Here is a 66,845-nt window from a genome sequence, read left to right on the forward strand (position 1 = left end):
AAGCAGGCAGGGGTAAGCAGGCAGGGGCAAGCAGGGCCTGCAAGCAGGCAGTCAGGGCAGGCAAGCTGGATGAAGCTGTCCTGGGGTCAGGGCTGAAGAGAAGCTGTCCTGATTCTCATTCTGTCCAGCCAGAGGGGGGTAATCCAGCAAGGGATCAGTTTTTCTCTCAGCATCCTTTGTTAAATTCTGTTGAGCAGGCCTCTGCATGACCCTCCAGACATGTAAAAGTGAAGAAAGGATCCATGTCAGTTGTGAAAAATGAAGCTTTTTACATCTACACTTGACATAAACTACAGTTTTGACTGTGAAATGCAGTGGCATTACTTGAGCTTGAATCCAAATGTGTTGAACTGATGGAGACCCGGCCATGCAAAGTCACTCAAAACATTTGTCTCGATTCCAGGCTCTGGCAAGAGTATTAAGCTCTAAACTGGTCAATATACACATCTGACTAAAGACCAGGGGCCCGTTCGTCGTAAGGGTTGAAGCTAAGTTAATCATTTGTCCCTTTAGCCCGTTAACATTAGCGAGCTAACTTAGAACCGCAAATATCGGTTCGTTGACGGCTGATCCGCATCCAAATCATGTGGTTAATTTCAATCAGGCTAAACTTATCAGGGCAAGTGCACGAGCACGTCCTACTTCAAAAGGCAGGAAAGGTTGATCACCAAAACCGTGATTTTCTAACGGTATAATGGCGGAAAAGACGAAAGAGAGAGCGGTGATATTCTCACCATCTGAGCAAACTATTATAACGAGTCTCTACGAAGACAATAAGCATATTATCTTTGCTAAGTCAAACACCGCCACCGCTGCCAGAGCAAGACAGGCATCTTAGCAAAAAAATAGCTGATAAATCAAATGCGTATTTTGGTAAAATGCATAGCCTCATCTTTAGTGCCTTATTACCAATCAGATCACATTTCTTTAAATGTGCCTGCTGGCAGTAAGCTTAATGGAAATTAATCTCCGAATGAGATCTTGCTATCGAAAATAATGATATAAACTCTTTCAGAATAAGTATAAAAACAAGGCCAAAGAGTATCTAATTGATACGAATTCATAGACACTTATGAGGATATATGTAGGGGGATATCAGGTAAAATGGCCCACTTTTTGGTAAATCCTTGGGACAACAATACAATACCATATATGCCTTTTCCATGTGTTTTTGTGATTACTTATGACTGTTTTTGATATTTTTTTGTTGAAAGGATGTAATAAAATATAATTATTTAGGCCTTACAGTTCTTTAAAACATCAGCTGTGCCAACTTTTTTTGCACAAGCAGTTTCAGGTAAAATGGACCAGCTGTTCAGGTAAAATGGGCCAGTGAAACTGCAAAGGGAAATAGTAATTTATCATCAATTTTATTTTTAAAACACAGTTGCTTACACAGCCACATAACATTTAAACTGCATTAAACAAACATATTCATATGTGCCATAATAAATAAAATGATCTTGAAGCCCAGACTCGTCACAGTTCCATATATATGTGACGGTGTGCCCTCAATACCCAGCTTGACCAAAAGGCTCTCATACTGGTTAAACCACTGGCTAACCACCTCTTTGTTGAGTCCAGCATTCCGTGCTGCAGACAGGACCTCTGGCTTGCGCATCCCAAGCTCTGGGTTGCGCTTTAGAAAGTTCTTAAACCAGTAATATCCGGCCCTCCCTGCTGTCTTGAAGAAACCAGATGTTGTTCTTGGCTGCAGAATCAAAGGCCACTTGCAGGACATCACGTTTTGGTGAAGGGAAACCCCCTCTGCGCCAATGTGTTGAGGGTGGCAGCAAGCTCCCTTTCCGCCTCCTGTGGAAAGTAGGGCTTCCGCCCTGACACATGTTCACTGCCAGTCACCTTTCCACTGATGCGTTTTTGCAGTGTGGATCGCGGCACACCCCATGCTCTTGATAAGAGGTGCACACTCACTGCAATTACTTTCTTCTCTCCCTCCATGTATTCATCTAAGGCCCCCTTCATCCTCTCCTCTTTCCACAGATTGTAATTGTTTGGCTTTCCTTTCCATCCCTGTTTTATCTTTGTATCTTTTCCTCTCTGGTCCTTGCTCCTCCTCTCTTTTCTCTCCCTTTCCTTCTCCCTCTCTCCTCTCGCTTCCTTCATTCGCCATACTCAATGTACATAAAATATCTACTACCATTATTTCTGTTGGGGGGGGTCATGGTGTGACACACACACTTCAACACATGTGTATGTGTGCATTTTAGCTGAAACCATGTTGCCCATTTTACCTCAGGGGGTTAAGGTAAATTAGGCCACCAAGAAAAACATCACTTTTTCAAAAAATATGTTCATATACCAAACTAACAACATTATTTCTGATTGATGCCATCAAGACATATATTATACATAGTTTTTTATGTTTTGTTTTTATAGATTTATCATCCTTATAATAGTTTAGTTGGATTTGGTATGCCAGGCTACTTACCATGCAGCTTTGTGGTGCAGTCTTGTTTGAATTATTGGCCCGTCCACCATAGCAACCATAAAGCAATCAAATCCCCCGTTACTTGTCAGGGCTGGGACCTCAAACCTTAAATGGCCCACTTTACCTGATGGCCCATTTTACCTGATATCGCACTATATATGTGTATATGCATGTAGGCCTATGTGTAAATCCCTCTTTGATTTCATTGACTGGGACATGGCCAGGGAATATGATGAATTGATTCATCAGCTGGTTAAGCGCCAAGTACACTTTTCTTACGGCAACGCATGCTGTGGCTTTGCCAATGTTTTCTGCATCGCTTATACTGTATAAAAATGTACCTGACGCAAAAAACCTCAAGGCTATGCAGAGTCTGAAGCACAGTAAAAGTTTCAAGTAGCTTTGTTGTCAATTTCTTCCATGTCAAGATATAAAAAGGAATCTATATGATGTTTTCCACTATCCCACAGTGAAACATAAAAAGCACAGGCGCAACAGATAAGACATTTCTTAAGACATTGCGTTACATACTCACATACAGCAGCATAAGCTCAAAGCACAAAACTTTGTGTGATATTTGCAATGTAGCCTACGGCCCGAGAAGGTCTTGCAAATAATCCTTGTCAGCTGAATCGATTTCACTCAAACATGAACTCATCCATGTGAAATAAAGGATCTTGGCGATCGCAAAGAACTCTATTGGTAATGGTATGGAAAGCTAATCGAACTAGAATATATCTCCTTGGTCAGCTGGGTCTCTCAAAAAGGGAGCTGACAATTATTTTCCGGGGGTGTGGCAAGCTTATCCAGCTACACTTACGTTAGCCTGCTCTCGAGCAGGTTAGTGCTAATTGATATGTTACTATGGTGATTTATCTAAACTCTAAACTGCTTAGCGAGCTACGACGAATACCCCGCAGCTCGACCTTTGCCTGTAAACAGTGATTCTGACTGTCAGAGACCTATGGGCTGACCGAGTGAAACTAGCCTGGCTAACGTAGGTCGCTTTCTCAGGTAAATTACAAATGAAATAGGCTTGTTTTGAAGGATCCTATATACTGGCTATCTTCAGTAGACACTTGTCTACAAAAAGCAGCCCTCCCTGACGTTTTAAGACTAGAATTTAGTGAATTACGATATTGTTTACACACTGCCAGTGAGTGAGCGAGCCGAGTCTGTCACTGAATCAAAGTCAAAACAATGTACCCTCGGGACGCAGTCTCACTCCACTTGCAAGTTGTCCACAAATCACAAAAATAATCGGAGCATCTGGCTACAAGCAAAATTCCTACATCTCCTAAAGGCTTCCCTCCTCGAGGTTAGGTAACGAACACATTTTTGGTGTCGACCGAACTGTAAAATGGTGAACTTATGAACATGACGCGACCAAAACATGGCTGCCGCCTAAGCCTATGCGGTCTCCCTGGCGCATAGGCTTATTACAAAGACTCTCACGAGCCAAATCAAAATTCTGAACCGACAGGTCTGTGGGGAATCGCTAGTTCTCCTGAAAGCTGCCCTCCTCTACCTTTTTGATGAATTCGCCGAGATAATTTATGAAATAATTTATATTCGTAACGGCGAGCTGCGGCCCCTGCTGCAGGCTGCAGTCTTACCTGATCATGGACTGTACCATAAACCTTTTGCCAATGAGGCTATCCTTGATAATAAGTTGACTGTGGTTCTGGAAAGCAGATTTTCAAGCCATCTTTGAGAAATTCTGGAAACAGTGTGTGAGCAATGTGTTTTGACTGTGAGAGAGCAATTTTTGGTCGTCATCTAAACCTCATGAGTCTGCTACAGCATTTTTGCTTTGGCGTGACTTGCGCTGGGAGGGAGGTAAACGGCATGGATTGGGATAGTGTGCGGGCAGGTGTATTTTTATATAGGGTGAAATGGAATGAGAAATGTAATACAAAATGTCTGAAATGGGTGTATTTATGTAAATGTCCACATTGCCTCAATATCTTTGTGTCAATAAATCAAATATTGTTTTGACTGATGGTTTTCAAACCTTATTGGGTTCAAGATGACATCACTCTGAAGTACCATCAACAATTTCACCTTAGTTTGTCAAAATATGATTGAATTTGAGTAGTTTAAACTTTGGCTGAATCTAACAACTCTTGCCATAGAAGAAACAGCTTACTTTCTTATACAGTAACTGAACATGACGATATTCAACACTGAGAATAGCTCAATGGACTGGGACAGTGACCGGCAAAGTATAAGGCTGTAGGTTTGAATCCAGCCACAGTGGTTTAGCCTGTCTTAAATTTGAATATCTGTTTAGTTAAACAGGAAGACATCATTATGAAATACCATGCGCAATTTCATGCAATTCCACTTTGAATTGTCAACCGTTTCTTAACCTTTGTCCCAAAGCTGACCAAAGCTAATACTCTGCCCTTTCTACTCATACATTCTCAACAGTTGGTGTGTAGCAGAGTGGATAGAGAGGCTACCTTGTAACTTTATGCTCATGAGTTCAAATCCCCATTCAGCCTATTGTAGTTGGCCCTACATGAAGTAGTTTTGCTCTCTTGTTGTCCAACTCTTGACCTTCTACAATGTACATATTTGTAATGGCGAGCTGCGATTGGAAGCGAAATGAGGGTGAGAGTGGGGCTTGGTCAGCACACCATTTCCAGAAAGGATGTGCGCACATCTCGCCAAGCTTGTGCGTGTGTCAAGTTGGTTGACCACCTGTCCCTCTTTGCGCTGTATCGCACAGCATTTTCAATATGCGACGTGCGGGACAAGGGTTAGTGAAATTGCAAGTGAAATTGTTTATGGTACTTCAGAGTGATCGTCTTGTCGTCTTGAACCCTATTAGGTTTGAAAAACCATGAGTCAAAATTATATTAGATTTATTGACACAAAGATATTGAGGCAATGTGGACATTTACATAAATACACCCCTTTCAGCCATTTTACATTGCATTTTCTTATTCAATTTGACCATTTATGAAAACATGTATTCTACACATCTGTAACAAATGTCAAGTCGATTGGATCTATGGTTCATGAGGAGAAGGGTTTTGAAGGTTGTACCAAATTTGGACTGTACAGCTAAATCTATCATTGCAGACCTTGTGGGTTCTTGAGGCTTTTTTGTTCCCCATGAGAAATAAGGCATGTATACCAATTTTCAGGCATTTTGGAGCAATGGGGCGCTGGGGAAATCACGTAGACTTTGGGCGTGTTTTATAGCGCCGTCTGGAAGTAATGTGTGACCTTTTGTATCATTGGGCCAAATTGGAAAAAATTGTGTCCAGGACTTTTTGAGCTATTGAGCCATTTAGCGGAGAAGAAAAATAATAAGAAGAATATACCTGCAAGCAGCGATGCGGGTTCCTCCTTAAAATGGCAAAATATTATAAAAATGTACAATGTAGAGGCAAAACGATTTCATGTTTGGCCAACAACAATAGGCTGAATGGGGATTTGAACTCATAAGCGTAAGGTTACATGTCAGTCTCTCTATCCTCTCTGCTACATACCAACTGTTGGGAACTTTGAGTGATGTCTGAGAAGTCTTGTGCAGTTGTCCCACGTTGGCAACAAATCAAACTAAACCTACTATATTCAACCGTGTTGGTTAAACAGTACTAACTAGTTCATTCACTGTGTTAATTAAATGCACTCCACGGCTACAAGTTAGCTAACGCATTACACAAGTCAATAACTTAATCATGCAAGCCCAGGTAACTAAACAATTGAGACCCATTCCCTTTTGACTACAATACCTCTGCTGTTAAGACCGTTTAAGAGATGTTGCAACAGGCTACAGTCTGAATCACGGATATAGCTCAATGACATAAGTTACAATAAGGGGGTAAATTGGGGTTTGATATATCGGGGGGCTCTGTGGTTTCTGGCTTTCGATGGCACATGTGTATGCAAAGCCTACTAAACAGGTATCCTACTCAGTTTAATGACTAACGCAGACTACCTAACTCACTACCCTTTGAATACATTTGTATAGTACTACTATGTGCCTCTTTCTATTATATATTTAACATATGAAACGTTGAGATTGTATCATCTTGCGGAAAAAACATGAAAAACTGAACCTAACAACAGCTAGGCTAGGCTAGCTCATAACGTTCAGTTCTCGTTCTCGCAAAACAACGGTTAGGGTCTACTGAAATTATTACCAAACTTAACTTTACGCTAGTAGCCTAACAAACTCATTCACTGTTGACTATATATATATAATATATTTAAGTTGTATGCATAATTTGTGATGACTTACTTTGATTTAGTAGTTGCTTCTCTTAGATGCTTGTTTGCCTTCATACCTCGTGGCAGAAAATAACCGGAAATGACCAGGCTTCACACCTGTTTTTAGGTCACTTAACCTTAAGATGCGTGAGTTTTTCCGACGCTTCCACGAGTGAGTTTTTTCCAAAACGGCAGCTAGGTAGCTTTTATTAGCTTCCGTATAGCAACCTAGCATAATACTCGTAGCAATGCTCCTACCTGCTAGTGTTATTTGTTAGCCTACTAATTGTAAATTTTGAAGCCATACTATAGCGTTTGTCACATTGTTTGTCTATCGGAAAATAGTCGGTTGTAATGTTCAGAATCACACATGTGCGACGCTACGCTGTGTGGGGCCCTGCTTTCGAACGATCACACATGTGCGATGCTGATCCTTTTATATTTATATCAAAATGCTAATACTATGTACTTAAACTACATTCCACTTTCATTTCTGTACAGAGTATCCTACCACCGTCACTAGGCCTAGCACTGTGTCCCTGGGAAATTATGGTAAAGTAATGAATGACCGTTTTTAACAGTGACAATAATTGTATGAACCATGGCAACCTTAAAGGCTATGTTTTGAAGCAAAAGCATGACTTAAAACTTTTGCAACACCAGACTCCTAGGTGTCAACTCTGGTCTGGTAGAGGAGAACCCATATGGGGTCCAGGAAAACAGCTGGCAGCCAGGCAAGTGCAAATATAAGAAACTCAAAGCTTCTCAATAGCATTGCCAACTCATTGTAAGGCATACTTAAGTTGTTCTGATCGTGGCAGGGGGATACATATTTGTCAAAACAACAAATGTTGTCTTACAAATGCTTTGTATACAGCCATTCAAGGTAACATGTGTTATTTACATCAATGTTACAGCTAATCTAGAAGAACCACAATGTATGCCAATCATGTTAACTCTTGTAAACTTGTTTTACTTGTCTTTACTGACACACATTACAGGTTATGTTCCAGAAGATGGAGACATTGGAGGAGAACCAGCGAGAGGCTCTCCTATTCAGGCGACGACAGGGCAAACATGCTGAAGAGGTGCCAGTGATGGACCTACAGGTGGCCCAAACACAGGCTGAACTCCAAGACCTTGAGGAGTGCCTTAAGGTGCTGGAGTTCCCAAAGAGTGGTAGGTGTATTGAGATGTTGTGAACTATGGCTTACACGCAGTGTTCAACGTTCAAATTGGTGCTAACAATAAGTTCATGACTTCTAATTGCAGATGCTGTGATCAGGTGGAAGACGGGACTAGGAGAGAAGGCTGTGGAGCTCTTCACAGCGTAGACACTCAAACACGCCCCGGCAGCCCATTCAAAACAAGCCAGGTGAATGAATGATGATGGCAGCTTCCCAATCCAACCTTTCACATGGCTATGTGACCAAAAACTAGAATCCCATAATATTTTTTGGATAATGTATATTATTCTAGATGTGATTTTTTTAATGACTTGTATAGCCCCTTTCATACGTGCAATTATGTTGATAGGACACTAACTTATTTTGTGCTTCATTGTCAGGGCCAACAGACAGGACCTGTAGCGGGGACTGGCAGAAGATGTTCATTCACTGTTTCATTCACTGTCTTCACTGGCACTTTGTTTGAAATAAAATGACTGAATGTTACATGGAAATGCTGCCTTGTTTATGATTAGCTTGAGTTAGGCAACACACCACACAAACATAGTCCTCCTGAAGTTGGCTATGTAGCCTAATATACAAGAACAAGTAGCATTTGGGGCAAAAGAGGTCTGCATATGAACCGCCCCAATATACGCAATAGAACTGGGAAATATAGGTTAGTAATTAACGTTGCAGTTACGGACTGGCAACGTCGGAAAATTACGTTGCTAGGAGGTTGCGGTTAAAAGAGAAAAACAAACATTTACCTAGCATCCACACCTCAAACAAGTTAACCTAGACGCAAAACTGTACGTCCAATCCAAAAAATAAAGATATATTCTGAGACCCAAGACTCTGCCGAAACCATTGATATCCTTTATGTGTCTTTGCGGTCAGAAATACAACTCTTTTGGCAGTTTCCAAAACATCACCCAATTCTGCTTTCATGGTGCGTGTCTGTTTGGTTGCCACGGTGATGGCGCAGCTGTGGTCGCTAACAAGCTGGGCAGAGAATCACAAATTTAGCTGGATTCCACACCTCAAACAAGTTAACCTAGACGCAAAACTATACGTCCAATCCAAAAAATTGGGATATTTTCCGAGACCCAAGACTCTCCCGAAACCAGACATGTCATTTATATGTCTGTGCGGTCAGAAATACGACTCTACCGGCAGTTTAAAACACGTCTACTTTCGAAATTCTCTGACGAATTTTACCCACCTCTCCATTGAAGTTAGTGAGAGAATTTGAAAGGCTGCTCTCGCTTCAAGGCTCAAAGCTGAAAATCTGTAAATGTGAGCTCTTTAGTAGTTACATTGGCTGAAAGAGGACATGTTTTCCTACATTTTAAGGTATAACTTGTTTCTGTAAGTTAAACTATATGAACGTCAGAGGAATTTGTTTGACAATTTAGTTGAATACCAGAAAAAGAGCAGCCTGTTAAATACTATGTCCGATCTCTCAGACAGCAAATATTTCACTATCCATAACCGATCTGAAATGTCACTTAGGAAATGAACATAGCCTATAGGCTGAACATTGACTTTGATAGGCATAAGGAGACAATGAAAAATATGCTTGACCATCCAAAATTGGCTATTAGTAATACGGTAGCTAGCAAGCGTGACTTGATTCAACCTGGGTTTTCTGTGTGGGTATTATAATTAAGAGACACAATTAATGTTCATGATTTTATATCAGGCTGGATGTTGATGCCATCAAGCTCTTAAAAGAACTCCAACACAGAAAAGAGAACAACGGATCAAATTTATAGGCTATAGCTTTGCCAGTTGTTCCACGTCTTCCATCGGTCTCCGCCGCCCTCTGACTCTATCTCGACTCACTTGGTAACAGTAACTGCCGATTTTGGCAGAGGAGAAGACACAAGTTTCTACAAGTTTCATAAGCACTTGCTCCATACTCTTCCTCCAACGAGCAACTCTTAGCTTTTGTTCTGGGGTAAAATTCGGTCAGAGAATGTCTATATTCGGTCGTTCTGAAATCGTCTACTTTTCCCTGTGAAGGCAAACTGTTTCACCTTTGGCCTAGTTCAGACAAAATCTGAATTTCCGCAATCTGAATTTCAGCAATCTGAATTTCAAGAATCTGAATTCCTGCAATCTGAATTTCAAGAATCTGAATTCCTGCAATCTGAATTTTAGAAATTTGTATTTTTGGATCAAAATAATTCAGTTTTATTAAATTCGGCATACAAATAATTCAGATATTATATATTCAACAGCAAAATATTTCAGTTTTATTAAATTCGACACGCAAATATTTCAGATGTTTCATATTCAAATTCCGATACTTTTGTCAGCTTTCTAGCTCCATACATTAAGGTATAACTTGTTTCTGTAAGTTAAACTATATGAACGTCAGAGGAATTTGTTTGTCAATTTAGTTGAATATCAGAAAAAGAGCAGCCAGCAGAGTGTGCCGCTCTGTTGGCTGCTCAATCATAAAAATCAAGAAGGAGCTAAATGTTTAATTTGCACAAAAACCTTAATTCTTTAAAAAGTATAAAAGTGAGAAATACCAGAAGTCATAGCCATCATCTCCTGAAGGAGCTGAACGTTTTGATACAAAAATTGTATGAATCGGTGAAAGTATGCAGGACTAGTTAAAGGCCAAACAACGGCGGAAGAACTGAGAAGTTGAAAAGCAATAGTGAGAATGCTTAACTAGAAAAGGCTGTTCCTGCGAAACAGCAGTGAGAAGGCTGAAAACCTGAATGGGGATAGCTGACCATGCAAAAAAAGCTGAAAATAGTGAGAATTTTGTAGAAAGTTATAAGCAGAATGTCTTGTGAACATTTTAAAGGTTGAATGGTGTCTCTATCTGAAAGTATGCTGAAGTAGTTAAGTTTGAAAGAGGAGCAAGCTTTTTTAAAGGTGACATGACATGAAAACGTCATTTTATGAGGTTGTCGTCGTCATCTGCCGCTTGTCCGGGGATCGGGTCGCGGGGGCAACGACCTAAGCAGGGAGGCCCAGGCTTCCCTCTCCCCGGCCACTTCCACCACCTCTTCCTGGGGGACCCCGAGGCGTTCCCAGGCCAGCCGAGTGACATAGTCCCTCCAGCGTGTCCTGGGTCTTCCCCGGGGCCTCTTCCCAGTGGGACGTGCCCGGAACACCTCACCAGGGAGGCGTCCAGGAGGCATCCTAATCAGATGCCCGAGCCACCTCAGCTGGCTCCTCTCGACGCAAAGGAGCAGCGGTTCTACTCTGAGCCCCTCCCGGATGACCGAGCTTCTCACCCTATCTCTAAGGGAGAGCCCGGACACCCTGCGGAGAAAGCTCATTTCAGCCGCATGTATTCGCGATCTCGTTCTTTCGGTCACTACCCATAGTTCGTGACCATGGGTGAGGGTAGGAACGTAGATCGACTGGTAAATAGAGAGCTTCGCCTTTCGACTCAGCTCCTTCTTCACCACGACGGACCGATGCAGAGCCCGCATCACTGCGGACGCCGCACCGATCCGCCTGTCGACCTCGCGCTCCATTCTTCCCTCACTCGTAAACAAGACCCCGAGATACTTGAACTCCTCCACTTGGTTCAGGATCTCCTCCCCGACCCGGAGATGGCACTCCACCCTTTTCCGGTCGATAACCATGGCCTCAGATTTGGAGGTGCTGATTCGCATCCCAGCCGCTTCACATTCGGTTGCCAACCGCTCCAGTGAGAGCTGAAGGTCACGGCCCGATGAAGCCAACAGGACCACATCATCTGCAAAAAGCAGCGACCCGATCCTGAGGTCACCAAACCGGACCCCCTCAACACCCTGGCTGCGCCTAGAAATCCTGTCCATATAGGTAATGAACAGAATCGGTGACATAGGGCAGCCCTGGCGGAGTCCAACCCTCACCGGAAACAAGTTCGACTTACTACCGGCAATGCGGACCAAACTCTGGCACCGGTCGTACAGGGACCGGACAGCCCCGATCAGGGAATCCGGTACCCCGTACTCTCGGAGCACCCCCCACATGAGCCCCCGAGGGACACGGTCGAACGCCTTTTCCAAATCCACAAAACATGTGTAGACTGGTTGGGCGAACTCCCATGTACCCTCCAGGACTCCGCGGAGGGTATAGAGCTGGTCCACTGTTCCACGGCCAGGACGAAAACCACATTGCTCCTCCTGAATCCGAGGTTCGACAATCCGGAGGACCCTCCTCTCCAGGACCCCTGAATAGACTTTCCCAGGGAGGCTGAGGAGTGTGATCCCCCTAAAGTTGGAGCACACCCTCCGGTCCCCCTTTTTAAAGAGGGGAACCACCATCCCGGTCTGCCAGTCCAGAGGCACTGTCCCCGATGTCCACGCGATGTTGCAGAGTCGTGTCAACCAAGACAGCCCTACCACATCCAGAGCCTTAAGGAACTCCGGGCGGACCTCGTCCACCCCAGGGGCCCTGCCACCGCGGAGCTTTTCAACCACCTCGGCGACCTCGGCCCCAGAGATAGAAGGGCCCCCCCCGATGTCCCCAGACTCTGCCTCCACGTCGGAAAGCGTGTTGGTGGAATTAAGGAGGTCTTCAAAGTATTCCTTCCACCGATCCAGGACGTCCCCCGTCGAAGTCAGCAGCGCACCATCCCCACCGTATACAGTGTTGACAGAGCACTGCTTCCCCTTCCTAAGTCGCCGGATGGTGGTCCTGAACCTTTTTGAAGCCGTTCGGAAGTCATTCTCCATGGCCTCGCCGAACTCCTCCCATGCCCGGGTTTTTGCCTCCGCGACCGCTAAAGCCGTGTTCCGCTTGGCCTGCCGGTACACATCAGCTGCCTCAGGAGTCCTACCAGCCAATAAAGCCCGATAGGCCTCCTTCTTCAGCTTGACGGCATCCCTCACCTCCGGAGTCCACCACCGGGTCCGAGGGTTACCGCCGCGACATGCACCGACCGCCTTGCGGCCGCAGCTCCGGTCAGCCGCTTCAACAATGGAGGCCCGGAACATGGCCCATTCGGACTCAATGTCCTCGGCCCCCCCCGAGACATGATCGAAGCTCTCCCGGAGGTGGGAGTTGAAGCTCCTTCTGACAGAGGGTTCCGCCAGCCGTTCCCAGCAGACCCTCACATTACGTTTCGGCCTGCCAGGCCTGACCGGCGTCCTCCCCCACCATTGGAGCCAACTCACCACCAGGTGGTGATCAGTTGACAGCTCCGCCCCTCTCCTCACCCGAGTGTCCAAGACATGCGGCCTCAAGTCCGACGACACGACTACAAAGTCGATCATCGAACTGAGACCTCGGGTGTCCTGGTGCCAGGTGCACATATGGACACCCTTATGCTTGAACATGGTGTTCGTTATGGACAAGCCGTGTCTTGCACAGAAGTCCAACAACAGAACACCACTCGGGTTCAGATCGGGGGGGGCGTTCCTCCCAATCACGCCCCTCCAGGTCTCACTGTCATTGCCCACATGAGCATTGAAGTCCCCCAGGAGGACGAGGGAATCCCCGGGAGGAGCGCTTTCCAGCACCCCCTCCAGAGACTCCAAAAAGGGTGGGTACTCTGAGCTGCCGTTTGGTGCATAAGCACAAACGACAGTGAGGACCCGTCCCCCCACCCGAAGGCGGAGGGAGGCTACCCTCTCATCCACCGGGGTGAACCCCAATGTACAGGCACCGAACCGAGGGGAAACAAGTATTCCCACCCCAGCTTGACGCCTCTCACCAAGGGCAACTCCAGAGTGGAAGAGAGTCCAGCCCCTCTCAAGGAGACTGGTTCCGGAGCCTGTGCTGTGCGTCGAGGCGAGGCCGACTATATCTAGCCGGAAACTCTCTACCTCGCGCACCAGCTCAGGCTCCTTTCCCGCCAGCGAGGTGACGTTCCACGTCCCTAAAGCTAGCTTCTGCAGCCGAGGATCGGACCGCCAAGGCCCCCGCCTTCGGCCGCCGCCCGTCTCACACTGCACCCGACCCCCATGACCCCTCCTGCGGATGGTGAGCCCACTGGAAGAGGGTCCCACGTTGTCTCTTCGGGCTATGCCCGACTGGGCCCCATAGGAAAAGGCCCGGCCACCAGGCGCTCGCCATCGAGCCCCACCCCCGGGCTTACCGCGGTAAGGTGGTGACTCAAGAAGGTTATTTAACATTAATGTGAGTTCCCCTAGCCTGCCTTTGGTCCCCCAGTGGCTAGAATTTTCGATAAGTGTAAACCAAGCCCTGCGTGTTCTTCTCCGCCTTTAACAAAATGAAGGCTCAATTGCGCTGTTTGAAAATCTCCCCCTAGTGACGTAGATAGGGGGAAGGTTACCTCCCGCTCTCTGCTTTGCCCGACCAGATCATCTAGCCCGCCCATGAGAAACTGAGCTACCACCGTGCAAGGGCGAGTGCGATATCGGTTTTTCCTGGAGAAACATCATGGCGAGCAAACAAATGAAGCATAACAGTTGCTCAGTGCTTGGATATACAAATGCAAGCACACATCTTTTTTTCTGTTCCTTCATCCGAGCCTCTGCACAACCCGTATCTTAATTGTATTTTCGCTGGAAATGCGCCGACACAACTTCCCAAAGTGTTGTATGTCTGCTCCAAACATTTCCTCAACTTGAGCCAACTCAAAGCTGGCCTTGCTGAAATTAAATTCTGGATCATTACTAAATCTCCTTGGTCAAGCTACAAACCTTGGACAAGTAAGTTAACTAACGCTACATCATTTTGTTGCTTTCCTGTATATGGTTACCTAGCTTGCTACTCTTAGAATGTGTCTGTAACATTAGCTCTGCAGCTAACAGCTGAGTTACTGTTGCTAACGTAAAGATAAATGGCATCAAGTGTGTGTGTGTGAATACAAACGCTGTAACGCGAGTGTTGTACACTTCTTTGTTATTTGGATAACCGTTCTGCTGTTGGTGTTATGGCTCGCAATATCCGCCTTTCTCCACATTGAAACGACTGAGTGTGCACCTCTGCAAACCAGGGTGATCAGAGGAGAATGGCTAAATTCGAGGCATTTTACAGCAACGGGGGCAACGAGCCATTGCGATACATCCTGTAAACATTAGCGCATGTTGCCGCCCCTCTCCTCCTCATTAGCATTTAAAGCTACAGACACAGAAACAGCGCGTTCTGAGGAAATCTGATTGTGGGACTACTTGTAGTGGCTATAATTCTGCACCATGGCTGAATTTCGGGAAAGAGACATCAGATACAGTATTAGGGGACAACTAAGGCCTATATAAAAGCATCCAAAAACAGCATGTCATGTCACCTTTAAGGATTTGAAAGGATTTACCATTACTTTTAAAAGGGAGAATAATTTGCACAAAAACCTTAATATTTTTTTTAAGTATAAAAGGGAGACATACCAAAACACAGCACACATCTCCTGAAGAAGCTGAACATTTTTTTTGAAAGATTTTTTTATTGCTGAAAATACAGAATTTAAAAAATACCTGCAAGCTGAAAGCTGAAATGAATTTCAAAATTGTGTGAGTCACACAAAAGAAGCAGTGTGGAAGCTGAACTGAATGATCTAACAAAGCTTAGAGCTAAAATAGCCTACAATGCGGGAGAAGCTGAAAGCTGAACTGTTAAACAGGAGAAGAAGTAGGCTAGCTAGTCGTAACAAGAATATTATCGTTTTAACAGCTGAATTATAGCCATTGAGTGCATTTACTCAGCTTTCCTAGTAGGATTCAAACATACAGCAGTAGGGCCGATACAAGAAGACATGGCGACACTTTGTTGCAGAAGGATGATAGTGCAAGTTTCGTCCGTGAAGCATACAACGATTAATAAAAAAGAATCATGTAGACGTATTTATTGAGTAATCGCATAACTAAGTACACATGTAAACGGAGTAATTGTTTTATTGGCATGAACCGACAATTGCTAGTAATCGGGTTTGATGAATGATGAACTTTATTGGTTCGTCGAGAATAACAGAAATTTGCCTAGCATCCATACCTCAAACAAGTTAAACTAGACGCAAAACTACACGTCCAATCCAAAAAAAAAAGAATATTTTCCGAGACCCAAGACTCTGCCGAAACCATTGATATCCTTTATGTGTCTGTGCGGTCAGAAATACAACTCTTTTTGCAGTTTCCAAAACGTTACCCAATTCTGCTTTCATGGTGCGTATCTGTTTGGTTGCCACGGCAATGGAGCAGCTGTACTCGCTAAGAGCTGGGCAGAGAGAATGACACATTTAGCTAGCATCCACACCTCAAACAAGTTAACCTAGACGCAAACCTATATGTCCAATCCCTAAAATTTGGATATTTTCCGAGACCCAAGACTCTGCCGAAACCAGAGATGTCCTTTATATGCCTCTGCTGTCAGAAATACGACTCTACCTGTAGTTTTCCAAAACGTTACCCAATTCTGCTTTCATGGTGCTTATTTGTTTGGTTGCCACGGTGATGGTGCAGCTATGATTGCTAACACGCTGAGGGCAGAGAATAACCAACATTTACCTAGCATCCACACCTCAAACAAGTTAACCTAGACGCAAAACTATACATCCAATCCAAAATATTTGGATATTTTCCGAGACCCAAGACTCTCCCGAAACTAGACAAGTCCTTTATATGTCTGTGTGGTCAGAAATACGACTCTACCGGCAGTTTAAAAACACTTCTACTTTCGAAATTCTCTGACGAATTTTACCCACCTCTCCATTGAAGTTAGTGAGAGAATTTGAAAGGCTGCTCTCGCTTCAAGGCTCAAAGCTGAAAATCTGTAAATGTGAGCTCTTTAGTAGTTACATTGGCTGAAAGAGGACAAGTTTTCCTACATTTTTATGGAGCTAGAAAGCTGACAAAAGTATCTGAATTTGAATATGAAAGATCTGAAATATTTGTGTGTCGAATTTCATGAAACTGAAACATTTTGCTGTTGAATATATAATATCTGAATTATTTGTATGCCAAATTTAATAAAACTGAATTATTGTGATCCAAAAATACAAATTTCTAAAATTCAGATTGCAGTAATTCAAATTCTTGAAATTCAGATTGCTGAAATTCAGATTCTTGAAATTCAGATTGCTGAAATTCAAATTGCGGAAATTCAGATTCAGATTTTGTCTGAACTAGGCCAAAGGTGAAACAGCTTGCTTTCACAGGAAAAAGTAGACGATTTCAGAACGACCGAACTTTACCTCAGAACAAACTGAGTTGCTAGTTGGAGGAATACCCAGATCACACACAAGTATCTGGGATAGCACACATACGTCCCGATGTGTAGAAGATACGTTGGCAAGATCTAGTATGGAGATCGTTGGCATTTGATCGAAACTGACTTCCAGACGACATGTGGACAATGAATCCAATCACACCCGGCCGCACTACAGATATATCCTGTTAACTATAGATAACTCCTTATATCTATGCTGTTAAATACTATGTCCGATCTCTCAGACAGCAAATATTTCACTATCCATAACCGATCTGAAATGTCACTTAGGAAATGAACATAGCCTATAGGCTGAACATTGACTTTGATAGGCATAAGGAGACAATGAAAAATATGCTTGACCATCCAAAATTGGCTATTAGTAATACGGTAGCTAGCTAGCGTGACTTGATTCAACCTGGGTTTTCTGTGTGGGTATTATAATTAAGAGACACAATTGAAGTTCATGATTTTATATCAGGCTGGATGTTGATGCCATCAAGCTCTTAAAAGAACTCCAACACAGAAAAGAGAACAACGGAACATAAATTTATAGGCTATAGCTTTGCCAGTTGTTCCGCGTCTTCCATTGGTCTCCGCCGACCTCTGACTCTATCTCGACTCACTTGGTAACAGTAACTGCCGATTTTGGCAGGGGAGAAGACACAAGTTTTTACAAGTTTCATAAGCACTTGCTCCATACTCTTCCTCCAACGAGCAACTCTTAGCTTTTGTTCTGGGGTAAAATTCGGTCAGAGAATGTCTATATTCGGTCGTTCTGAAATCGTCTACTTTTCCCTGTGAAGGCAAGCTGTTTCACCTTTGGCCTAGTTCAGACAAAATCTGAATTTCCGCAATCTGAATTTCAGCAATCTGATTTTCAAGAATCTGAATTTCGGCAATCTGAATTTCAAGAATCTGAATTCCTGCAATCTGAATTTTAGAAATTTGTATTTTTGGATCAAAATAATTCAGTTTTATTAAATTTGGCATACAAATAATTCAGATATTATATATTCAACAGCAAAATATTTCAGTTTTATTAAATTCGACACGCAAATATTTCAGATGTTTCATATTCAAATTCAGATGCTTTTGTCAGCTTTCTAGCTCCATACATTTTAAGGTATAACTTGTTTCTGTAAGTTAAACTATATGAACGTCAGAGGAATTTGTTTGTCAATTTAGTTGAATATCAGAAAAAGAGCAGCCAGCAGTGTGCCACTCTGCTGGCTGCTCAACCATAAAAATCAAGAAGGAGCAACATTTTGTATGTATTTAAAACTGTCACGATTCAAAATTGGCTGAATATTTGAAAAGGCTGAATCATTTGGGAATAGCTGAATGTCTTGTGAACATTTTAAAGTTTGAATGGTGTCTCTAGCTGAAAGTATGCTGAAGCAGTTAAGTTTGAAAGAGGAGGAAGCTTTTTAATGATTTGAAAGGATTTACCATTACTTTTAATGGGAGTATAATTTGCACAAAAACCTTAATTGTCTAAAAAGTATAAAAGTGAGAAATACCAAAAGTCATAGCCATCATCTCCTGAAGGAGCTGAACGTTTTGATACCAAAATTGTAGGAATCGGTGAAAGTATGCAGGACTAGTTAAAGGCCAAAAAACGGCGGAAGAACTAAGAAGTTGGAACTACAACATGCATTTCCTGCTGAAAATGCGTTGGAATGCTGAAAACTGATTTTTTTTTTTTTTTCAAATGGCTGAAAATACAGAAATGAGAAAATACCCTCAAGCTGAAATTAATTTGACAAATTTATGACTTACACAAAAGAGGGAGTGTGGAAGCTGAACTGCATCATCTAAGGAAGCTCAGTGCATAAAAACTATGCGGAAGAATACGTTTAAACGTTGTGAAGCAATCGAAGAAATAGTTTAATTTCAAGAGGCAGTGTGGAAGCTGAACTGCATCAACAAAGCTATAAGAGCTTAAATGACCTACAATGCAGGAGAAGCTGAAAGTTGAACTGTTAAACAGAAGAAGAAGTTGGCTATCGTTGTAACAAGAATATTATACTTTTAACAGCTGAAATTATAGTTGGGATATCAGTAGCAGATGTAGCCTATCATTGAGTGCGTTAGTAGGATTCAACGTTTTGATTTAAAGGAAACATACAGCAGTAGGGCTGATACAGGAACACGGCGACACTTTGTTGCAGAAGAATGATGGTGCAAGTTTTGTCTGTGGAGCACAACGATTCATAAAAAGAATCATGTAGGCCTAGACGTGTTTGAGGAATCACAACTAATTACACATTTAAACGGAGTAATCGTATTATTGGCATAAACTGACAATTGCTATCGGGTTTCTCATGGTCAAGAGAACGCACTCAGTGGCGTAGTTGAACAAAACAGTAGCATTAGCATAGTAGTTAGCAAAAGAGATCTCAAATACACATGTATGGTTTTAATTAAGATGAACACGAATATTAGACCATCACGTAGCCTTACAAAAATGAACGACATTGAATAATTAACGAGGCTAAGTACCGCCAGAAACTGGTACATCGCATTCAGTTGGTTTAAACGGCTGCTATAATTTTAGCTGACCACTAGATGTCACTGTGCTCTCCAATTTCAATGCGCCAATAGTTCGGCTCTTTGGTTCGGAGCAATCCGGAAGAAACCACCAAAGCTTCACAAGGCATCGTTCGCCCATCCCTACTAATTACACATGTAAGCGGAGCAATACTATTATTGGCATAAACCGACAATGGCTATCGGGTTTCTCATAGTCAAGTAAACGCATTCGGTGGCGTAGTAGAACAAAACAGTAGCCTACCATTAGCATAGTAGTTAGTAAAAGAGATATTAGCAGCATCTTCAGAATTAGTAGTTGTAGTGTGGCATAAGATATAGCAGTATCAGTAGTGGTAGTAGTTGTATTGTGGTGCTCTTAGTCTTTTAATGAGACGAGTTGACTGAATCGCTTGTCTTGTGTCTCCACCAGAGCCATAGAAAAAGAGAGTTGCGACACGCTCTGATCTCGCCGACACGTGATCACGTGGTTCATGTAGCTCGCTGTAGTTCCAAAAAGCCCCACTGTTGTCAACTTTTTTGAATGGTTTTCAATGGAGCTGGCCAACGGAAGTCGCTTTCTCAGGCAAATTACGAATGAAACAGGCTCGCATGAAGAAATCCGATATTCTGGCTATCTTCAACTGACTCGTATCTACATAACGCAGTCCTCTCTGACGTTTTTGGTGTAAAATGGAGTGAACTACAACATCGTGAAAACTCACTGCCAGTGAAATGCAGGAAAAAAGCTAGAGCTTTTTTGTGACGTGAGCTCGCTGTTGTTAAAAAACCAGACAGCAGCACCATCTCATTTCACGGATATTTTCGGTATATTAACACAATGTCAATTGGTTACTGGTGTGTTGTATCATGTATGTCTGCTACTTTATTAACATGTATGTATAACATAAATTTATAATACATAACGCAATATTGTGAAGCAGAGCTAGAAATGGCTATGCTAGCTACCATACTTTACGAACTGTACATACCAAACAGTAGCCTAATGAGGACTAAATTGTTCCACTTAAGGTTTAACATTCGACTGTTGAAGTAACTGGTATTTTTTAAATTCATCATTCCACTTACAATTTACCACATTAACAACACTTATATCTGTAGTACTTGATGCAAGTTGAATCAAACCATGATCACCAGCAACTGTTCAATAGATAAAAATAGAACAGAGTATACAAGGCAACCAACTGCAATTCAATAAAACATTTTATTGTTTACTGTACAAAATGTCCAGTGTTCTTCCACTCTGTTTGTTTGTAGTGATCCAGTGATCTAAATGTCTGCTGTTCACAAACCTCAGCCTAGGCACACACACAATTATTATAGTGGTTGAAAATAAAACATTTTATTTGACATAAAATGTCCAATGATTGATGAGTGACCTTGATGCTGTTTCAATAATAATCATTAAAGTTATCGTCTCCATGCAGTTATACTTTCTTTTTACTCTCATCATCCACACTAGTGCTGCTGATCTTATCACAAGGTCATTTATTCTTTTGATTGATGCAGTAGTAGATGCATCTATTTGAGCTAACTAGCTTGTGAGTGGACTTGAAATTCCTGCCGAGCGTTGAGAGCTAACTGGACGATAGGGGACCCTTAATCTGCAATTCATTGTTGCTATCTCTAATCAGATGTACTAACAAGGCTAATAAGAGAAGACTTACTTTGTACGCCAACGAACACCAATAACTAGAACTAATTTGACAGAATATAAACCAACGGACTTCTGGTTATGATACACGTGCTCTCTAGCTATAGCTACAATAAAAGTGTTGCTTAGCTCTACATTAGATACTAGCCCTAGTCTAGCTCTAACTGCAATTAGAATCTAACAAGTCATAATCTTACGATAAATTGTATCCTAAGATGGCTATATGAAATACTACTAATAACAATTGATATGTGTTGGTTGAAATATATAAAAAATGCAGGATTTTCATCAATTTACCAGCTAACTTGCTTCGGATCCTTTAATCTGCCATTCATTGTTGCTAGCTCTACTAACTAGGCTAATATGAGAAGACTAACTTTGTATGCCAATGAACACCAATAACTAGAACTAATTTCACAGACTATAACCAAACCAACGGACTTCTGGTTATGATACACGTGCTCTCTATCTATAGCTTCAGTAAAAGTGTTGCTTAGCTCTACGTTAGATAGCTAGCTAGCTACTAGAATTACAGTTTAGCTCTAACTGCATTTAGAATCTAACACGCTATAATCTTACGATACATTTGATCTAAAGCTGGTTATATGAAATACTACTAATAACAATGGATATGTGGTGGTTGAAATATAAAAAAATGCAGGATTTTCATCAATTTACCAGCAAACTTGCTTCGGAGACACTGAAAATGAATGGGGTTCAACGGTGGAAAATACAATGTTTGGATCTATAGGTCGCGTGACACACGCTTTACTTCCGCATTCCTCAATAACAATGGGAGTCTATGGAAGTGTCGCAACTCTCTTTTTCTATGGCTCTGGTCTCCACTAATCAGCTAATACCAATCACCTGTGTAAGAGACTGGCGCTTGTTTGTGTGGTTGCCACGGTGATGGTGCAGCTATGGCTGCTAATGTGCTGAGGTCAGAGACTACCAGAAATTTAGCAAGAATCCACACCTCAAACAAGTTAACGTAGATGCAAAACTATACGTCTAATACAAAAAATAAAGATATTTTCCGAGACCCAAGACTCTGCCGAAACCAGAGATGTCCTTTATATGGCTGTGCGTTCAGATATACGACTATAACGGCAGTTTATAAATCTTGTTATTTTTTGTTTTCTTTGACGAATTTGTCACCACATTTGCATTGGACTCTATGGGGCAAGAGTTGGACTTTGTCTCGCTTTCGTGGGGCTCTGAACAAATGTGTAAGTCTTTTGGATTCCACAGACAACTGTCTACAACCAGCACAAAATTAAGTATCTATTGATCCAAAAACGAAGCATGAAGAACGAAAATTGTGGCAATGCTGGCAAACTAGAAATATGTTTTCAGCGACACCCGAAGCTTCCCTCCGCTCTAAGCGATTCAGTCTGCACTCTGGGCTTTCTCGTAAACACCCATGTAAATCTTAGAAACGGTTTGAAAAAGTCATGAAACATAATCAGTGATATTGAAAAAAGTTGAATAGATATCAAAAAGCTGAATTTTAAAGAAGAAGAAGGATTTGGAAGTTGAATAAGTTTCAAGAAGTTTGAGAGGATTTGAAAAAAAAACTCCATTGGAAACCCATGTTAAAAATATTATGAATATTGATTTATATTAATTCAAGCATAAGAGGTACAAACCTGAAAAGTCATAGCAGTCATAGCCTGAAAGTGCTGAATTTTTTGATAGCTGAACGGGTTTAATAGCTGAAGGCGCTGAAAGGTGCCGCGGAAGAAATAGAAGAATAAGAAGAAGTTGAATAAAGATTCAAAGAACAATACTTGGAATGCTGAAGCAGCATTCCAACAATAATAAAGAGAAACAGGAAAACAATAGTGAGAATGCTGTTAAGCATTCTCACAATAACAATAATATATATGTGAGATAACAATGGTTTGTGCTCGCCGAAGGCAAGCACACCCCAATTAGACCGTTCAAAGTGATATAACAACCATGGGGTCTTACAGGGTTAAATCGCACCGTCTTTACATCTTTGAAGTGTGTCATAAAAAGCGGCGTCATGTAGGCTAGGCATTGCGAGCTCAGCTCACGGTGTCCGGTAGGCTACTCTATAGGCCTAAGCGAGCAACTCTACATTCATACGTCTCTGAGCTTGCTTTAAAATAACAGAAAACATTAATATATTGACGTTGATAGGCTATATTTAGATCCTTTTGTGAATCAATATGTCCTACCACTTGAGAAACACGGTCCTACACATAGACAAATGCAATATTAGACGTCCCATAGCCTACAACCTCATAACCAGGTGCAACAGTTGCCTTGAGAGGATTAAGGAGTTGAAGAAGAAGATGCTGTGTCTTCCTCTTGTTGGGCAACCAACAAGTTGTTTATATCTGATTACAATTTAATAAGTTACCTAGCGCTGCATCTTCATGAGCTACATTTGGCCTCCTTCTCTTCCAACCAACCAGTATCACCTCTCCTCCATCTGAGTGATGCATGTAATTTTTACAAACTTATTATCAAGGGAACACAATGGTCAGAACTGCAGTCATACATTTAAATGCTTTTTAAAATATGTAAACACCAGGAGAGTATGGGCAGCTGGGGCAGCCGCAAGCACACCCTCACAATTTCCCCAGAAATTGTATGCTCTCTAGTTAAACTTGGTCTTTCAGTTAGTGAAGAGGCGGACTAAAACCTTTCTTCAACAATTTTTTTTATTCAATAAAAAAATGGTCCAGTTTTTCCAATAATTACAAAACAAGCGTCAATGTTGTTGTGTGTGAGTCTGGCCAATCATGAAATAGCTGTGTTGTCATTAGAACCCGTGCAGTTGCTCTTGAGAAAATGCGCTCGGCTACAAAGCCAGTAGTTCTCGAATCGATCTCACGGTACTTTGATGGCTACGTCACAGTGACCTAGCCTCGGCACCGTCTCAAGTTGGACAAAAAGTCTAACCAGATTTTACTGTTTACCAGCTGCAGCGCTGCATGAAGTCAGTCCATGCCGAACAAACTTATCCAGCGTCAGCGCTGTTGGGTACGTAGCATGCAGTGCAGCATCCCCCCCATGTGAGGGATTTAAGTTGTTGTGTTCGTTCAGTTACATGTTTGTAATGTTATTGTTCGTTAGTTAATGTTTTCGTGTTGGTCACCCCGAGTGTGCATGTCGTGTAGTTTAATGGGACAAGAGTCAGCAACTTGACTATGTCAGGCTACACTCGCAAAGAGCTGATCGTGGGCTGTGCCCCATCCAGTTGCCTACAGGGCTTTTCTTGATCGTGGATTGACTGAGATTCTGGAAAGGGATCTACCCAAGAAGAGTCAGCCATCGTTGAGAAAGGTTGAAAACAGTGATTAATGTTTTGATTGTGGGAGGCAACAATATTCTGGTTATCAGTTAATGTATTAATCTTTGTCTTTGCTCCAGACAACAATCTATGTTCATGCCTTAACATAATATAGCCCAGTAATTTCCATCATGACATGTATGGAGGACCCGTCACCCGACGTCCCACAAGGCAGGGCAGGGGGTCGGAGCAGGTCCGGGGGGCGGCCCGGAGGCAGCGAAGAGGGTCGGGGCAGGTCCGGGGGGCGGCCCGGAGGAAGGGCAGAGGGTCGGGGCAGGTCCAGGGGGACGGCCTGGGGGCCGGAGCTCGGGCACGGGGGCGCCTGGGAGCGCGGACGAGGGGGCGCCTGGGAGCGCGGACGAGGGGGCGCCTGGGAGCGCGGACGAGGGGGCGCCTGGGAGCGCGGACGAGGGGGCGCCTGGGAGCGCGGACGAGGGGGCGCCTGGGAGCGCGGACGAGGGGGCGCCTGGGAGCGCGGACGAGGGGGCGCCTGGGAGCGCGGGCACCGGGGAGCATGGGAGCGCGGGCACCGGGGCGCATGGGAGCGCGGGCACCGGGGCGCATGGGAGCGCGGGCACCATGGCAGGCGGCAGCCAGAATGCCTCGGGCGGAGGAGGAGGCGGCCAGGAGTCCTCGGGCGGAGGAGGAGGCGGCCAGGAGTCCTCGGGCGGAGGAGGAGGCGGCCAGGAGTCCTCGGGCGGAGGAGGAGGCGGCCAGGAGTCCTCGGATGGCCTGGCACTGGGCGGCACAACCTCAGGGCGAGGTAGGGGCTCAGGGCAGGAACGAGGCTGGGGCAAAGGGCAGGAACGAGGCTGGGGCACAGGGCAGGAACGAGGCTGGGGCACAGGGCAGGAACGAGGCTGGGGCACAGGGCAGGAACGAGGCTGGGGCTCAGGGCAGGAACGGGGCTGGGGCACAGGGCAGGAACGGGGCTGGGGCACAGGGCAGGAACGGGGCTGGGGCACAGGGCAGGAACGAGGCAGGGGTACAGGGCAGGAACGGGGCTGGGTTCTGGCGGCCGAAACTCCCTGTCAGGAACAGCCTCGGTGGTCTGGGTGCTGGGCGGCGCAAACTTCTTCGTCCGGGCGCAGGGCGGCACAACCTCAGGATGAGGCAGGGGCACAGGGCAGGATCGAGGCAGGGGCCCAGGGCAGGACCGAGGCTGGAGTCGGGGTTCAGGCTGGGGCTGGAGCCGGGGTAGGAACCAGGACTTGGGGTGGGCCCTCCGCTGCAGGCTTCGGGGTCCACCAAAAGCAAGTCGGGTCCCTAGAAAGGGGTTCGGGGAACTCTCTGCTGGGTCCATTTGGGGTCTTGTCCTTCTGTCACGGCGTGAGGTGGGGTTGGACCCAAACGCAGGGGAGTCGGCAGGCATGGCAGAAACAAGGGTTTTATTTCGCAAACGGGAACAGATAGGGTACTCACACGGACAGGTATAGTAAGGACAAGACAAAGACTGGACACAAAACAGAAACCTAAATACACAGAACCAAACGACACACAGGTGGACACAATAACGCTAACGAGAACAGGTGAAGACAATGACAGGGAAACACTAGGGCAGGATAAAAAACTGAAACCGGGGGGGGCACGGCTGTGGCCGTGACAGTCACGTTGGAATCCAGAAGAATGTATGGAAGCGGCTTACCGCAACACTGCCTTGATTCAATATTACAGGCTGCACTTAAATGAGATTCTCGTGCACAGATACATTTTGTGATTATTAAATAGATATGTGAGAAATACATTTTGCTAAATAATATAAGATAGATCGGACCAAATTTGGACCAAATTTGGACCAAATTTGTATGTATGTTTGTCTTTGAATTACTTCTGATGACTTCACTTGAGAAAAGATGAGTTCTGGGTGATTAAATGTTTACTTGATCACTTGATTATTTTAAATGATGTACTAGTGTGGTCATCAACTGTTGATGAATTCATGACAATGAGATTGTCTTGTCGAATTGATTGTCGAATTCTCGAATGTATCCCGACATTCCTGTTGAGCATATTTACATTTGTATGCGTTGTTTTAATAAATACCTTTATATATAATTTGGATATTGCATTATTAAGTCATCCCATGTTCACATGCAGGGTCGGACTGGCCATCGGGAGACTCGGGAGATTTTCCGAACGGCCGGTTAAACAAACGGCTGCCACGGCCACAGCACTATTAAAAAAATATATATAGTTTACGCTCACTTGAGGACGGCCTTAAAACCAAGCAACTGTTTAACTGGAGCAAGCCAAAATCCAAAGGTAGGGATGGGCATTTCCCCCCGTGTAAACTTGAACGGTGCACTTGTCCGTCCATTTTACAGATCACGATTGGTCAAAAAACAATCGTTTTCCGGGTACAGCCAATTCGTTGGAGCTAATTTAGCTAACATTGTTGGTTCTTTAGCAAAGAAATGGAAAGGAAAAGAAAAGGAAAAAAAGGTGGTGCTGAAAAAGCTAGAGATAAAATACACAACCGGCACTGCAAGCAAACTGTTGCACAATGTAGAAGTATAGAATAAATGTTTAGGCCGTCAAAAGACGGAGGAGGAGAGTTTGCAGCCCGACGATGAGGCTGTACAAGAGGCGCCAGGTGCAAGCAGCTGTAAGCAGCTGTATTTTCGACATTTAGAAAATTCAAATATCAATCCAAACCATATTGTTGTGTTTTTCTAAAAACATTATACATTTGGTAGTACTTTGGTAGTACATTTTAAATGAAGTAAAATAAATGGCCAAGAGAAAAAGGCACTCATCTAAACATGCACAACATGTTTTTGACTTTAAATAATAAATGTGCAATGTGGCTCAAATGCAATTGTTCTGATTTTCTGTTCTGTGTTAAGATGCAGCCACAGGTGAGACAGGGCAAGAGATGGAGGCTGCTATGGTGACAGGGTCCTGTGGAGAGACAGGTGAGATGTCAGGTGCAGCACTGCAACTGTACACAATAGAGTTAACAGTCTGTTAACAGGGTTATTATATGGAAATTAGTTTGTTGAATTGATTGTCATTATTGAATATTTGTTATTTTGCAACATCAAATAGCAGATGCAGAAACAGAGACAAGTATGGAAAAAGAAAGTGAGGGGGGGGGGGGGGGGGGGCGGTCTGTGTTTCAAAGTCCCAGGCTGTTTTCCGATCCCAGTCCGACCCTGTTTACATGTATACTCAAAATTAATAATGTTTTTGGTAAAAACACAATAAATGACATAGGAATAGTCAAAATCAACCACCCTGTAACATGACTTACCACCCTGTAACATGACTTACCAACCCATAAGTGTCTTTTTTATTTTTTTAAAACATTGAAAGGCAATGAAATGCCTTATAAATAAATGTGGTATAAAGATTTCCTTCTGTGGATCAATTAATACATGCTAATTTTATTTGACAATGGGAAGTAAAATTGCATATATTGTTCAAAAATTGGAGCCATTGATAGGCGAAATTCATATCTCAAGGAAAATAATCTAAATCATGAAAAACTACAATAAGACAAAAAGCCTTTAACTTTCAGTATCAAATAAAGGACATTTTTCTGATAGGAATATATGACATTTTTGAAAATTGTTTAATGAATTATGTTTTAAATGGTGTGTATCTTGTCCATTATGGGGTGGTAAAAAAACAACTGCTGGATCGTAATAAAATAGTTATAATTTTTAGGGATTACCTAGGATACCTGATATACTTGAGGAGGGAAAATATGTTTTTTTTGGAGGTCTACTATGTCTTTCATAATGTGAGTGTCTTAAAAAACAGTTTTCCTTAGAAAAAAATTGAGGATTACAAAGTGGAAAAGGCAACCATCTCGTAGAATTACCCGTCTGCATTTGCATAGCTAGTGAACTAACCGATGGAGCAAACATTAGCTAGCACCTATACCATTTATGTGGCGTCGTCAAAAGATGGAAACTTTGCTATCGTCTGTTTAATCCAAGATCAGCATGGATATTGTAGTTCTTCGAAATCCTTTTGCCATGGTTAGCGATACTGAACAGAACTACACTATATTCTACTATTGTCATAATTATGTAGCAAGTGGTAGTGGTTTGGTGCTTGCTCCCTGCCCCTTTCCAGCTGCATAGTTAGTTCTCGGTCTCTCTTCCTATCATACAGCAGTGCTTCACTAATTGGGAAAGGGGATGCGATTATTTAAGATACCTGGCGTATTGCGCACAAGCTTATAAATAGACACCCGGGGTCCTAAGCAGGTAGCGCATTGTCAACAACACTGGTTCTGGGGCTGTGTAGCAGAGTCACGGGTGTTGCGTGAAATCGACAGGTATGTCTGAGCAAAGGTTTCTTATAAGTTTTTCCATCACTGATGACTATATTGTTAAGTGGCCACTTGTTACCTATTGTATAGGAAGGCGGAGTATGGCGTCAAATTAGGGTCAATAATAATTTGCAGGAGCAGAAAAAGATTAGCAGGAGCAGAACAAGATTTGCAGGAGCAGAACAAGGTTAGCAGGAGCAGAACAAGATTTGCAGGAGCAAAAATAGTTTTGCATCCGTAAAAAAAGTGTTGTATTATGCGAAGTATTTTTGACAAACACTTTTTTTTACGGATGCAAACCTTTTTCTGCTCCTGCTAATCTTGTTCTGCTCCTGCTAATCATGTTCTGCTCCTGCTAATCTGTTCTGCTCCTGCGAATCGTGTTCTGCTCCTGGGAATCGTTTTCTGCTCCTGCAAATCTTTTGCCGTGTCAAAATCGGGTCAAAAAGGTGTCCTATCAGCACGTTGCTTGTTGAGTAGCCAATCATAATGCTGCTCACCAACCATCCAATAATGGGGCAGAAGATTCTAGCGCGGCGCCAAGTTCTCTGATTCAACATGGAGGAGCCTGAGGCAAATGCATCAGTGACACAGGTGGGTTAATTACAGGTTAATTACGTCACGGAACATGCCAATAAAGTTGTATGGTTAGCTACATACAACTTAAGACACCTTTGCGGGCATCCCAGAGTTTGTTAAGTTCCATATTTAGTTCATGTGGTCGCTGCTAATGTCAATACTTACTAATATGGGAAGAAAAGGGTCAAACTTGTAGGCTAACCTAGCTGAAGGTTGACTAGGTTCAGTTTCCAATCTGAATAATTATAAGTGGTCACAAGTTGGGAAAAAAGGTAGCGTGGGATACTTTATGCGACCATTAAATAAACTGTTCTAGTGGAGTTTGTGGACTCAAAAGCGTAGCCTTTTGAACTCGGATTGGAATCAGATGCATGTGTGGTTGTCTGTCGCATATATTGCGGCCTTCCAAAATATTCTTGTTGCAATTGACTTTACTGGTAAATGTAGCGAAACACTGGTGGTGGCGATGCATTTTACAATGGAAAGAGCTTTTAAGAGTTTACAATTTGCGTAGGGTGTAGGCTCTTATACAAAAATGGTTCATTGTATAAATAAATGAATGTATTTTCTTTACAACTTTGTCAGGTGGGAAGTCATCTTCTCAACAGACTGCAGTTGAGATTGGAGCAGGCCTCTCAACGACAGCCCATGGACCTGGATTATTTAGATTTCATTTGTTCGAGTGAAATGACTCTAATAACTCCCCCCTGCCCACATACACTTTCCACAGGAGGTAGATTTCCTAGTCTTTGTTCGATGTGGCGTGATAATATCATAGCCTTGCAGAAATAGACAACACTTTAAACTGCATTTTCAGACAAAAAAAACACAGTGTGTCTTGCAGGACCAGAACTCCTTGGTGGAGAAAGCTGTTCGCAGCTTTGTGGACCTCGTTTCTAGTACACAGGCTAAAGGGCTAGTAGCACGTGCGCCACAAGCAGGCACTACATCCCGAGGAGACACAAGGGTATGGCACAAGTATATTTGATGTATTGCTTATTATTGTTGTTCATTTTAACAGGTTCAACAAGGCAGGAAACACGTATTGTATTTTCATCTGAGCTAGTTTGTGCGATTTTTTAAAATTACATTTCATATCTTTATCGTAACCGTGTTTTCACTTTTCCACCGCACATGCATACCGGCTCAACTCTGAGGCTGAATGTACTTAAGTTAACTCGCTTTTGTCAGTTTTCACTGTTGTTGCCACTGGTTTGGTTAGGTATATAGTTAAATCCAATATTGTGTACGAGTTACTGTTGCAGTGGAATAGAAGTACTCTTTATGCTCCAGCCACCAGTGCGCCTCCAGATACCAGCCCAACAGCAGGCGTCTTCAATACCAGCCCCAAATTCGGTTCAGAGAGATATGCAAAGGTATGATAGTGATATGTACAGTGTCCAGGGATGGAACAATCCAATGTTAATAATGTTGAAGGGTTTGTACACCCTAATGTTAGACCCTCACCAATACATAAGCTATCACTGTAGTTCAACTGAATTTCTCCCTTTAAATAGTTTTTGACCTTTCTAGGATGATTTTTGTATGTTTGGATAATTGTATTATTTTATACAGCCAGTTTGAATTTGTTTGTTAGATCATTTCCAGCATTCTATCAAGGGAGGAAGAGTAGAGGAAAGAGGCCTTTTCCAAGCCCCAGTGTCATAATTCCGGCTTGCAGACAGTGTCAGCTGACCTTTTGTTTGATGCCCGAGAGCACTAGTAAAACTCCTAAAACGGAGACAAATCTTCTGCAGGCAGGACTTGGAAGGCGTTCGATTAGCATTATTGAGAATGCTGATCACGAAGAGGTATTACATGTCAGTATTTCACTTCAAATGTTGAAAAGGGGTGTGTGCAGTAACCTCCCTGAAATGAGTTGGTGCAGGTTGGGATGTCTCAAAATGGTTTTGGCACAATGGTGTCAAAATATATATTTGGTAAATGTAAATGGTCCAAGGGGTTCCTACTATATCAATACCTTATGTGAGAGATGTCTGGAAAAGTAATAATTCTAATTTAGGAGCACAATCACCTCTTAATAGAATAGTTTGGGTTTGTCCAAAACTGAAAATGAAGCGGAGGGTGCATTACAAAGAATACTAATTTAATAATTTTCTGGATCTAGATTACCAGAGTCCTCACTGAAGAATACCCGAAAATGAGGGAACTAACGGGTGGTTGGCTGCTGTACAAAGCGACAGGTATGGAGTATTGCTGTGTTTGTGGTTTATTAATTAATATACAACAAACCATATGTTTGTGCAGGGGGAAAGAATAAAATACAAAGGATGCATTTAACTCACCTGCGTTTTCATAAATGGGACAGCCGTCCACCCTCTGTAGCATGAGGTCTTGAATGCATGTTTCACAAGTCTGGGTGTTGGGACAAAGCCAAAGTCTTCAATATACACACTTGCAGAAAAGTGTTAAGTAATTTAATATCTTCCTCCTAAAAAGCTGTCATATGTCTTATCCTTTTCTTGATGATACATCATGTATTTTCTGTTTAAAGGTGGTACTGGACAAAGAAACCTTTCTGTGGTGGCCCAAGGCGCTGAAGGGTACACAGTAAAGACGCTCAAGTTGAGCTCAAACAATGGCAAACAGCTACTCTATATTGTCCCTCTTCAGGATAAATTAGACACTGCACCTCTTCCTCCTCATGCTGCACAGTTCAGCAAAATGCCAAAGTCATGCTGCAAGACTTGTGGGATAGCTATGCCCCTTCCATTGCTTGTCATTCACATTGAAACTTGTAGACATGTAAGTAATTCCACCGTTAATCCTCCACCTAAACTTAAAACAGCTGGGATCCAACATCATTTAAATTGATTCAATTTGTGTACTGAATCTCACATGCATTGCCAGGAATATGCCCCTGAACAGCTCCAGGAAGGTGACATGGAGATGCAACAAGAACAAGATGTTAACATCAAAGATCACGTCCAGGTTAGAGGACAGTCAATTTGATAACTCAGTATATCCACACATTAAACATTCTGAAGAAAACAAACTGTACTTTAATACCCTTTTAATTAATACCCTTGCTCACTTATCACAGTGATATGATATGACTGACTATGCCTACAGATCTATGGTATTGTGTTTGTGAAGATTGTTTACGTTTTCTGTCTAGTCTACCTGTCCAGTTTGTGGTGGCCAGTATCCTGCCGTTCTCTTGCCCTATCATGCCAGTTCATGTGGTGAAAGGTAATAAAATGTATTTGAAAAACTACAAATTAAAATTAGAACCTGCACACCGGTCAAATCATCTATAAACTGAAATCCATTTGATTCAAGTACACCTGAGAATCTGCCAAGTTCATCTAGCAGTCCAGACATCAGAGCCAGACCACAACGCAGTCAGGAAATGCATGGCAGCATTTCAACTCCTGATCTTGATGCTGAGATAAGGGACTTGGACACACATGGAGGTAGGTAATCGTAACCCTAAAAATAAAATTCCAGTTCACTAATTGAATTTTGAAACTTACATATTGTAGTTTGCAAAATGCTAATTAAAAATGCGTCTAACTGCTAAGCATAATGCATATGACAAAGCCCAACATTGTTTCCAAATGTTGAGCCTAATGTACAGACACAGTAAATAAATAAGAAACACATTTTCTTAAATCCTTTTTGTCTCAGATCCTTTTGTTTTTTGCTTTATTATAGTTTGGAAAAACATCCTTTGCCCCCAAGCAGCAGTGACCCTCTTCAAAAGAGAGATTTGGCAACAAAGGGAGATAGAACCCCCAATCCGGGCAAACTTGGACATCCGAGAGGACCAAGTATCCCAAAGTAGGCAAATACTAGCCTTCTACAAAAGCCCAGAACTTGACTGGGCTTGCCATCTCCACTGCATTTTACACGGTAATGATGTTATGGAACTTAAATCTGTTATAATGTAACATACAGTGTATGCATGAATATTGGGTAATATTTGTGTTGTCATTCTTAGGTGATGCAGCTGTTGGAGTTGGGGTGGTCCAAAGACACTTCCTTAGCTTGGCAATGTCTAGACTGCAGCATGGATTCAACATAAACAGTGGTATGTCCATGATGGTGAAATGAGACTTGGTGAAACATGGATGTTTTTTGGGCCAGTTGTATACCAAAAGAGGTTGGTAACCCTTCCTTTTACAGTCCCCTAAGTACTGGGTATTTACATACAAAGTAAAGGGTATGTTTTGTGTATTATTGGGTATTACCGATTGGTACCAAGATGGTAAATACCTAGATAATTCGAAGTATTTACCCATTAACTAAATACTAACTTGCTGGTCATTACTGGGTATGTTTTCTGTATTATTGGGTATTACCGATTGGTACCAAGGTGGTAAATACCTAGATAATTTGAAGTATTTACCCATTAACTAAATACTAACTTGCTGGTCATTACTGGGTATGTTTTCTGTATTATTGGGTATTACCGATTGGTACCAAGGTGGTAAATACAGAGATAATTCAAAATATTTACCCATTAACTATTTACTAACGTGCTGGTTTTTACTGGGTAATTTTCACTGGTCCTAATTAGGTAAAGACAGACGACAAAACTTAGTATTTACCTGGAAACTTATAAATATTACTATTTAAATACCGCTGGTAGTAAGTTGGTATCTACAGGAGATATATATGGTAAATTATAATGTGTTATTGGGTAAATACCATGTTTGTTTCCATGGTGGTACCAGGTTCTTACCGTATTCTTTGTAAGCGAATACCACTTTGCCAATGTTACCCTTAGTATGAACTTGTAATATAAGTTCCAAGGCGATACCAGGTAAAACATGGTTATGTTCTTAGTAAGTAATCTGAAACTGGACTGTAAAAGGAAGCCGTGTTTGTTTCCATGGTGTTTCCAGGTTCTTACCGTATTCTTTGTGAGTGAATACCACTTTGTCAATGTTATCCTTAGTATGAACTTGTACTATACGTTCCAAGGCGATACCAGGTAAAAAATTGCTATGTACTCAGTAATTAATCTGAAACTGGACTGTAAAAGGAAGCCGTGTTTGTTACTATGGTGTTACCGGGCTCTTACGGTATTCTTTGTAAGCGAATACCACTTTGTCAATGTTACCCTTGGTATGAGCTTGTACTATACGTTCCAAGGCGATACCAGGTAAAACATGGTTATGTTCTTAGTAAGTAATCTGAAACTGGACTGTAAAAGGAAGCCGTGTTTGTTTCCATGGTGTTACCAGGTTCTTACCATATTTTTTTCAACTGTTCATTCCCTTTTCCATGCAATAAACACAAACTTGGATTATGTTACTAAGAAAAACATGACACTTCACTCTCTAAATTGTAACATTATTTAAAATTAGAGCACTGTTTCCATGGCATGACATGAACAAATACAAAGGTTAAATCACAATTGCCCCAATGATGGCAGTCAAAGTGTGCTCTTGTCGACATTCAGTTTTCGGCAGAGGGTCATGCTCCTGGTGCGCCGAACACGATAGCGGTGGATACCATCCTCTGGACTGTGAACTACAAGACAGATCATAAAAATAAAATAAACATGTTAGCAACGTGGACGACCAACCAGGCAATTTCGACTAGCTGTCTAGCAATGTGCTAAAATTAGCTATAGTTTATTTTCAAAATACATGTTATTAGCACAAGATCAAAATACAATTATTTAATATGCATTTCTATACTTTTTCTTGACAAATAAATTATGTAATTAGGCTGTGTGTTACTTTGTGACTTACCTAGTAATGCAAGACTGCTGCTGGAGTTAACTCACGAAACCAACCAACTGTCGAAACCACTCATTGATAACAGAAACCTTTCAGTATAAAACCAGAAACTTCCATATATTAGTTGCAGGTGATTGGATGAACCATCGGTCTATTATTGTCCATTACCTACTAGTAGAACGATGATTGGTCCTGAACATATTTTGAGGCTAAAATTGGAAATTTAAATCTTTGCTAGCCAGTAGCCAATTTAATCTCACGATGCGTGATATCTGCGTCCACACTGTTTTTCTCGCTATGAAAACGAAGCTCCTGAGTGCTAATACAACTTAGACTCATTGAACATCTGTTTTAGTAGTATGGCATTTACAAAAATATTACTTCAGAAGACGGCTCAAGGCGGTAAAGGCTTAATAAGAAGACTCCAAAGGGAGAGGCTGCTGGCAAGGAAAAAAAACGATGCCCAGTGTGCAACCACTTCTAAAGAACCAAAACTACCACAGCATCCTTGGCTACCACACAGGATACACTCAGATAAATGTGGCAATCGATTATTCTGTATTCCAAAATAAAATAGGTAGAATCTTAGATATTTGTAGACTATGTTTTATGTTACAGGAGCTGTAGAAAGACAAACCATAGGGGCCAAACTAATACTGACGTGTTCTATGGTATGAAGTTATTGAATTTTGAGTTTTTATATGGAGGTTTGTATAGATTTAACCTTTGTATTTGTTCATGTTTGGTCAATAATGTTACAATTTACAGAGTGAAGTGTCACGTTTTCCTTTGAAACATAATCCAAGTTTATGTTTATTGCATGAAAAGGGAATGAACAGTTGAAAAGGATATAGTAAGAGCCTGGTAACACCATGGAAACCAGCACGGCTTCCTTTTACAGTCCAGTTTCAGATTACTTACTGAGTACATAGCCATGTTTTACCTGGTATCGCCTTGGAACTTATATTACAAGTTCATACCAAGGGTAACATTGACAAAGTGGTATTTGCTTACAAAGAATATGGTAAGAACCTGGTAAAACCATGGAAACAAACACGGCTTCCTTTTACAGTCCAGTTTCAGATTACTTACTAAGAACATAACCATGTTTTACCTGGTATATCGCCTTGGAACGTGTAGTACAAATTCAGTGGTATTCGCTTACAAAGAATATGGTAAGAACCTGGTAACACCATGGAAACAAACATGGCTTCCTTTTACAGTCCAGTTTCAGATTACTTACTAAGAACATAACCATGTTTTACCTGGTATTGCCTTGGAACTTATATTACAAGTTCATACTAAGGGTAACGTTGACAAAGTGGTATTCGCTCACAAAGAATACGGTAAGAACCTGGAAACACCATGGAAACAAACACGGCTTCCTTTTACAGTCCAGTGTCAGATTACTTACTAAGAACATAACCATGTTTTACCTGGTATCGCCTTGGAACTTATATTACAAGTTCATACTAAGGGTAACATTGGCAAAGTGGTATTCGCTTACAAAGAATACGGTAAGAACCTGGTACCACCATGGAAACAAACATGGTAGGCTATTTACACAATAACACATTATAATTTACCATATAGCCTATATCTCCTGTAGATACCAACTTACTACCAGCGGTATTTCAATAGTAATATTTATAAGTTTCCAGGTAAATATTAAGTTTTGTCGTCTGTCTTTACCTAATTAGGACCAGTGAAAATTACCCAGTAATAACCAGCACGTTAGTAAATAGTTAATGGGTAAATATTTTGAATTATCTCTGTATTTACCACCTTGGTACCAATCGGTAATACCCAATAATACAGAAAACATACCCAGTAATGACCAGCAAGTTAGTATTTAGTTAATGGGTAAATACTTCGAATCATCTAGGTATTTACCACCTTGGTACCAATCGGTAATACCCAATAATACAGAAAACATACCCTGTAATGACCAGCAAGTTGGGTATTTAGTTAATACTTCGAATTATCTAGGTATATACCATCTTGGTACCAATCGGTAATACCCAATAATACACAAAACATACCCAGTAATGACCAGCAAGTTAGTATTTAGTTAATGGGTAAATACTTCGAATGATCTCTGTATTTACCACCTTGGTACCAATCGGTAATACCCAATAATACAGAAAACATACCCAGTAATGACCAGCAAGTTAGTATTTAGTTAATGGGTAAATACTTCGAATCATCTAGGTATTTACCACCTTGGTACCAATCGGTAATACCCAATAATACAGAAAACATACCCTGTAATGACCAGCAAGTTAGTATTTAGTTAATACTTCGAATTATCTAGGTATATACCATCTTGGTACCAATCGGTAATACCCAATAATACACAAAACATACCCAGTAATGACCAGCAAGTTAGTATTTAGTTAATGGGTAAATACTTCGAATGATCTAGGTATTTACCATCTTGGTACCAATCGGTAATACCCAATAATACACAAAACATACCCAGTAATGACCAGCAAGTTAGTGGGTAAATACTTCGAATTATCTAGGTATTTACCATCTTGGTACCAATCGGTAATACCCAATAATACACAAAACATACCCTTTACTTTCTAAGTAAAGACCCAGTACTTAGGGGACTGTAAAAGGAAGGGTTACCAAGAGGTTCACTGATCAGATCTGTAATTAGTCATTTGATTTCACGGGGACTGAAGGGAGTGTTGGTTTTGAAACCTTGCACTTGGTTCAAGTTTAATTGCCAAGCAAGTAAGATTAATGCTTGACAGCATCAATGTCTAACATGACAATGGCTATGATTAAAGGTAATACTTTATCTTTCTCATTTACCTTCATTTATTTTTTATAATTCATAGATACAACCAACATCACGCTCCTTTTTGAAGAAGAACAAGACCACCTCGTCCCCTCCACCTCCCAGGTCCTGCTAGAGTGACCTCTTTGTAATTGCTGGAAGGATGATTGGGCATTCTTTCTTGCACAGTGGCCCTTCACTTTACGGAGTCAGTGAAGCAATAATTCACGTTGCTCCATGGAAATGTGGATACTGCCACAATTACCCTTGCTGATGTGGCAGAGCTGGACCTTCGGGAAACTATTGGTATGGTAATAATATTATTTGGGAGTGGTGGGGATAACATTTGGATAACATTTCAGCCTTTTAGCATTTCATTGTAGATTGTGTTTGGAGAGGGCAGGAAATGTGGGAAGAGAGACAGTGACATGCAGTAAACGCCGCAGTGAAGCCCCAGTCAACACAGTGCGTGCATTAGTCCGGAACCACTGGGGCGCTCAGATATATTGCACAGGTGTCAGTTGGAAAGAATATGTTGGTGTTGAAGATGACATATAAAACTACATTTAGTTTGGTTAACCATTGTTGTTATGTTGGCTTTTAAGCTTGATGGAGATGAAGTCCTGTCTGACCAGCAGAGGAATGAAATTAACAATCTTGCCTTTTCCTGGGACCTACCTGCTGTAAACAAGGCAAATCGCAGATGGCTGTTCCAACAACTGATGCAACATGCGGTGAGATTATACCTGATAGTCATCCCACTATTACATTTTGTGTAAGTAATGCGCAGTCAAATCAATGCTTCCCTTACGCTGTAAGCATACACAGTGTACTGTTACTGCAGCCCTTCAACATCCACAATTTAATTAAGTCAATTTCTTTAACTCTAGGTGATTGGACGAAGAACAAAACAGATAAAACAAATAAAAAAGGGACTCAAGAACACGAAGATGTGGACATTGCTTGAAGAAAAGCCAGAAACAGCCCAGATTGTTTTCCCCCGGCATGCACAAATGTTGCCCACTGCCCAGGTAAACACTGCCAATTTAAGACTTATGGTTAGTTTTAGTTACTGAACTTGTTCTCATGCCATTAATGCAAACACATTGGCCAGTGTTTTGGTAGTATGTGCCCTTGCTTGAGCTGGCCAAATTGGGCCTCCCCATATGGATTATTGTTAAACATGACATTTTCATATTGGTTCCAGAAAATCCTTAAATTGTCTATATAATAAGTCACACCATAGAAATAGTCATACATGGCACATGAATTGTCCGACATCACCTGAAACATAAAGAAACCCCTAATATTTAGCTTTATTTTTTATCCCATTAGGCAATCTTAAGTCAAATTGTCTGGCCAGAGGAAGACAGCGATGATGAAGATTCCTACCCACTCAGCATCCAGAACCAGACTGCTGGATTCTTGAGGACGTTTATCGAGACAGGTATCAGTCCAATGACAAACATGTAAAGTGACAATTTCAGTATCTGTGGTAGAGCCACAGTTTACAATTTGTTTTTATTACAAACACTAGGTGATTGTTTTTGCATTGTAACATCTGTTAATACTGTCATGGTAAATGAGTAAAACACAGATGATCTTTAAAGACATACGTTACAATTATTTTGTTTTTGTCTTTGAATGCAGCTTCTCCATTCCACCTCGGACAGCTGACAAAGTTTTGGGTAGGGTGGGAAATCCCTACTGGCAAGATGGAGGTTAAAGTTGGGAAGGGGGAGTACCTAAGGTCTTCCACATGTTTTGGAACTTTACATGTGCCTGGGCACTTCAACAACTATGAGGAGTTTTCTAAGCATGTAGAGAGCTGCATTGCAACATGTGTTACAGGATTTGGTCTTATTTAGACACAGCTAGTCACTACACATGCACTACAACAAAAGCACCTTTTTGATGGCATTATTTTTATTTTACATTACAATATCAGTTCTGAAATTTTAGTGTGCCTTACACTCCCTGTCTTGATTCAAGGACACTCTCTACGTAGTTGAGTACAGCACCATAGATGTCTGCCCCAAAACACTGAGATGGAGCAGTGGGATTTAAAAGTTCATTCAGTACTTCCAGTTCTTCAGTGCTCAAGGGAGATGCCAGTTCAGGCACCCGTACTCCGATTAGGTCGGTTTCGGTCATTTCCGTGTCTGGAAAATGGACCCCCTGTAATAGTGTAATGATTAATAACATTGGATTCTCTGAATAAAACTACTTTTCATTTCACATGGTCTTCTTCTTTACCTCAACATTGTCTGGAGGCTCAATAGGGCTCTGGATCTTCCCAATCTCCCACAGCTGGTTAGGGGTGAGATTTCTTTCAGTGCGGATTGAATGGTTATCCCAGGCATCTGTGAATGTGTCAAGATCTTCCTGAATTCGGGGCAGAAACACATACTGCGCACAGAAGAGGTGTGTGCAATTTGATGGGTCGAGAAGGTCATCCTCCTCAAGGCTGTGGAGCAGATTGTAATAGATGCTTGAAACGACATTCCAAACATCACGCCACAGGCGCTCTATCCTGAAAGACAGAAAATCAACAAAAAAGGGTGTCTATAAACCATATCACTTTTAACCTTTCAAAGGCTACAACTATAACAAGTAGGGATGGGAACCAGCGGAGACTCCCACATTTGATTTGCAATGTTTGGATGGCAAAATAAAGGGTATTTCTGATTCTGAAATTACTCTGTAATTTGTTAGTTAACAACTAATAAATTATAGTATATAACTCATCAACATGAAATCTAAGTAGGACTTTCAACACCATCATTAACAGCTGTAAATATTAAGCTATACACCAGCAAAACATTACAGACGTTACAAGCATACATCATTATTACCTTTGGTTATGAACGCTTTTCCCTGAGATGAAGCTTCCTCTTCCACAGCCACGAATGTCAAACATATGTCTGGCAATGTCTACGTTTTCCACACCTTGGTCGCCTCTCACCCTTGACAACCCATACAGATGTTAACATTTCAAATAATTTTGAAAATTGCTTATCACTTACGCAATTATTATTAATAATATCATTAATTATTACTGTTCTAGCCCTAAAAATGATTTCACTGTTGATAACCCACAGTTTAAGATTGTTACTACAAACAAGAGGGTGTAGTATGAGATCTAAAACATTCTTTGAGGGCATATCACCTCCACATAATATTGGGATTAAATCTGTGTCAGCATTATGTCATGGGCACCTGACACAATAAACCCCATGGTTACATGTTTACATGTAAACCTTTTTTTTTAAAGCTGGTTACCTAGATGGTAAACCATGTTTGTGTACAGCCTCAAGGAAGAACTCAAGAGCTGTTGGCGCCTTGTTGTTGTTGGCTGCTTGTAGGTACAGGATCTATTGTGGAAAGTTAAAAGTTGGAAACATAAATATCACTTAAATGAGCCATCAACTAATTAAATACTGGCCCATATGTGTGTATTGCTTAACACAAGGTGCGCAGAGCCGAGTACTTTACTCAAGTCAAGTTCTAACATTCCATTCTGATTCTCAAAATCATATATCATTTGTTTTGCCGACATGTGAACGCTAAATGCATTTATTAGTGATGTTTATCCGCTTTAGTGAACATATTTGCATTTTTCACATAAACATGTTTCCATCATGTGTCATGACATAATAATTGCGCTTACCAGTCTATACACAATTATTTTCTTACCCCTGTTCACTGGGGTCGTGACACCTATTCTGCGCTTATAGTGTCAATCAACATACTTAAACAATGACATTGCTGTAAAATTCCATGGGTGTTCTAACCTTTCTTGAAAATCCGTCTATTCCACCAAAGATTACCACACCATATCTGAAAAACAAATTCATTGTTTAATGTATTAATTTAGCGCCTCATTCTTCCAGTAGGTATAAATAGCATTGACGCTCTTTACACACACATTTAAATACACACTCAAACACACAGTTTACCTTGTGGTTGGTATCAATATGCAGGAGTGAGAGAGGAGCTGGAACGCTGTAGGTTCTTCTTACAACACACCCAAGGCTGCTCATTCTCTCCAGTATACCTAGACTATCAACGCGGTGCATTGACTCCCATACTCTGGCCCACTGAACTCTATGGCCTAAAGCCTTGAGACGTCCCTTTACCATCCTGTGACCTATGCGAAGACAGTGAAAAAGATTGTTATTAAATACATTTTATTAGAGGAATAGTTTGGGATAAGCTCATGTTTAATTAAATTATTTAGGCTTTTGACATGTTCTTAGGGTTACTAAATCCAAATATTATCCTACAGTAGTTAAATGTCCCTTTTCTGAATACTGTTATGACTCAGCAGCCGTCTTTAAAGCCAAGGACAAATGTATGAAATTCCCCACAGAAAATATTTACAAAAGTTGTTGCTGTAAAAACACCTACCTAAATTTGGGGAGTCTTCCTTGATTGCAGAGATCAAGTTGTCAAGCTCATCATCAGTAATTTTACTGTAGCCCTCCCTTACGGAGAGGCCCCACTCTTGCATCCTACGCCTTATTGTCTTAACTGATGCGCCAAACAGTTTGGATATAGAGGGGACAGGCAAGTCCATGTCTAGCATGTCCTGGAGGTGGTCTTTTGAAATGACCAGCTTTGGACGCCCCCTTTCTCCAACAGTCCTGTCAACCACAACTGCTGTTCTTCTCCCATCTATTTCACTGCTGATGAGGGTGACCAGCTCTACGAGACCTTCAAGTACCTAAAAATAGTATTTTGTCAATGAGCCGCATTCATCAGAGTGAAACAGTTGTCCTTTTATGTCAAACGGAAGCATTGTTATTAATCTTAGGCTTATCAATAAGGTCAAACGTTTGATTTGAGTAACTTATTTTGTCAATTCATAACTACTACTACATAGATTACACCTTGATAAGCCAAAATATAAAATAAACCTAATATACAAAATAATATACAAAACGGTATAATAAATCTTTAATATACATATAACCTAAGACAAGTGTTACCTACAATTAATGCAATATTGCTGATGCAACCAGTAGCTGAAAGTGACAGTGTGTAAAGTGACTAAGTGTCGACAGTGTATCAATGTCCATATCAGTGTTCATTCAAAAGCCTGATGGCCCTTGTTATAATTGATCAGAGTTGAGGATGGCACAATTCAGCAAAAAAAAGACATTAATTACAGCTATATTTACTTAAAAGGAAAGACATGGTTAGGTAAACATGCTGTTCCTGGATTGTCTGAAAATGCAGTTTAAAGTGTTGTCTATTTCTGCAAGGCTATGATATTATCACGCCACATCGAACAAAGACTAGGAAATCTACCTCCTGTGGAAAGTGTATGTGGGCAGAGAGTGAAGTTATTAGAGTCATTTCACTCGAACAAATGAAATCTAAATAATCCAGGTCCATGGGCTGTCGTTGAGAGGCCTGCTCCAATCTCAACTGCAGTCTGTTGAGAAGATGACTTCCCACCTGACAAAGTTGTAAAGAAAATACATTCATTTATTTATACAATGAACCATTTTTGTATAAGAGCCTACACCCTACGCAAATTGTAAACTCTTAAAAGCTCTTTCCATTGTAAAATGCATCGCCACCACCAGTGTTTCGCTACATTTACCAGTAAAGTCAATTGCAACAAGAATATTTTGGAAGGCCGCAATATATGCGACAGACAACCACACATGCATCTGATTCCAATCCGAGTTCAAAAGGCTACGCTTTTGAGCCCACAAACTCCACTAGAACAGTTTATTTAATGGTCGCATAAAGTATCCCACGCTACCTTTTTTTCCAACTTGTGACCACTTATAATTATTCAGATTGGAAACTGAACCTAGTCAACCTTCAGCTAGGTTAGCTAGTTTGACCCTTTTCTTCTCATATTAGTAAGTGTTGACATTAGCAGCGACCACATGAACTAAATATGGAACTTAACAAACTCTGGGATGCCCGCAAAGGTGTCTTAAGTTGTATGTAGCTAACCATACAACTTTATTGGCATGTTCCGTGACGTAATTAACCTGTAATTAACCCACCTGTGTCACTGATGCATTTGCCTCAGGCTCCTCCATGTTGAATCAGAGAACTTGGCGCCGCGCTAGAATCTTCTGCCCCATTATTGGATGGTTGGTGAGCAGCATTATGATTGGCTACTCAACAAGCAACGTGCTGATAGGACACCTTTTTGACCCGATTTTGACACGGCAAAAGATTTGCAGGAGCAGAAAACGATTCGCAGGAGCAGAACACGATTCGCAGGAGCAGAACAGATTAGCAGGAGCAGAACATGATTAGCAGGAGCAGAACAAGATTAGCAGGAGCAGAAAAAGGTTTGCATCCGTAAAAAAAAGTGTTTGTCAAAAATACTTCGCATAATACAACACTTTTTTAACGGATGCAAAACAATTTTTGCTCCTGCAAATCTTGTTCTGCTCCCGCAAATCTTGTTCTGCTCCTGCAAATCTTCTTCTGCTCCTGCTAATCTTTTTCTGCTCCTGCAAATTATTATTGACCCTAATTTGACTCCATAGCGGAGCCGCTGTATGTCGATGTGCGTGTGGGGGAGTGACTCCGTGTTATTGTCTGTAACAAGGTACGTTATTAAACGTAGCCGCGGTCTTGTATTATTCTGGTTGTCGAACAATCTGGGAAAATAATGATGTAGTGTGTATGTATTGTTTACCAGTGTATTATATGCTTGCAGTGTCAGACCCGCGCAGCTACACAGACGTGCTAGTTGCTGTTCTCTCTTTCTTTCCTTTTTTGTTTGTAAATGTGTGTTTGATGCATTGGTGCCGCTCATAGATTCTTTACTTTATTATGTCGGTTTAAGTTCCTCTAGCCTATCGGCCGGTGTCGTATATGTATAGGTGTAAGTGTGAGGCGCAGGCTAGAGTGGACTTATTTTTATCTATTTCTTTTTACTTTAGTTCCAGTCCGTGTCACCCTTTCCCCCTTCATAGCTCATAACCTCAGTGCTGGTAAGGCCACTATGACTTATCCATAGCCGGTCTCTGTAGTTTCTCACCCTAGTAACCTACAGAGAGTGCGGTGTGTTTGTAGTGGAACTCTTAATTGCTTGGTCACGTATCACAAGTGTCTTGAATATTGTAGTGCATTTTTCCTGAATTAAACACATGTTATTGAGTGTGCACAAGACCACGTGTGTTATAAAGACCTGGCCTGACGTCAGTTATTCTAGTGGCCAATTGCCGAGGTTCCCCAGCCCCCCATATTGTCCATGTATGTTATTATTATTTTCTTTATCTGGTGACCAACCAACCAATATTTATTAATAAAGACCATTTTTATACTTTCTCAAAATAAACTGTGCAATAGCATTATTGAGTTCCCCTTGCTCAGATATAAATTAGCTCACTTCAAAGGGTGGCGTAGTCAACTGGCCTGAGAGGGCGCTACATTATGTTAAATGGTTTTGTTGCAAAAAGCTATATTGTCTCTACAGACTTTGAAGCACACGATCTGGAGTAAACTGGCGATAGCAAAGATGATGGCAAATACCACACAAACGGAATTGGTGCTCGCTAGCTCTGCAAATTCAGCTATTCTGGGAAGCCAGCCAATATAAAACCAAAACATGAATTATATTAAAATGACACTCATACAGCTGTCAATCCTTGTCAATGCAATCCGTTTCACCTTTCCTAGCTGACTGTCTAGCTGGTATATCGAAGCCCATTCCATAAGAATGGTAATACATGATAGAAGCCCATCTCCTTCTGTAAATAACCTGCACATTTTGTGTGTGGTAGAAAAATGGCAGAAAAAAGGAAGATGGACATCAGAGAATTTTTCAGGACACCAAAACGCAAAGTAAGAACCCTAGTGGCCTAATCGCAAAGACTAGTTGATAGAATGTTCATAAAAATGATGTGAAATGCTTATTGAATGTTTCATAATTATGTCATTAGGCAGAGCAGGCACCAGATCACACACAGAGAATAGAACTGGGGGCAGAGCGGGAAGAGGGAGTCAGGGAATCTCAGGTAAGTTGGTCTTCTTTAGACTTGGAAAATAGGGAACATAATTGGACTATGCCATGGATACCCCCACTCTCTACTTAAACTAGTGACTGCTGTGGGGTAAGCAGTAGGAGAACTCGAGGCATTGCTTAATGAAAATAGTTCGGCACAGCATGTTGTAAGACAGGGACAAGCCTTTAGAGGCCACACCGATGACAATTAGAATTTATACCAGCTTTTGAAACTTAGGGCAGAAGAGGATGATCCCATTTTACTGAAATGGCTAACAGAGCGTACCACAATGTGCACAGGCCGAAAACCACAGAATGAAATTCTGAACATCATGGCCAATACAGTAATTTGATGCATTGCAGCTGAGATTAGATCTCTTCCGATTGTACAATTTCAGTAATTGTTGATGGTACTCAAGATGTCTCTGGTGCTGAACAGGAGAGTGTCTGCCTGCGTTGTGTTGACCATGACCTTGTCCCTCACAAGGAGTTTATTGGGCTATACAGGGTGCATTGCAAAAGTGGTAACTGATGTGTTGTTGAGGCTCAATTTGCCCATGTCTGGCTTACGTTGGCAGAGTTACGATGGTGCCTCAAACATGGCAGGAAAATACACAGGTGCACAGGCAATTGTGAGGAGGCAGCAGCCATTAGCCCTGTTTGTGCATTGTGGAGCACACTGAGTGAATCTGATTACACATGGAGATTATTTTAGATAAGACTGCACCATGCCCAATGTAATTACATAAATTGCAACCATACAGTGTACAGTATGTACTGGCATTTATTGGTATTGCTGGTTGTAAATACTGTACACCTGTATTCATACTTGACTGATAAGAAACACTACTTAACTACATTTGAAACACTACTTAACTACATTTGAACAAGTTGAGACAACCCTTCAGTTACTATTAGTATTAATTATGGTTCCTCAATATACATTTAACATATTACAATGTAGGCTATGTGTTGCAGCAGTAATTTTGGTGTCCCCCTGTTGTAGAAATTTTGGTCATATGCATATATGTATGTGTATGAAATGTATAATCTTCTATGTTCATTGGTATGAGACAAGAAGTCTGGGTGACCTGAAAGAGTTCTTGTCACCTGGGGGGAAGAGACAGTTGGTCTAAGGACAATGTGGGTTTGGTTGTATTGTTCTTGTCACCTGTGGTGAGATAGATAAATGGATCAAGCTGCCTTGACTCTTCCTGTTTCATAGGTGATGTTAATTAAGTTCTGGACCGCTGCATAATTTGATACCAGGGGACTGGATCGTGGTGAAGGACCTGAAAAGTCCTGGTGCCATACTACATTCTCCTGACAACTAATTCGGCGGTAAAAGACCGGGAGGGGAGAGCAACATGGATACACGCTAGCCATTGTAAGCGTGCGCCTTGCCTGGAGACGGAAGGAGAAGATGCGCGTTCTGCGTAGTACCAAGGAAATTTCCGAGCTGTACGCAAAGTACAATGCGGTGTCGTTGAAAGTTGCTGTGAGCAATTTGATCGTCGTTTGCAATTGGTTTGACTAGACTACACATGCCTGAAAGAAGATTGCATATAGCCAACTGAAGATGGAAGAAGAGGTTAATGTGAATGATAGTATGACATCAGATTTACAGATGACGATGTTAATATGTTTGCTTCTGATCTTCTAAATATAATGGTATGTTTAGATTGATGGGAATGCATTTGCTTTGTGTATGTTTGTATTCGGTATGGATGCTTTTTACTGAGTTGTATTGCATATTTATGTTGATGTTTGATTCTTCTTCTTCTTAATGTACTGTTTGGTTTATGTTGTTGTTAAAAAAAAAAAAAAAAGTATGGAATGTTGTAGAAATTTTGGTCATATGCATGTGTATGAAATCTATAATCTTCTATGTTCATTGGTAAGAGACAGGAAGTCTGGGTGACCTGAAAGAGTTATTGTCCCCTGGGGGGAAGAGACAGTTGGTCTAAGGACAATGTGGGTTTGGTTGTATTGTTCTTGTCACCTGTGGTGACTGTTTCATAGGTGATGTTAATTAAGATCTTGTTTGAAGATGGTCACACAAAGGACAGTTGACCATTTGACTGGTCTACCCCTGTGGCTTTATTATCTACTGCTCTGGGGAGAGCTGTGACAACAAAGAACTTTGGGGCTCTTGGTGGAAATGTATTGTTTTAAGCTGTCACTAAGTTGAGTTAGCTAATCACAGAGTTTGCTACATTGATTGATTGACCTTACAGAATGCCATTGATCTAAAGTTTATATAAGGTTGAACATGTGTGATGGTCACTATCACTCCTACGAACGATCTGTGTGGATAACACCTCCTCCTTTGTTGAGACTGATCACAAAGTACTTTGTTTAATCATATGAAATTGTATAGTCTTAATAAATTGTATTGAAACTTCCATCTTCGACTATTCATATTTACACAGACCACCTTGAATTTTCTACCACACCCCCCCAGAAATTGCTCTTGAGAAAATGTCATATAATTGTCCCCCCCAAAGTTGATAGCAGATTTTCGCCACTGGACCAAACTGTAAAATTATGAACTTTGTGACATGACGCGACCAAGACAAGAGACTGGCTGCCGCCTAAGACAATGCGGTCTACCGGGCAACATTCTCACTCAAATTTCAAGACTTTCCATGACCCAAATAAAAATTCTGATGTGACAGATCAATTGGGAATCGCTTTCTCTCTTAAAGGCTGTCCTCCTTGACCTTTTTGGTCTTTTTAAATCTAACTATTTGTAAGGACCGTGTGCCATTATAAAGGCTAACATTTCCCGGTTTTCTGCAACCACATTGCGCGCTCATCCCGAATGTTTACAAACAAAAAATGTGTCTATTTACCTTATTTCGCACCGCCCACTTTTTTTTCTTCATATTTTCGCACTTCCGTTGTATTTGCACTTCCGCTTTACCGGGGATATCATATAATTCAAGGGTGAACTGTCGAGAAGTCCCGCTGCTAAAATATTAAAATAATTTGGTGGATTTGTGCAAGATGTGCTATGTTGAAAGCGACTTTTAAGTGTTTATATAATTTGTTTGGGGAGGCTATACGTCCACTGCAAACACTTATCATATTCTCATGTAGGTTAGTGCATGACATGTGCACCAGCAGATACTAGTTCTTAAGAAATTCCTGCATTAAAATAATGTATCATGACAGTTTGTATGATTTGGTCATTTATTATCACACTAACAGTTTAGTGCAGTGTAATTGTTTGCCATGATAATTAAATGCTAATGTAAAGTGAAAATAAAAAAAACAGTCAGTATGATGATTTGAGCGAATATTATTCACGTCTTACTAAAACAGTGGCCACGTGAAAGGGAATGAGGAAACTGTTTCCTCTACTAAAAAATACAATGCGGGTCATGTGAAAAACTGATCCAAAGACTCGTAGAAAGACCGAGTCAGGAAATGAACGAATCGTTCGTTTCCTCTAGCTACCAGTACAGAGACTATGCAGGTCACGTGAAAAATCATCCAAAGACTCGTAGAAAGACCGAGTCGGGAAATGAACAAATCATTCGTTTCTTCTAGCTACCAGTACAGAGCCTATGCAGGTCACGTGAAAAATTATCCAAAGACTCGTAGAAAGAGGCATAACAGTGGCATAACAACATCTCTGATGTTGATAACGAACCAAACCGTTTAAAAATCGGTTGAAAATTTAGCAAGTTATGGTCAATTAAAAAGTACATGCATCAACCAATGTTATGGGTGAGCGAGTTGACTGTAGTGTGCGGACGTTCGACTCCATTGTCCAGCAATGCGGACGAGACATCTAGGCTGTGTCTACTACCGCACACTTTACGAAGTACACTGCAATACAGTGCACTTACATATTCAGTGCACTCCGTCGCTGATAAGTGCTGTCTAAAATGGAACACTTGCGTTAAACACTTGGCGGAAGTGACGGACACAAATCTGCTCGCCAAACCTGCCAAAATGAACGCGCTTCTCCACCCCAAGTGGAAAAAGCTGCCGAAAGGGCTCTTCCGCTAGTAGCCAAGATGGCGCCCGTTTAGGGCTAGTAGTGTCCATCGTTGTACACAGTTTTTTTGGGGCCGTTTGCAGCCAACCGGGTACTTTCAGTGCACTGAATTCTAATGGTTTTGTGAGTGAAGCGCCCTAAGCACTGAAAGTCAGTGCTCGAAGTGCACAAGTGCGCGGTAGTAGACACAGCTATTGTGTTTATATCTATGGGGAGAACTGGGGAGAACTGCCACGCTTTGCCTACAAGGAAGTCAACGCTTGTCAATGGAGCGAGGCCAGACTCTCTGTAAATGAAATGTACGAGAGACAGGTTAGGACCAGGCTAAGGAATACTAGTGATGGGGGAAACAAAGCTTTCCGAGAGTAGGGGGTACCTGCAGAGTCGGAGACCACGGAGAGCCGGACAGCTGCAGTTTCAGGAACGCAGTTTCAGGCCCCTCGTTTTATCCGACAGCGTCAACTTTGCTGTCTAAATCATTTCAAGACACTGGAGTGGTTTTCAAAGTCAAACAAACTACTTAATTAGCTAACGTCACTGTGTCCAATCCCAACCGTTTTTTTGCTAACATTCTGATAAAATGCCACTTCAAATATTGATAAAAATGATTGTATCACGTTTTCAGCTGATTTACTGATTTCATGTTAAGCTTTAACTTCTTACCTTTCGAACTAAATATTGTAAAAAAAATTAGAGTTCGCTTATCCTTTACTAGAGCCGGTAAAAAGACGCTGGCGCCAGTAAATTAGCCGTGCGCTACCCTTGTCTAAACCCGACCGCACTTATACTCGTAGTAATCACTCGTTGCTGCTGTTTTTCCGGGTATATTAACTTGATCCAGGGTCACCAAACTTACTATAATGCTGTCAATATATACGGGGACAATAAGATATCACGCTTCAACATCTCCAAACTATGCGATAAAATCTCAATTTGACTGTTTACCACCACCTGCTGGATGTTTTGTTGAACTCTTCTCATGTCATAGTAAAAAGCGTCGCCCGAGCGTCGCCCGAGTGGTCTTTCAGCCTCCTTTCATCAATGTAACTTTCCTAAATTATTTAGACATGTAAACGCCCATATATGTTTATGAAATTTGACACATAGATTGTTTGGTATGCCTAAAATAATATTACTTACACTTTGCTAGCGATTGCAAAAGAAAATGGTGGCAAAAAGACCGGAAACTGGGTGTCCAAACCCAGTTCTGGTTTGGACAATAGTAGTTTACAGCGGTCGGGATTGGAAACAGTGACGCTAGAGCTAACATTCAGTAGTTATAGCACTAGCTGGCTAGCTCTACACACATAGTTTCCTTAAAAACAAAATTATTTGTTTAATGAAACAGTAGCGTGACGTAGCTTATGTAAATCAAGTATTGTTGAACATATTTAAGTTAGCTAAACGTTCAAAACAATTCTGGTACAATTATCTGTTCACTTATGATAATTTTACACAAACTTATAGACTATTTGTTTTGTTTTATTGAAACCATAGTGCGATTTTGGCAAGTCCAACTACTTTAAGTGTCTTATGATAAAGCCAGCACATTAATAAAACAAACAAAAAAAATGATAGGTTAAAAGCAAGTGGATTCGATCTGTCAGCTAAACTAAATTTGCAGCCTACTGTCTTAAAAATTAACCATATAATTTTTGTAGGCCATCATATAGGCTACGGCCTGAGTATGTTGAGGAATCTGTCCCTGCAGGATGCAGAAAAGGTCTTCATCTCTGGACCAGTTTATCATCGGAGGTAAGTAGAGAATGTACATTTTCTGCACAATGCCATACAACCTTATAATCTACTATTAATACCTTTATTATCAACCACTTAAGTAATGCTAATTAATGTACACTACTTTGTTAGGGTAACTGATATTTATGCTTACCTAGAAGTAATATTGTCTGTACTTTTTCAGTGAAGTGGAGGAGTTTGAGAGGGAGGGATATCTAAACAATTTAGCACCGAAGGGAGACCATTCAACTAGTAAGTAGTGCTACTACCAACTTCACAATATGGGGTTTGAATATTGAAAGGTCAGGAAAAGTCAAATATCCATAATGTTTTTTTATATTTGTTTTTCTTGCTTCTATGTCTCATTGAAGGATAAAGTTGTATGGAGGTCTAGATGGAGGGATATGGAGTGATATGGAGGGGTGATTGTTTATTTTGAATAATTGTCAAACAATGACAATGTATATCTTGAATCTGCCCTGAGAGTCAACCTTGTGTCTTGCCTCTCTAACATAACACATTTGTGGTTGAGATTGAGTGACTGCAAAAGCTATAGCAAATAGAATAGAACTTCACTTTTCCAGAACATTGTGGTGTCAGACACATCCAAAATGTAGCATGCACACAGGCATGTGCAGTATTTACAGGAATATGAAAGATGATCTGATCCACTGATGTGATCATTGTTTTGAGTCAAAACATAATCTAGCATGCCCATCCACACCGAAGGAAGCATCCTCATGCAGCCCATCCACCTCATCCACCATGAGGTTCACCACCAGCAGCAGAGAAGGAAGCGGTGGATCCTCCGCAGCACCACCATCCCACATTACTCAAAGAAAATGATTTTTTTGTGATGATGACATTAAATAAATTAAAGTATAACAGGTTAGAGTTAAACTTGTATTTCCTCAGATAACTTTGATGTTTGTGTATAATAGAGCATTAAATTAAATAATGAAACAAATCACAGAATACGTACATTGCATAAATATTTTGACAGAACCCTGTGTGTGTGTGTGGAATTTAATTATCTGCAGTATGAATCAAGGATTTACTCATGTTTAGTAGTTGTATTCCCAACAGATGTGGTTACATTCTGTTAAAGGAATTACAGATATTCCACAAACACAAGCCTTAGCATGTGCTTTTAGTTTTTCCAGATGCGAGTGCATGATGCAGGAAAGTAAGGGCAGCATCATCAAGACTTCTACACTTCATGTAGGCAAACTGGAGTTGATCTACCAGGTTCTGGATTGTCTCTTGTAGTTACAAAAGTATCAGACATTCAAAACTCTTCATCACCACTGATGTAAGAGCTACAAGTTGGAAGTAATTGGGAAGCCTGGGTCTGCTCTTCTTTGGAACAAGGCAGATAGCTCCTCCAAGGACCAGTTGAACAGTTACAGAAGACAGGGCCAGTTGTTTGTAGCAGGTCTCCAGCTTGTTATTACTGATGTTATCAGGACATAATGCTTTGTTGACTTTGGCTATTTGGTGAAGTAAAGCCCTCTAGAACAAGTTCAGAGTATCTGCAAAGGTGCCACAATCCTTAAGGCTCATGTTGCAGGGTGTACATCAGTTCTCTGTAGTCCCAGAAAACTTTTAAGGCCACTCCAGACATCACACATCTGTCCACATTGATATATTTTCCACCTTTTCTTTAGGCAATTTTATCTTCCTTCATTTGCTTAGGCCTACTTCATTTTATCACATTGATATATTTTCCACATTTTCTTTATTTTTATTTTATCTTCCTTAATTTGCTTACTTAATTTTATCAAATTACACTGTATCTTGACATCTATGAAATATTATACCTTTCTATATTGTGAATTTGCGATCTAGTGACAGTGCCTTTCAATTTGCTAGGTGGCGCTGTTAGGGTCCTAGAACTGCGGTCCTGAAACTGCAGCTTTCCGGCTCTCTGGGGTCTCCGGCTGTGCAGGTTCATACTATTGCTTTCCGAAGCAACGTGCTATTTTATCACGATTGTGTCGAAAAAGCAGGGCCGGATCCAGGGGGGGGGGGGCTGGGGTGGGCTGTGCCCCCCCAGATTTCTGCCGCGGCCCCCCAGATTTCTGCCGCGCCCCCCCCCCCAAGCTCCTTCTGAATTATATGGTTACATGTTGAAGTTATGAAAAAGTCTGTTAGTGCTTTCAGTAATATGCTTTTTTTTCCAATCTTTTAAAAGGGTTCCCCAGTGATTGTCTGGTTGATAATGGGCAACGTAGGTTAGAGCTCCGCATCCACGTTTACCGATAAAAGTGAAATCAACCTCGAATCTCTTGCCACTGTTCTCAAAGTTATTGTATATCAGTCTTTTGTGGAGGATTTTTGACGAATAGTAAAGTTTAGCATTGGTGTTTAATGTTAAACCCTGGAATTTCCTACTTCTGCTTCAGTTTTAATCTTTATTTGTTTTCGTAGAAGATACACGGGTTAAAGACGTTTACAGTAGGCTAGTCTTTTAGCTTCGTTAGCTTGTTCTTTGCGTGCGTGTTTGTACCTACAGAGAAAAACCATTTATCATGCATCGATTTCTGATCCCAAAACCATCTACTACTGCCCCTGCGACAAGGGATATTAAACTCATAGCCTACTCCACAGCAAGCAGAGCGTGCTCGTCCTAGTGGAAGCACTTCCCTGTCTCTCGGTACCATCGTTACCACTGCTGTGGTTGAAGGCAAGCATGGTTTGAATGACAGCAATCCAATGCTCTGCAATGTTCTGCAAACGTGCACATTTTAGCCAAGGTAGGCATCGCACTCATACTTGGTTAGAGTACTCAGCTAAGTTACATGCATGTTTCTGCTTCCCCTGTCGATAATTTGGAGCCAGAAATTATTAAGAAATCACCTTCATAGACAAGGTTTTTACCAAAGGAAGCAGCGGCGGTTTAATTTACATTGAGCTCCAAAAACTATTTTGCACTTAAATGAATGCCCAAAAATGTTCGCACTGTGGCTCGCACTGTGGACGATCCTATATCCAGCATCAAACCAAACCCAGGATATGTCATGGGTTTGGGTTAAGCCCCGAATGTTTATAATGTATGGCTCTGTGCCTGATTAACACTCGGATTGTGAAGCAGACTCAAAAATGCTAACATAATGGTTATATAAAAAATTATACGACCCCCTTCCGTTATCATGATGCCCCCCCAGAAATGTTCACTACCCCCCCAGTCAAAGCAGGCTGCATCCGGGCCTGTGAAAAAGTATCGCTTTTTCGAAGCGTTCGATACATCTTCTCCCTAGGGATAATTGCTGGTCAAATTATAGTATGGCAACTGTATCAAGCGATGGAAAGAATTAAGTGAAGTCAAGTCCTCGAGTATGGAGGACCAAACCTGCCAAAATTAAAAATAAATGAATAAATATATAAATGTATTTATACACAAAAAAATGTATCCATCCATTCATCATCTGCCGCTTGTCCGGGGATTGGGTCGCGGGGGTAGCGACTTAAGCAGGGAGGCCCAGACTTCCCTCTCCCCGGCCACTTCCACCAGCTCTTCCTGGGGGACCCCGAGGCGTTCCCAGGCCAGCCGAGAGACATAGTCCCTCCAGCGTGTCCTGGGTCTTCCCCGGGGCCTCTTCCCAGTGGGACGTGCCCGGAACACCTCACCAGGGAGGCGTCCAGGAGGCATCCTAATCAGATACCCGAGCCACTTCAGCTGGCTCCTCTCAACGCGGAGGAGCAGCGGTTCTACTCTGAGCCCCTCCCGGATGACCGAGCTTCTCACCCTATCTTTAAGGGAGAGCCCGGACACCCTGCGGAGAAAGCTCATTTCGGCCGCTTGTATTCGCGAGCTCGTTCTTTTGGTCACTACCCATAGTTCGTGACCATAGGTGAGGGTAGGAACGTAGATCGACTGGTAAATAGAGAGCTTCGCCTTTCGACTCAGCTCCTTCTTCACCACGACGGACCGATGCAGAGCCCGCATCACTGCGGACGCCGCACCGATCCGCCTGTCGACCTAGCGCTCCATTCTTCCCTCACTCGTGAACAAGACCCCGAGATACTTGAACTCCTCCGCTTGGTTCAGGATCTCCTCCCCGACCCGGATAGCACTCCACCCTTTTCCGGTCGATTACCATGGCCTCAGATTTGGAGGTGCTGATTGCATCCCAGCCGCTTCACATTTGGCTGCAAACCGCTCCAGTGAGAGCTGAAGGTTGCGGCCCGATGAAGCCAACAGGACCACATCATCTGCAAAAAGCAGCGACCCGATCCTGAGGTCACCAAACCGGACCCCCTCAACACCCTGGCTGCGCCTAGAAATTCTGTCCATATAGGTAATGAACAGAATCGGTGACATAGGGCAGCCCTGGCAGAGTCCAACCCTCACCGGAAACAAGTTGGACTTACTACCGGCAATGCGGACCAAACTCTGGCACCGGTCGTACAGGGACCAGACAGCCCCGATCAGGGAATCCGGTACCCCGTACTCTCGGAGCACCCCCCAGATGAGCCCCCGGAGGGACACGGTCGAACGCCTTTTCCAAATCCACAAAACATGTGTAGACTGGTTGGGCGAACTCCCATGTACCCTCCAGGACTCCGCAGAGGGTATAGAGCTGGTCCACTGTTCCACGGCCAGGACAAAAACCACATTGCTCCTCCTGAATCCGAGGTTCGACAATCCGACGGACCCTCCTCTCCAGGACCCCTAAATACACTTTCCCAGGGAGGCTGAGGAGTGTGATCCCCCTAAAGTTGGAGCACACCCTCCGGTCCCCCTTTTTAAAGAGGGGAACCACCACCCCAGTCTGCCAGTCCAGAGGCACTGTCCCCGATGTCCACGCGATGTTGCAGAGTCGTATCAACCAAGACAGCCCAACAACATCCAGAGCCTTAAGGAACTCTGGGCGGACCTCATCCACCCCAGGGGCCCTGCCACCGCGGAGCTTTTTAACCACCTCGGCGACCTCAGCCCCAGAGATAGAAGGCCCCCCCCCCGATGTCCCCAGACTTTGCTTCCACGTCGGAAAGCGTGTTGGTGGAATTAAGGAGGTCTTCGAAGTATTCCTTCCACCGATCCAGGACGTCCCCTGTTGAGGTCAGCAGCGCACCATCTGCACCGTATACAGTGTTGACAGAGCACTGCTTCCCCCTCCTGAGCCGCCGGATGGTGGTCCAGAACCTTTTTGAAGCCGTTCGGAAGTCATTCTCCATGGCCTCGCCGAACTCCTCCCATGCCCGGGTTTTTGCCTCCGCGACCGCCAAAGCCACGTACCGCTTGGCCTGCCGGTACACATCAGCTGCCTCAGGAGTCCTACCAGCCAATAAAGTCCGATAGGCCCCCTTCTTCAGCTTGACGGCATCCCTCACCTCCGGAGTCCACCACCGGGTCCGAGGGTTACCGCCGCGACATGCACTGACCGCCTTGCGGCTGCAGCTCCGGTCAGCCGCTTCAACAATAGAGGCCCGGAACATGGCCCATTCGGACTCAATGTCCCCGGCTCCCCCCGAGACATGATCGAAGCTCTCCCGGAGGTGGGAGTTGAAGCTCCTTCTGACAGAGGGTTCCGCCAGCCGTTCCCAGCAGACCCTCACATTACGTTTGGCCAGGCCTGACCGGCTGTTGGAAAAATTGAAGATGTAACATATTTATCCTGTATAAGAATGATTCTGTGTTCAGTATTACTTGGGTGCAAAGAAAGGCCTAACCCCAAATCTGAGCTGTGAGTAAACATTCAAGACCCTTATCTTGGGGCTGAAGACTAGAAGATGTTGGGGGTTTGTTGGTTTTAATGAGATGCTGTGTGACAAAGGCTATAGATGGAGACTCTAGGTCTGGTGACCATTTGTTGACACCTTTTGTGAAGGAGCTTTTACGACATCAGGAGATCCTGTTGTTGTTGTGTTTCAATCAGGGTTGATGTCGTAAACACGCACGCACTCAAACACGCACGCACACCAAGTCTATGCAAGGAGCCAATGAAGAAGAGCAATGGAACATTTGCATGCCTTTGTCTTAACCAATGACTGTAAAGAGCGGTTCTGCTTAAATAGCTAGCTAGCGCAACATGCTAGCAGACAAACTTTGTAGCACAATGGCGTGTGATGTTTTTGTCTCCTTGTGGGCCGGCCGCAAGCAATAAAGCTTTCTTAAACTTGTTCACCGACTGACTGTGCAATGCTTGATAGATTAGTATTTCTGACACCGGCGTCCTCCCCCACCATCGAAGCCAACTCACCACCAGGTGGTGATCAGTTGACAGCTCCGCCCCTCTCTTCACCCGAGTGTCCAAGACATGTGGCCACAAGTCAGACGACACGACTACAAAGTTGATCATCGAACTGAGATCTCGGGTGTCCTGGTGCCAGGTGCACATATGGACACCCTTATGCTTGAACATGGTGTTCGTTATGGACAAGCCGTGTCTTGCACAGAAGTCCAACAACAAAACACCACTCGGGTTCAGATTGGGGGGGCCCAATCACGCCCCTCCAGGTCTCACTGTCATTGCCCACATGAGCATTGAAGTCCCCCAGGAGGACGAGGGAATCCCCGGGAGGAGCGCTTTCCAGCACCCCCCCCAGAGACTCCAAAAAGGGTGGGTACTCTGAGCTGCCACTTGGTGCATAAGCACAAACGACAGTGAGGATCCGTCCCCCCACCCGGAGGCGGAGGGAGGCTACCCTCTCGTCCACCGGGGGGAACCCCAATGTACAGACGCCGAACCGAGGGGAAACAAGTATTCCCACCCCAGCTCAACGCCTCTCACCAAGGGCAACTCCAGAGTGGAAGAGAGTCTAGCCCCTCTCAAGGAGACTGGTTCCGGAGCCTATGCTGTGCGTCGAGGCGAGGCCGACTATATCTAGCCGGAAACTCTCTACTTCGCGCACCAGCTCAGGCTCCTTTCCCGCCAGCGAGGTGACATTCCACGTCCCTAAAGCTAGCTTCTGCAGCCGAGGATCGGACCGCCAAGGCCCCCGCCTTTGGTCGCCACCCGTCTCACACTGCACCCGACCCCCATGACCCCTCCTGCGGATGGTGAGCCCACTGGAAGAGGGTCCCACATTGTCTCTTCGGGCTGTGCCCGACCGGGCCCCATGGGAAAAGGCCCGGCCACCAGGCGCTCGCCATCGAGCCCCACCCCCGGGCCTGGCTCCAGGGGGGGGCCCCCGGTGACCCGCTTCCGGGCAGGGGCAACTGAGAACCATTAATGTTTTTCTTCATGGTTGATTTTTTGAGCCACGCTTTGTCTGGTCTTTCACCTGGAACCTGTTTGCCTTGGGTGACCCTACCAGGGGCATAAAGCCCCCGACAACATAGCTTCCAGTATCACTGGGACACGGGAAGGTGACTCAGGGAGGGGCAAAAAAATGTAAATATATAAAAATAAATGTATGAAAAAAATATTAATTACGTATTTATTTATTTACATGGCCATTTATTTCTGTATTTATTTCTTTATTTTTGTATTTATTGATTTCTGTGTACATTTATTTATTTCTGTGTACATTTATTTCTGTATTTCCTTGGCCTTAAGCCAATGAGGTAAGCTGTCAATCAATGTATGTCACGGTGTCACCTTAACCCCATTGGTTGATCGGTATCAGAGTGCGAAGATGGACTTTCCATGCCTGGGGTTGCTATGACTACTTTAGTAAATAAAAGACTGCACACACGCAACAGATAGCCAGAGATTTTAGAGTTTTGGCTAGCAAACCTTGCTAAAAAAGTGCTAGTCAAGATGTTTTACTTTTTCGCGTTGAGGCTCTGGATAGCAAATTGTACCATTTAGCTGCATGCAGGGTCATAAAGAGAAAGAGTTGCGTCAATTGCTCATGGCATGACAAACGTAATTATAGCCTAATATAATTAGTTATAATGTTGTGGCATGTTACTGCGTCATTATATATTGTTGACATGTTATTCTGAGGCAAAGACAAAGATGAATAAATCATGTCTGATAATCTCAATATTGTTATGCTCAGGGGTGAAAGTAGTTTTTATTTCTTGGTGGTACTATGATACAGGTTTAATGCACGCACCGAAAATTTCACTTAGCCTTTTTATTTATTATTTATTTATTTGTTTATTTACTGCATTATAGTCTACTTATCAAGCATTCAAATGTTTAACCCACCTGTATTTGTTTTTGATGAGGGTCAGGCAGTCAGGTAGCCTACAGCACATGCGAGTGCCCAATCGGCAGAGACAAGTGCCATCATATGGCAGCTTTGTTGATTTGGGCAGAAAAAAATGGAAGGGAACTGTCACATATACTTTAGGTATATGGGAAAACAGTTTAAGTCAAAATAGTAAAAGGTAGGGTTTTTAAGATTTGGTTACAAATCAGCAATTTGGTTACAAATGAGAAAGAGAAAATAACTAAAATATAGTTTAATTTGGAGATTGATTGTAATTTGATTTTAAGTTTTACTGGATGTTTTATGAAGAGCCTGACACAATGTTTGGGATAAACAGTTAGTCTATGATGAGATTGTATTAATGAATGGTATTAGTGCATAAGGAGGGTTATTATAACCTTTGTTCTGAAAGAATTTGGGAAGACTCATTAAGTCTGATAAATTGTGGTTATGATGGTTCGTGCTAATTAGCTTGTTTTGGACTGCAGCCAAAGCAAGTTATGAAGTTCTACCTATCTGACCTTTATAGAAAATATAGTTGGGATAACATGTTTGGTTAATAGCTACATTAAGAACATTATTTGGTATGCTTTTAACATATGGCAGATTTGTTGATTTGGGCAGAAAAAAATGTGTCCCGTAGCCCGCTCGCGCTAGAATGACAGTTGAATGTCACTTGTTTTTTTAAACTTCGATCTATTTCAACAACATGGGACACAGCACTGCGGCATGTTAAAACTAAGTCTCTGTCTAACGGAGTAGGCTAACATAAACATATTTCTGCTAGCCTACCTGCTGCAAAATTACACCAAGACAAGTAGAGCTATTTTATCCAGTGTAATTTATCACTTAGCGCTATCTTGTTTTTTATTACCCCTCCTACGGTGGCCCTGAAGTGCAAAAGACCCCCCCTAATATGAGTACATACCCCAAATGAAAACACTCCCCCCGAAAACGAGTCAACTCCCCCCAAATCGGATGACTTGTTCACCTCCCCCCAATACAAAAACAGCTCCCCCAAATGGAAAACGCCATTAAATTAACTCAAAGACACATTACATTAACTCTGAACGGAAAGGGTAGGTACTACACTTCAGCGCTGGTTGGATGCAGTAGGCTAACTAACAAGATAAGAAATTGATCGACAGAAGTACCAAATGCAATAGCCTGACAGAGTTACGTGCACCGGGACATTTGTTTGGCCATCGAAGAATGTAGCAAATAGTACGATACTTAAAGGTGACATGACATGCTGTTTTTGGATGCTTTTATATAGGCCTTAGTGGTCCCCTAATACTGTATCTGAAGTCTCTTTCCCGAAATTCAGCAATGGTGCAGAATTATAGCCACTACAAGTAGTCCCACAATCAGCTTTCCTCAGAATGCGCTGTTTCTGTGTCTGTAGCTTTAAATACTAATGAGGAGGAGAGGGGCGACAACATGCGCTAATGTTTACAACGGATGTATAGCAATGGCTCGTAGCCCCCGTTGCTGCAAGATGCCTTGAATTTAGCCATTGTCTTCTGATCACCCTGGTTTGCAGAGGTGCACACTCATTCATTTCAATGTGGAGAAAGGCGGATATCGCGAGCCATAACACCAACAGCAGAACGGTTATCTAAATAACAAAGAAGTGTACAACACTGGCGTTACAGCATTTGTATTCACACACACTTGATGCCATCTACCTTTACATTAGCGACAGTAACTCAGCTGGCTCGTAGCCCCGTTGCTGTAAAATGCTTCGAATTTGCCCATTCTCATCTGATCACCCTGGTTTGCAGAGGTGCACACTCATAATAATTTCAATGACGGGAAAGGCGGATATCGCGCAACGCCATTACACCAACAGCATAACGGTTATCCAAATAACAAAGAAGTGTACTACACTGGCGTTACAGTTTGTACGTTAGCAACAGTAACTCAGCTGTTAGCTGCAGAGCTAATGTTACAGCCACATTCTAAGGGTAGGTAACAATATACAGTAAAGCAACACAATTATATAGCGTTAGTTAACTTACTTGTCCAAGTTTTGTAGCTTGACCAAGGAGATTTAGAAATGATCCAGAATTTAATTTCAGCAAGGCCAGCTTTGTGTTGGCTCAAGTTGAGGAAACAGTAGTGGTTGAAATGTTTGGCGCAGACATGCAAAACTTTGGGAAGTTGTGTGGGCGCATTTCCAGCGAAAATAAAATTGAGATATTGGTTGTGCCGAGCCTGGGATGAAGGAATTAAAAAAGATTTTAGCTTGCATTTGTACATCCAAGCACTGAGCAACTGTTGTGCTTCGTTTGTTTGCTCGCCATGATGTCTCTCAAGGAAAAACCGATATCGCACTTGCCCTTGCACGGTGGTACTGTAGCTCAGTTTCTAATGGGCGGGCCAGATGATCTGGGCGGGCAAAGCAGAGAGGGGAGGTAACCTTTCTCGTATCTACGTCACTTGGAGGAGATTTTCAAACAGAGCGTTTGAGCCTTCATTTTGTCAAAGGCGGAGAAGAACACGCATAGGAATCAGGGTCATTTCATAGGAATGACCCTGATTTTAAGAGTAGTGTCATATGACTCTGAATTGTTAACACAAACGTTTCCTCTTTCCTTCCAACCAAAATGATTAAGTTCATGATAATGACGGAGTTAAGTGGACTAGTTGTTTGGCTACCGATGTTACGTTTAACACGCAATTTATGCTGTTGCATTAGTAGCCTATGCTACATGCTTCGATACCCAAATAAATGGCCTGGTGCACGTAATTCTGTCAGGCTATGGCATTTTGTACTTCTGTTGATCAATTTCTTATCTTGTTAGTTAGCCTACTGCATCCAATCAGCGCTGAAGTGTAGTAGGCCTACCTACCCTTTCCGTTCAGAGTTAATGTAATGTCGTTTTCCATTTGGGGGAGCGTGTTTTTGTATTGGGGGGAGGTGAACAAGTCATCCGATTTGGGGGGAGTTGACTCGTTTTCGGGGAGAGTGTTTTCATTTGGGGGATGTACTCATATTAGGGGGGGTCTTTTGCACTTCAGGGCCACCGTATCCTCCTCTTCCTTTCTCTTCTTCCTTTTTTGGCTTCCTGAAGCATAATTCCGTTTCATGATGACTGCCGACCGACGAGGTTTTGTATTTTGCCAGCAGCACAGATCATGAGAGGGGAGGGGCCCCTTTCTTACTGGCTAGTACGGCTAGTACCGGCTTACTTTCACCACTGCTTATGCTTGTTATATTGTTAGAACTTTAAGTCAGTTAACATTACGATGGCATTAACAATAAGCTAGTAATAGTAAACAACACTCATCATCATTATAATGGTAACAAAGGTATAGGCTGTGTCTACTACCACGCACTTTATGAAGTACACTGCAATACAGTGCACTGCAAAACAGTGCACTTACATATTCAGTGCAGTTCGTCGCTGATAAGTGCTGTCTGAAATGGAACACTTATGTTAAACACTTGACGGAAGTGACGGACGCAAATCTGCTCGCGACACCCGCGAAACCTGCCAAAATGAACACGCTTCTCCACCCCAAGGTAAAAAAGCTGCCGAAAGGGCTCATCCTCTTCCGCTACGTAGCCAAGATGGCGCCCGTTTAGGGCGAGTAGTGTCCATCGTTGTACACTGGCTGTTTACCAACACTGAGAACGCAAGAACATTCTTTTGAAAAACGTTCTTGTAAGCGTCCTTGCGAGAATGGTCTTGCAAGGACGGAGAATGAATTGAGATGGGTAGGGTTTTCCTGGACTCGCAGCATTATGATAACCCTGACTAACTACAAAAACTAGATAACAAAGCTAAAAAATGGTCCTTGCTAACTTACAGTACCTAATGTTAACTAGTATATCGAAAAGTTGGAGCAAATATACAAATTAGGCGTTTCATCAATAAAATAAGAACATTTTCAGCGACTATACTGCCTATTTCTTGTCACATTTTAATTCAGATGCTGATTTACAAGTACCGTTTAGCTGAAATATGAAAAGTAAAAAATTACAGTTGTGAGGTTTGTCCGCCTCGCTTGACATCTTGCAATGACTTCTGGGGAAGCGTTCTCGCTGGTCAAGTCACCATCCGATGCATCCTCGATAAAAGGGGCGGATCAAGAACATTTCTGGGTATTTTTGGCATTTTTGGTGACTTGTGTTCTTTGGATTGGAACTGTACTTGGGAAATGAAAGATGACGTCAAATGAGTTGGAAAGAACACAAGAACGGAAGAAAAAAAAGTGGATTGATAAACAGCCACTGTTTTTTTGGACCGTTTCCAGTGGGCCATCCGGATACTTTCAGTGCACTGAATTCTGCTGGTTTTGTGAGTGAAGCGCCCTAAGCACTGAAAGTCAGTGCTCGAAGTGCTCGAAGTGCACAAGTGCGCGGTAGTAGACACAGCCCTAGGCTTAATTTAGCTTGCTTTGCAAAGCTACAACAACGACGGAGCCAGATATTCAAGTTTACAGTTTATTTATCCGACACAATACATAAGCAGTTAAATTATAAACACGAAGCAAAAAGAACAACGTATAGGCCCTGTACGTATAATACTACAGTACTAATAGTATTGATTTTTGTAAAGTTCACATGTAGGCTATCTGCTTCTTGATCGGACTTGTACCACATTCTGTTTTCTGCAATGCCTTAGCTCCAGCTCACAAGTTCGCGACTGGTTGTCGCAAAGTATGACGTATACAACTAGTTGCAAGCATGCATGAGTTTCGGAGCTAGGAACAAGCTTCTGCGCAAGACCGGACGAGTCGGGCTGGAAAGATGGCACGGTCCATTAGGAGCTCTCGCTTGCCTCACTGCGCCACTGAGCACTTTTCATTTAAATGAATGGGGACACCATCTTGGAAGACAGAAGTAGCTGTCTCTAGTTATATTAACTCTCTGCCTTAAACCATAGACATAATAAAGAGTAGACGCCGCATCGACCGCTACTGCCTCCTGGCGCTGACGAGCCTTGGGGCCGCCATCTTACATTTATGCATTTAGCAGACGCTTTTATCCAAAGCGACTTCCAAGAGAGAGCTTTACAAAAGAGCATAGGTCACTGATCATAACAACGAGGTTGTCCCAAACACTGCAAGTAACCAAAACATGAAGCAAACATTGTGAAAAACTAAACAAGTGCCAAAGGGAAGACCCATAAGATCATGCAGTTATACAAGTTCCAAATTAAAACAACATGAACCCCAAAAAGTGCAAGACTCTACCTGTAGAAGAACAATCAACAGTAAAATATTTCACAGCGAGTACAAGAGTTAAGAGCAACAAGTCTGGGGAGTCAGATGGCTGTGCGGTTAGGGAGTCGGGCTATTAATCAGAAGGTTGTTGGTTCAATTCCCGGCCGTGCAAAATGACATTGTGTCCTTGGATAAGACACTTCACCTTACTTGCCTCGGGGAGAACCTTAAAGGGGCAATTGATTGCAAAACTAATTTTACCTTGTCATAGTTGAATAAAGACAGTTCGTGGGTAAAATGAACATACAGTGAATATCAAAGTCCATTGACACCTCTTTCCTATTCAAATCTCAAGAAGAAAAAATTTGGCTGTAAAACGCAAGCTTTTCAACAAAGCCACCGGTGTGACGTAGGACAGGGGACCGCCCTTTTTGGCTCTGGTCTGTGTCTTTGTCACGCCCCAGAATTTACATTTATTTTCGCGCTGCTCTGTGTAGGCTACTTATAAGGAATTTCAAAGAAGAACGTTTTTGGAGTTGTCAACAGCTGGTTACCTGTTAGGGTTACCTCGCCATGATTATCAGAAGTAGGATCATGTCTGTGCCCACGTTTCTATATCATGCAGCGACGATCTAAGTATTACTTCGTAATATGTGGTGTCATAAGAGTCTGTGATATCGTGGTTAATATGGCTATTGCCTTGAGACAACTCCAAATACGTGATGAGTAGCCTACATTCGGGTAGTGTCTAACTAGTTGATTCAGAAGAACCAAAACAATGTTGCCTGAAAGCCAACGTACTTAATTAATTAGTGACTAGTATCTACATGTGCCTCAGTAGCGCACGGTGTTATGCAACGGATAACAGCAACGCATCTGTTTTTGCTCGTGGAATCGAATCCAACTCGAATTTTTTATTTTCTTAGCTTCCATTTATTATGGTGTGAATGGCTGTAATGTCGTGCTCACTACATTTGTTCAGAATATACAAATATGAAATGAATTGATTTCAAAAGATATAGCAAAGAAACACTCAGCCATAGGCTACACAAATCACATAGGAAACGAATGTTTCCATGTTGTGTTACGCATATTTTGATCGTATTTTCTGGGTTAGCAGCGACGTTCTTAGTATGATTTTTTAATATGTGGTGTCAGAAGGAGCTTTGATGTTGTGGTAAATACGGCTATTAGCCTCCCAACAACCCCAAATACATGATTAGTAGCCTACATTTGTAGCCTGGCTGCCAGCCCAACTTCTCCCCGCCCGCAAAAAAATTTGGTCGGTAAGTTGGGTCTGGAGGGTCTTGTATTGGGAACAACTACATAAAACCAGGATCTGGGCGGACCAATGAAATTGCCAGGGCGGGCTTTATACGATGATGGACAGATGATCAACAGTAACATAATCAACAACGTCACGAAAGAGCCCTTGGGTTGAATTCGTTTTCAACAAACAACATATTACATTGCTCTGATTGGTTGTAGGTCTATCCAATTGAGCGTAGAGGCATTTGTTTTACGAGCTCGGTTGAAACACGCCCCATAGTCACAGCCCAACAGAGTTTTCAGACTCATATTCTGACTATAATTATGAGTATGACAACATCAGGCTAATGTAACACCGGCGAAGTTCAACACTCAATCATTCATTTGCTCTGAACATTTCACCCAAGACAGTTTTGACAACCTTGGACAATTTCAAGCAGGATTTGCTAGGAAGCTGAACCTGGAAAGAGGTGCTGTTCCGACCGTATGCTCATTGCAACTGCAAGCTATAAGGACAGTATGATGTTGTGCTAACAGTTATTAGCAATGCTAACGTTTCCTGTATATAGTGTAACGGGTATGCAACGGACGTGGTCTTGCTAGCAAACTCCGTCAGAGGTATCTGGCCGCACTGACCAGGAGTCGAACTCACCACCTCTGACATGCCAAGCACAACCACTACCAACTACGCCAAAG

General features: G+C 42.3%; 2 protein-coding genes and 2 long non-coding RNA genes across 4 annotated transcripts; 3 read left to right on the top strand and 1 right to left on the bottom strand.

Annotated features, from left to right (window-relative positions):
• The first annotated feature begins 6,966 nt into the window (after window positions 1–6,966).
• Window positions 6,967–8,327, top strand: LOC146253600 (uncharacterized). Its single transcript, XR_014731876.1, has 5 exons — window positions 6,967–7,228; window positions 7,340–7,410; window positions 7,678–7,855; window positions 7,949–8,051; window positions 8,244–8,327. It is a non-coding gene; the product is annotated as an uncharacterized LOC146253600 (long non-coding RNA).
• A 22,318-nt stretch (window positions 8,328–30,645) lies between these two features.
• On the top strand, window positions 30,646–32,334 carry LOC146253601 (uncharacterized). Its single transcript, XM_084676863.1, has 5 exons — window positions 30,646–30,737; window positions 30,959–31,172; window positions 31,490–31,565; window positions 31,877–32,127; window positions 32,233–32,334. The coding sequence occupies exons 1-5, from the start codon at window positions 30,646–30,648 to the stop codon at window positions 32,332–32,334; spliced, it is 735 nt and encodes a 244-aa protein (XP_084532989.1).
• A 721-nt stretch (window positions 32,335–33,055) lies between these two features.
• LOC146253602 (uncharacterized) lies at window positions 33,056–38,147 on the top strand. Its single transcript, XR_014731692.1, has 3 exons — window positions 33,056–33,237; window positions 33,326–33,415; window positions 37,925–38,147. It is a non-coding gene; the product is annotated as an uncharacterized LOC146253602 (long non-coding RNA).
• A 1,684-nt stretch (window positions 38,148–39,831) lies between these two features.
• Window positions 39,832–42,580, bottom strand: LOC146253603 (uncharacterized). Its single transcript, XM_084676864.1, has 7 exons — window positions 42,274–42,580; window positions 41,806–42,013; window positions 41,658–41,703; window positions 41,146–41,237; window positions 40,719–40,829; window positions 40,120–40,396; window positions 39,832–40,041 (listed from the first exon to the last, which is right to left on the bottom strand). Exons 1-7 carry the CDS (start codon window positions 42,449–42,451, stop codon window positions 39,832–39,834), a joined length of 1,122 nt encoding a protein of 373 aa, XP_084532990.1. The 5' UTR covers window positions 42,452–42,580.
• Between the last annotated feature and the right edge of the window lie 24,265 nt (window positions 42,581–66,845).

The sequence above is a fragment of the Hypomesus nipponensis genome, chromosome 17 (genome assembly GCF_054491055.1).
Source record: "Hypomesus nipponensis isolate SF chromosome 17, ASM5449105v1, whole genome shotgun sequence".
Taxonomy (NCBI): domain Eukaryota; kingdom Metazoa; phylum Chordata; class Actinopteri; order Osmeriformes; family Osmeridae; genus Hypomesus; species Hypomesus nipponensis.

Coding starts and splice junctions, on each gene's coding strand:
- LOC146253601 (XM_084676863.1), top strand. CDS start 30,646: ATGCTCCAGCCACCAGTGCGCCTCCAGATACCAGCCCAACAGCAGGCG. Junction 30,738..30,958: donor GTTCAGAGAGATATGCAAAG/GTATGATAGTGA, acceptor TTTGTTTGTTAG/ATCATTTCCAGCATTCTATC. Junction 31,566..31,876: donor GCTGCTGTACAAAGCGACAG/GTATGGAGTATT, acceptor TTCTGTTTAAAG/GTGGTACTGGACAAAGAAAC.
- LOC146253603 (XM_084676864.1), bottom strand. CDS start 42,451: ATGCTAGACATGGACTTGCCTGTCCCCTCTATATCCAAACTGTTTGGC. Junction 42,014..42,273: donor GGAAGACTCCCCAAATTTAG/GTAGGTGTTTTT, acceptor GTCTTCGCATAG/GTCACAGGATGGTAAAGGGA. Junction 40,830..41,145: donor AAACATGGTTTACCATCTAG/GTAACCAGCTTT, acceptor TGGGTTGTCAAG/GGTGAGAGGCGACCAAGGTG.